Genomic DNA, 72,089 nt, shown 5'->3' with positions numbered 1-72,089 from the left:
AACAAAAATATGGCTCGCGCAAATCAGTAGGTTACAGCAAATACAATCAAACAAATTAACAGTCATTTAACACGAAATTATGAGCAAAGAATAAAAGTAAGCATACCGCGCAAACAACAACAAAAAAAAAAACACGAGGAAGTTGTTGAAAATGGCAGGAAAACACTGGTGCACACATTCTGCCATGCCCTTAAACAGCAGAATTTGGGAAGGGGGGGTGGGGAGGGGGGGGGAAGACCAGGTTTGTTTGAACTACCACATAAGCTGAAAAGAATAAACGGCAGGGCGCAAGAATTATATGTACTATGTTACCATCAAGTTAGTTAAAGCCGATTTAAACATACTCAATTAAACACACTTCCATTTAAACACACTTCCGTTCAATTTGAATGGAACAAAAATTGGCCAAAGAAGAGAATGGTTTAGAAAAGGAGAAAAATGACAAACACCGGCATATGATAGGCAAATGTTTCATTGACTCCAACATCTTCAAGACTGCAGAAAACACAAAACAACAAAACTTCCCCAATATTGTCTACATTAAAGAAAAACTAAGGAATTTAACAGATGCAGGTATGTTCAAGAAACCAATTTTGCCAACTTTTTGCAAAAAAAATATATCACAATAAAAGGGCATGCAAGGCACTGAAATATGGGCCCATATTACAGTATTACTGTTGACATGACAAACAGAACCACGTTGAACAAGCAACTCAATTAAGCATGCTGAGATGAAGTCTCGCTTAGAGTAGAGTTTGGCTACAGCGTATCACTCTTATTGCAATGTAAATAAAAAAATAGGCACTGTAATGGTACTACCAAAAAGAACAAAATCTCTATTATTCAAGACCAAGTGCCAAGTCAACTTGTCATTGTGTAAGGGATACAACAGACACAAAATATAAACGGCAAAAATATCAGTGAAGGCAATATTTTGTTCACATATCTTAATTATCACACTTCTAATCAGACAATCACACTTCTAATTATCACAAGATTAAAATGACTATACAATTAGAGATCAAGAAAAGTGATCCAAGCAGTGCAGATAACACGAGTTTTTTTTTTTAAAACTTGCGGCCGCATACAAACGTAAGCAACAACCAATCGATCTAAACATCTTGGCTAAACAGCAACCAGAGATATACATGTACCTAACAGCTTTCAGAGGTACATAACATCGGCAAATTCAGCACAACTTGCCTAGATTATATAAACAAAAGCCCTTTGTGACTCCTCCAGTCACTTCATTAACAAAGATGCACAATGACGTGACCAATAACTTGTGACATTAACAGTGCTATAGCCTGACAACACTCGCATAAGTAGATCAACTTGTGTACTGCAGTTAAAAAAAAACTTGCTCAATTTAGCTGTAGAAAATATACTTGAAAATATACTTGAACATATTATTATTTATATATACTTGAAAGTATATATAAATATACTTGAACACATATCTTTCCAGAAAATTAGAACAAATTATTCTTTTTCAAGAGCATGAACAAGCTCTTAAGTCGGTTTGTCAGCAGTCCACGTGGCACTGAAGTGTCTGTCAGGGCAATCTTCTGCAGCAGGATGAGTATGGCGGAAAATGCCGGTGGATAGTTGAGGTTTTTTTTATGTAATACGTCACCAGGCAGAAGATGGGGGCACGCTCTAGGTTGTCGTTGCTGATGGAGATCACTTCTTTACTACTTCCAGCGTAAACACTCAGCACAGGTATATACATGAGGTGCAGTCACTTGCAACTCTTCAGGCACTGGGATCTGTGGAATGTTAAATTAGAGCCAGTGAGCAAACATTCATACTTAAAGCATGGTTGATATTCTCACCAGAGTGAAACATGGTATACAAAGAACATCGCAGTGCCTACCGCATCGCAGCGCCGCTGTTGCGATTGCTGCGGTGTTGCTTCCACATTTCTACTCGGGATGGTCATTGGTCAAACCAGATCCAATTTTTTGAATGGCCCCAGTTGTATTGCCAAAATCGTATGGCGCACCAATCAATTGATAATCAATGAAACGACGTGCAAAGTTCCAGAATTCAGATTCAATCAAAAGTACCGCGTCTTAGTGAAAACCGCGCGAGAAAACGAGACGATGTGTTGTGTCTTTCTTTGCTCGTCTCGTTTACCCGCGCTGTTTTCACTATGAATCAATACTTTTAGAGATAACCAAAACGGGAGGGGGAGCGAGTAAGGACACGCGACGCACACGCAACTTGTGAGAATAAACAACGGATATATTGCAGTTACAACTTATTTCTTGCCAGCGCACTTCAATAGGGCTCGCACTGTCTTACACACGTCCGCTTAGATCGCCCGTGCACCACACACCCTGCGCTACACTTCCCGCCGCCAACGCTGATTTGTCGACGCGCCGCACTCGCGAAAAACAACCATCACAAACCCAAACGGCATCCAGACGGCGCCGGGAAGAGAGGAAAGAGATAGGCAGGCACTGGGACCGACCGGCGCACCGAGCCAGATTCACGTGATCGCCACTTGAGTCGAGGAGACGACTGCCGCCGCATCGGCGGGAGTCCAGCGCCGATGTGGAATTGCGTCATAAGATTGCTTACAATACCAACTTGCCCAAATCGCATCCTTAATTAAAAAAGTACCGCCGTGCGTTTTAAGCATGCTCTCTTGTACGCATGCAAAAAAAAACGAGCGCGCACGCATGCAAACGATCAAGGATTAGCGCTGGATTGCCCCGTATTATCGCTGACTCCAAATGACATACGGCAACAATAGTCTAAAACCAATACTCCGGATAACCAAACTTATTGGCACGAAACCCCGCGCAATAGGTGAATGAGGCAGTCAAACTACTGAACCAGATTTCGCTTCGAAGTGCACTCAACGAGGCTTAGAAATGAAGCTGCTTTGGCAAAAAGCATGAAATAAATGACTTCGCAGGTCATTACTGTGCATATCATAAAAAAAAGGACACTCACCCAAGTCCGTTATTCTTCCATGAACCCCTGGAACGTGATTGCAGTAGTCGCAACGAATAGCGCTGGGCGCGGAGCTGTCTGCCGAGCACACAACGACGTATAGCGTCTACAGTCACATTGAGGTTCGTTGCATCTGCCGCGCAGCGTACCCCACAGGTCCCTGCTGCTTAGCGACATTACCCCAAACAAACCACTGCAGAAACGCCATCAAAAGACGGCGTGGTTCACGAACGGTTCCAACTCTCGGTTCCAAGAACAAAGCAGCCTCCACAACGCTGCAACGTCCGAGCCTTCCCGCCGTCCTGACTTGCTGACGTGCCTGCCGGCATGCAACGATGCCAAGCGTTTTGAAACAGAAGCGCCGCTTTTCATTGGGTGAAGCGCTGGCCGTCTGCGCATGCGCGTCTCACGCATACTGGAGCGGCCGTCATGCCATGTTTTGAGTAGTTCTTTGCCAATTACTCGTTTCTTACAGGCGCCGCCGTTCGTACCGTGGGCGCATTACGTTTTGATTTGTGATATATATTTGCCACCTGAAATGATACATTGGAGGCGTATGTAGAGAGCCACATGAAGAGAAGTCGAATCGCGCATTCGGCGGCCTGCAAATGCGGTTACGTCCGCTGTCGCCTTCCCAGGTGCTGCCCTTCCATATGTCTGCTTTTTACTATTAATTGCGACCGTTGTTATCGCGTATCGGTTCGAGAAAGATGAGAAATAGGTTCAATGAGAGTGATCGAGAAATTACATGTAATTTTAAATATTTGTTTTTTAACGTTTATTCGCGCAATAAAATCGGTACAGACCATGCTTAGAGAAGTAGCACGTCGGGTTTCTTTGCAAAGCTCATCGATAGGAATTGAACATTCAAGATGTGTTCTGATATATATTCAGCCGCAAAATACTGCATTTGCATTGCATTCGCAGCCTCCTTTGGTAAATGTGAAGACAGATATCTGATAACACGCGAGTCAATGTGGCTGCGACCCAAAACAGCAGTATCGGGCTCATTCGATAGCTTACGTTGATGTCTCCGGCATATTAAAGCATCTCCCTTGCGGTCGAAACCGCAGCCCCATTGCATCCGAAAAGCACATTCCCGCACCTAAAGCAGCATACGTCCTCTATATGTGCATATCTCCTGGCTTGACGACGCATATAGGTTACCGTGCTGACCAAAAGTTACTGCGCAAAGGTTACTTGGCAATTTTTTCATCGTAACCTTTGAAACGGTTGACTTCTGGCCGTTGTAACCTTTGGGCTGCACAAAAATAAAGAAAACGTAATGAAAACATCAAAAAACATAAATTGTAACCTTTGTGACAAAAGTTACTCACGTCCAAAAGTTACTTTATAGGTTACTGTGTTTAGAGTGTATGGAAAGCATATAAGGGAACGCTTCTACTTTTTCCTTCTCTTAATTGTGGTTCTGATCAATGGCAAACTGATATATTTATTTTCTGGCTGATAGATAATCGATTATAAAGTGGAATGAAAACAACCATATGCGATATTTCGGATCCGATACCACAACCTCCTTATTTTGCGTCCAGTGCTTTATGAACTTAGCTACGTCGGCGGTTGTCCAGTCTACTGCTTTCGGGGGTATTTCTGCTGCGTGTAGCCTAGACTTGAGACAGTTCACCAATGCCGCCTTTTTTCATAGCGGCGGACGTAGCACTTCCCGTAATACTGCGAGTGTCACATGGTACGTCATTGAACGGTGAGGGCGGAAGCTCACCTACAACCCTCTATGTTACCTACAGCATCAAGACTGCCAGACACAAGCCTCTCGCTAGACTATTTAGCTGAGTTTGGTGGAGAAATATGGGGCTCGTTATGACATAAAAATAAACAAGCCACCAGTCACCGAAGCCAAGGAAAACGTAGAGGAATGTTTCTACTTTTGTCTTCATAACTTACGGTGTTAATCAACGGTGTTAACGTTGTGTTGTTAATAAGAACCAGAATTTTATGGAGGGCATTTGGCATGTTCTCTAAGAACATGAATGGCAGTTTACCAATATCCCTCAAGAGAAAAGTGTATAACAGCTGTAACTGAGTGGTGTTCACCTATGAGGCAGACATGTCGAGGTTAACGAAAAGGGTTAAACTTAGGTTAAGGACAGCGAACCGAGCTATGGAACGAAAAATGATTGGTGTAATATTCAAGGCAAGAGTAGGGCAGATTGAGTCAGGGATCAAACACCAGTTACCGACATCCTAGTCGAAATCAAGAGAAAGAAATGAGCTCAGGCAGGGCATGTAATATGAAGGGAAGATAACCCATGGTCCTTAAGAGTGACGGACTTGGTTTCAAGAGAATGAAAGCGTAGCAAGGGACGGGATAAAGTTAGCTAGGCGGATAAGATCAAGAAGTTTGCTGGGGTAGTGTGGCCACGGCTGGCACAAAACAGGTTTAATTGGAGAGATATGGGAAAGGGCTTTGTCCTGCAGTGGGCGTGGCTAGGCTGATGACGATTTTAATCAATAAGAAATAAAGAGAGTAATTATGTAGTCACTGAAATGTAATTGCTAAGAAATTAGAAGAAAAATGCCCAAGATTACGTTGCTTCCTAATGCTAAATTTGAGCGCAGCTCATCAGCTGTTTCAGCTTTTCCATAGGGTGAGGCAAAGAATTCGAGAAATACATGTTTGTTCAATTACACAAAACTTATTATTTTTTACACATTTTCCTTCTTCAAGAAACACTCCACTAATAATTCTTTATTGGCATGAAGGAGCCATTGTGGTCGGAGAAATAGATGGATATATGCTCGACTTGCTGCACGAAAGCCTGATTCTCAAAGACGAGGTCTATGCAAGTCTAAGCGAGGTTATCCCAGATGCGGGAGGCGTTAGAGCGAGAGGAACAGGATGTTCTCCCTCATAAGGGGTAGGTAGTTCCTGTTTATCTTTATATCTACATTACACTCCCCGTCCACCCTGCCATCCTGGCAGGTGGTAGCGTTTCTGGCACAACGTTGTCAATGTCAAAGCATGCAGCGCACATCTGTCACTACCGCCACATAGCTTAAAACATGAATGAGGTGTCCACTGTTCCAAGGGGGCAGTTATGCGCCTGCCCTCTGGTTCAGCTGTCCACCGAGATGTTTGAGACAGATACTGCGCCATTTCCTTTCCTCAAAAACCAATTTACAAATTTTACCCGCTGTTTTCCAAGCTCCCGCTCCATTGGTTTCGCAGCTTAAAGCGCGACTAAGTTGTCCGCTGCTGGTTACAACGGACAACGGCGACGCCGCGAAACACAGAAATGGGCGCCTGAGAGCAGTGTTCTAAAACAACCACATGCCGCCAGTGGAATCCGCCTGAACCGGCTGCGCCTGGTGCGTTTAAACGATGCCAAAATGCAAGAATACTGAAGTATTGTGATTTCAATTCGAGTTAGGGAACCAAAGAAGAATAAATCAATCTGGGTCTTCCACTACTGCACCTCCTGTCACCCACGCCTTCAGACATTACGCACTTTGAACACCAAGAGCTTACATCAAACATAGTGTATCTTACCTTACCATACAATACCACACCACGCCATAATATACCATACCATACCACATCGCACTATAGCCTGCCATGCCGTACCCCACCACACCATATTATACCATCACATACCACCACTACCATGCCATAACGTAACATATCATCTTATTTAATTTTTTTGCTGAGCGAGTTGGTTCATGGTTTTAAAAGTAAAATAATTTTCGCTAACATTAGTTTCAACTTTGCGCCAGGCCTGTCATTCTTGTCTCCTGAGTCTGTCTTTAACGCGATTTGTTGTCAATATGATACACCGCATACTATACCATACCATACCACACGGTACCATACCACGCTGTACCATACAATACCATACCACAGCTCACTGTGAGTATGTTATAACGCCCGAGTTTGCGGTCCTTGCCTGGAAGCCGCTTTTCTAGTGCGTTCAAGGTCGCCCGAAATCCACCGTTATCAGCCAGCAAGCGCATGGTTCAGCGTGCGGTGAGGCCTATTTGAAGGAGCCGAAATAGACCTCTGCACGGGCCGCATTATGAGGTTCGAGCCAGAGACTCAATGCTCAATGCCTTAGCCCAGCCCAGGCACGTGCCATTAAGCCCGGACTCGGCCCGGGGCCGCCACATTATCGCTTCTCTTGTCCTGAGTGCGTGAATTTCGCTAGTCAATATGTATTATACTGAATTCAGCCCGGACCCGGCCCGCCAGGCTCAATACGAGAAACGGCCCGTCGCGGGCCCGTTCCCGCAGCAGTTCAAGTTATAAATTAATAAGTGAGTGCAAGCCTTTTAACCTTGCGCTTGCAGCCCGCTATAGAAAATACCGCAACATTTTGAACTCTCTATTAAGCCTTGCAAAAAAACGTTATTTCGAGTGAGCGTTCAACTTCAACAAAAATGATTCCAAGAAACAGTGGAAACTATTCAATGAATTTTTAAAGACGGGTTCTCTGAATCTCTTAATGCCCCTATATCTAAAATTACTTTCAATGGCATGTCATACAACCAACCTAAAGATATTGCGAATGCTTTCTGCAATCACTTTTTATCATCCTAAAATCACCCACACCCAACTTCCGAGATAAGCATGCCCCGTACACCGCATTCATTCTATCTCTTTCCAGTTACCCCTGAAGAAGTACACCGCACTATTTCTGAACTAAAAAATACGAGCCCTGGCTTGGACGGCATTTGTGTGCGCCATTTGAAATTAGCAGCTCCTCTTCTATCTAATGTAATCAGCTATATAATCAACCTGATCTTCAAGACTGGAATTTTTCCTGATATTCTCAAAAAAGCTAAAATCATTCCAGTGTTTAAGAAAGGTGACAAAGAGCTTGTAAATAATTATAGACCCATCTCCATACTCTCATCGCTTAGTAAAGTTATTGAAAAGTTGTTTACCCTAAGAATAAATAATTACTTAAGTAAGTTTAACTTACTAAAAAATTGTCAATTCGGTTTTCGGTCGGGAAGTTCTACCAATCTTGCATTGCTTTGCCTAACTGACTATATTAAACAATCACTGGACTGTGGTAAACTTGTTGGCTCAGTATTTTTAGACTTCACTAAAGCTTTCGATACGATTAATCACAATATTTTATTTACCAAACTTGAAGCTTATGGCATAACTGGTCCCGCCCTAGCCTTTTTAAAAACTTATTTATTAGATAGACATAACGTGGTGTTCGTGGCTAATGCATTTCCTGATTTTAAGGTTACTAACATAGGTGTCCCTCAGGGATCGATTCTTGGCTCTTTGCTCTTTTTAATCTACATTAATGATCTGCCTGACGCTCTTACTAACACTCATTGTGTATTATACGCGGATGACACTAAAATTTCTTCTTGTGATAAATGTATAATCTCGCTATCTGCCAAATTAAATGCCTCTTTGGTTAGCATTGTCCTGGTGCCATGATAATCACCTAATTATAAACGCCGTTAAAACTAAGTTTATGCTTTTTAGAACAAAACAAAAAATCACAGCACACTTGCCTTCATTATCGCTTGGTCATACTTCTATTTCCCTTTGCGACAACGTGACTTTCCTTGGTATTCAACTCGATTCTCAACTGAAATTTCATCATCATTTGGACCATGTGAAGAAAAAAACTGCATTTGGAATTCGTGCATTTAATAAAGGCTCGTCATTTTTTCCCATCATCAGCACTCTTATCACTTTACTTTGCTTTTATTCACGCTCACATTAATTACGGCATTGTAGTATGGGGGAACACTTACAACTGTCATTTGCACTCTATCCAGCACATTCAAAATCAGGCTATTCGTATCATTACCCGCAGTTCATACCTTGTTACTGCTATCCCTTTGCTTCGTCAATATAATATTTTATCCATTAGAAATTTTTTTGATTACAACCTAGCCATCATGTTTTTTTAGATTAATGAACAATGCACTTTCTTTTGAATTTATCAACAAATCTTTTTTGAAAAATTGTAACCCTACGAGATTTGCGGCTCAAAAAAATTTTTTGCTTCCCCAAATTTTTACTAATTATGGAAAACGTCATTCTCATTTTTCATGCATTTCCCTGTGGAATAATTTACCCCGAGTTTAAAATCGCCTATGCCTTTGTCTATGTTTAAATCGAATTTAAAATGTTTTCTTTTGCAGCAAAATGTGGAGTGAACTGCTTCTATTCCCTTTAGAAAATTCTTGTACTTAATTATTTGCTAGAAATTTCTACTTTGTTTTTTTTGTTTCTTGACAACTGTATCCTTGTATTCTCAATTGTTTCTTTATGTCTTTTCACAACGCTGTATTTTGTACAATATTATTTATAGTGGGTTGTTATTCTAGTTTTGCTTGTCTGTTTTTTCCCTGCTAATCTATTTCATTCTCTTTATATAAATGTTACTTATTTAAAAAGACCATTGTTATTACTGCTAATTGTACCTGTCTGTGATGCTGCTTATTTTTTAATCAAATTAGTATGAATCTACCGGGGGTCCCGTGACAGTCGCTTGACTTTGGGATACTGAATTTATGTAACTGATTTGTACTCAAGAAATTCTTATCTTATCTTTAAAAGAAATGGTCTCACGATATGCAAGTAACAGCCGGAAAAGGCGATCAAATCTCTCTTGAACTGAAAAAGTTGGCTTGGCAAATACAAACAGATAACATAAGGCGAGTTCACCCGCTTGGCTTTTTTTTTTTTAGAGGTGATCCTGCCTGCGAATAGCTCCGAACATCTGAGGGTCATTTGAAAAAGGTTACATAAAAGCGCAATAAACTTTGCGTTACGTGTAGATTTTCCATCAATCATTTTTAACTGCCCGTGTGCTCGAAGCCGTATAGCATTGACATTTACTTTTTTAAATGAGATTTCGTTTGTTGAATTATTGCCTCACTGGGCGCGTTTCCGTGGTGAAGAAAAGTGATAAAAGCGCCTGTTTGGCGTAGTATTTGTTCGAAGACCCGATATGTGCCCTAAACCAATATGCTCTTCTCTGAATGCATTTTTCGTAGCGTGGATACGGTTTTGGGAGGCGAAGGCAGACATTCAAATCCTATTGATGAACAGACAGCTGCCCATCGGTAATAGTACGAAGGCCCTTCTCCAGGGCTTCTTATGAGACTCCAACCGTCAATTCGGGAGCAGCGCCTCAAAATATTGGTGTGGTTTAGCTCTAGTTAAACCTGGTTGGTTGCGAAAGCAATAGAGGCAGTATAGCAACTAAATTCAGTTATAGACTCTTCGTCGGTGACCTCAATGGCGAGACTCCTTGAGGAGCGCGGCCGCTGCACGACCGGCTCCTTCTGTCTGCGGTGGAGATAGCAAGCTGTCGTCACACGTCGCCATAGTAACGGAGAGGCTGACGTCACACCATCTGTTAGGTGCGGCGGCGGCTCCTCGAGGAGCAGGGGGGTCGACGGACCACGCGAGGAGCGGTTAGACAGGGCGTAGTAATGCTTTCGCAATAAAATGAGCATGTGGAGACTGCCTTCTGGCAGATATGACGGCGTGTGCTGCTGACAGTGAAACAGCCAAGTCAGCGGTGCAGTGTGCTGCAGTAAACGAGCGCACTCGTGCATTGAGCCGTCAGTCAGGTGATAGCTCCACTAAGAACGCCGCTTACACCAGCCCACTGCTCGATTTAGCAGAATTATATTATTAACTTCTCTTGTATCGTTCAATGCGGCAAGGCGTTCATGACCGGAATTATTTGGGCATAGCACAGTGTGTGACGCTGATAAAGTCGGTCTGCAAATGAGCTTTCTCGCATTCCGCGTGAGCAAAAAGAAAGTAATAGCCGTAGTTTAATAATGAACCACTAGAAGATTTTAGCTCTGGGATTCTTTCATTTCCTAAATGTATCGGCGAACAGTCGAAAGCTGAAGTCAACATTGCTTGTATTTTTGTCGTGTGACCAACATGCCTGTACAGCAGATCCCAAAAATAATTAAATAAGCTCCAAGTAATTTTTGTCTTAATGAACGCCATGGCCCTTTTTCATCTGCGCCATTGCTAGAATACCCTAAGTCTATTTCACCTTACAATAATCAATCAAAAGCCGTATGCAGCCCCTCTACATAAGGGAGCGAGTCGGGCCCCGGCCCGTGTCCTCAAGCCTAGGCCCTGAGAAAAGCGCACTTTACGGCCCGGCCCGGGTTTTCGGGCCAGCCCGAGCACGTGAAGTGCTCTAAGCCGAAAGAACATGCGTGATGCTCTCACTTAGTGGTGCTGCTATGATTTGTATACAATGCATCAGATTATCCTTCCTTATCCTGGCTCAAGATACGCAGTACACCAGGGGTGCAGCTCCCCTTAAGGTAAAATAACGCATCCAAACACACTGGAATCAAGATGAGCAGGTCATAGAGAAAAGGAGGGAAGACACCCTTACACATCAAGCCCCAAGCACGATTGCTTCCTCAGCAAGCCTTCGTTTTGACATCCGCTCCATTCTTAATATGCTGACAGCTATAAACATGTGCAACAGTTTGTATATTCCAGTTTTCCTCTAATCAAGTTCGGGCTTAGTGCAGCCGGTAATTTTTGTTTTTGCTATATACTTTTTTGTGTGTTTTTAGCAAATTTCACAAATAGATGTGCATTTACTTTTGCACACACAACTCTTCTGTTTGTTTCATTCAGAAGTGTAACTAATAAGCTACAATTTCATGCATTGCAATATGTGCTGAGTGTATTAGTTCTTGGGAAAAAATTTTTTCTTTCAGTACACTCCAAATTGTGCATTTTTCCGCGGTAGCGAAAGAGTTAAGGGAAGGTCCACGTAACCTATAAATCTGAGGTTTCAAGAAGCCAAAAACTGGCTCCGAGAGGATTTAAAAGCAGGAGGATTTGCGCTGTTATATATGGCGTCATGCCTCTCTATATGACGTCATATGTTACACATGTGAGTACCCAGTGCGCTTACCCCCTCCCTCGTAATTTAATCAGGTTAGAGGAGCTGTTACTTAGAAAGATTGGGTCTGTGGTGGCCCTCACACCGTCGGACACGTGCGATTACGGCTGTCAAGAAGAAAGAAGCCCAAAGTTGTCAACGCCGGCCGTTGACGTGAATGTTCGCTACTCCCTGTGGAAATTTCTCGCAGCAAAGACTTCAAGAAGACTGCTACGAGAAGTTGGTCGTACAGCTCCTAGAGGGATGATTTCACCCTGTGGCTGGCGGACAACATTAAGAGCCACAGTTTGCTGATGTTTCTAAATAAAAATAGCGTCCACGACCTAGTATAGATTATTGACAGCCCCAATCTTAAGGCCGGGATACATCCGACGTTTGTTTTTTGAGGAATTTCGGGCGCAAGGATAGTTATTGATAAGGTGTTGTGCGGACTGGCCATGTTTCGTAGTCATAATGATAACAAATTGTATACAATCCTTAAGGTTTTATGGGTGTGATGCGAAGGAGGGGAGAGGGGGCTGCGCCATTTTTTATTGCTTTTTACTACGAATAACGACCAGGTACACCGCACAATGCATTCTCCATTGTTATCGGAGCGTGGTTCGCTGCGCCGATTCGGTGACGTGGAATCTGTAGATTCTGAGGACTCCGGTGTTCTAGATAAACCTTCATTTAAATAAGTTGTAAGTTATTTACACAAAATAATAGCCAATAACATCGACATGCTTAACCTATGTATAAGCTTCGTCTTTAGAAAAGGCTTAACGAGTGTCAAGAACCTGTCGAATGCTATGCCTTGTCTCACGGTGTGCACTGCTTCTATACGCATGGGCATGCAATCCTGGAAAACGTCATGAACGGCACGTTATTCTGGCTTGTTGACAGATGTGAGGCAGAATTGCAACGATAAATATTATAAACAGAGGTTCAATTCAGCAGTCTGAACATACTGTGAACAGGCGAAAGCTTGGCTTGAGCGCACAGTTGGAACTTGTCTTAAGCACTAATTTGGCATGAATGCCTCCAAGCAGATCTAGGCATCATTTTCCACGCCGGCACAAGGCTCTTTGCGGGAGCTAGTTGCTGTGACTGGGATGCGCGCAGCACACTATTCAATAACGAACAATTGTCAATGAATTTGCGGCTATTTACAGGCTGGAGCGCGTGATAGTCACGCTCCAACTTTTAATCATACCTAAGAAGGAGTAGCCCTGATGTATTAATGCATTTTGGTTACTAGTGACATAAAGTCATTGAAATACAATCACACGAGAAACGCGTAGACGTCATCAAGAAGAAAAGCGCCCGTTAATCACAAACAATGGAGGGCTTATATGATCTTGCATCTACTTGTGAGAAAAACAGCGCATGATTATTGCAACAAAGCATTGCTGCAATTGTCTGTTAATAGTCCTGGATTCAAGAAGTATTTTTTGAACAAAATCTGCTGATCGGCATTCAAACTGCAGGACCTGCAGAGAACATTAATTGAAGCGTCACTCGTGTGACCGCCTATGAGCAGGGCATCCGATATAGCATTGATGCTGGCCATTCTACAGAGAATACACATGTTGTTACTGGCGTTCATCGGTGGTCTGACATGCCGTGAATTCAGAATAACGTCGTTATTTTGTTTTTACGACTATTCGTTTAGACGCCTGCTATGTTAACTTCGAACCATGATGTCACATTGATAAATGTTTATGAGTTCCCACATTGGGTTTTACAAGCGCAGTTGTCGTTTAGAAATAAGTGATCAGTGAAGCTCAGAATAAATTTGTTGCACGCTTATTAAGGCTGGTTGGAATCGCTGTCTTATTCACTATTAAGTGTGGTCAATATTGAGCCCTGCTGTTCCTTGCAGAACGTTTGTGCGGATACGAAGGCTGTGTTTTGAAATTATCTCGAACTCTTCCGCTCTCCAGACACAGTACACAGCGAAATAAGTTACTCGGCCAGTAAAGATACGGCAAGAAACACGTTAGACTCCAGCCTATAAGTGCGAGGGTTTGGCAGCAAACCCCTCAGTATTAGTTATTCAGTATGTCTTGTTTTTTTTTTTTCATGTGCCTCTTTCTTTCAAAGCCCCTTTCGAGGCCCCCGTTATTTTTACCTTTCTGCTACCTTCAGGCCCGCTACGGTAAACCTCGCGAAGTTGTTTTGGTTGTGCGTACTTTCAAATGCACTTTTTACATCTTTTCCTCATGAAGGATGATTAAACGTTGCGTTTGTCTTTTAGCGTGTCTTTTTCGTTGTACCACGTTTTTAGCTGCGTGAGAAGATATGTTTCAGTGAGCCTTGTTCGGTTCCCGTATAATTTTCACCGCCTCTAGATCTCATGCGCGATTGTCCAGTGTGCTTTTTTGCCCCTGTCGCACCAGAATTTTATAACTTTATAGCCTTTAGGTTCTTTCGCGATTATTTTTTTTTTGTCCCTCCTTTTACGAGAATTTGTTATCTTCACGACATCCTTCATTTCACACGTTGCCACATTTACAATGTCGGCTTTTATCAGGTCATTTACCTCGAGTTTTATTATTGTCTTGCGATTTTTTTTCGTTATCATCCCTCGACGCAACAGAACCTGATAGGTGGCACCAGCACCACAAGAACAAGCGGCAGAAGGAAAGATTTGTTTGCAAACATTCCAACCGCGTAGTAAAAATAGGTTGCAAGTCGGACGTATGTCCTGTCGTATCTCCTTTATGCCTGATCTTTTGCGCTGATCACAGTCTCTGGATTCAGCAACCAACGATTCTACTCAAGATCCTTCGCTTATTTTTTTCTCTAGCTGTAAGAGGCAAATAAATCTGCTTTCCTTTTTTTTTAGCAGTCTTGTTTTTCGCACATCATCTGTTGATACAGATAGCTCTTCAGCAGGAAGCAGTGGCTCTGCATTTACGGACTTGTTGAAACGCATCCGTTATTATATGCCGTTTATCAACGAAATATGCAATTCGACACGGGGTGAAGCCTCTCGGGGCAGGTAATCTTACTTCTTCAATTTCTTAACACAAAAGGGTGCAAACCGGCAGCTGAAAGAATTTCTGAAGTTTCACCATCCACGAGGAGATGTAATCTAAGCTGCTCGATTTGTTGTGGTAGAAAACAAAAACAAACCTCAGCAATAAAAAGGATTTCTTCTTGCTATATTGCTTCGTGAATGAAAAAAGGCTTAAGTTCATGACACTGCATCGGCTTCTATCGCTCTTACTAAAACAAGTTCAAACAAAGTTCTCAGGTTCAGCTCGCAGTGCCTGTTTAAGCTATTTCTTGTCGAAGCTGGAATAGCTCGCTGCTTGTCCCTTTAGCTTCTTATTTAATCAGCACTCAGCACCGAGTGCGGCAAAAAACCTAAGTTAAATGTACGTGCAAGTATTCGACGCAAGTATTCGACGATCACCATGCACAGTGTCTGTGTCGCCGGGTTCTTGACCAGATATTATAAGCACAGCATAAGAGCGCGGTGCATGTCGACATATGAAGGCTCATCGAGAACCCAGGACCCTGGGAAAATTTCGTTAGGTTAGGTTGGAGGTTATGACGCGTAAGCGAGAAGTGCTATCATTTTTTTCATTAGGCATGCCACTAGAGCAAGTGTATCGAACATATTAAGGATGATCAGTCTAGCATGAAATCAAATTGCATTAATATCCATTTCTGGAGATGCAGCTGTTTGGTACTTGCCACCGCGAGAGCAAGTCTGAGAAATTGGCACAGCTAAGATCAAGAACTCGCAAGCGGCGCAAAGTGTTTATTTAATGGGAGTCTAAGATTACGCGCCTGTTTGAAAGGTGTCGTAGTCGTCCTCGTAGTCGGCGTAGTCAGCGCAACATGCCACCAGCGAGCCATGTCAGGTGGAGAGGAACGCCACCTGCCACGGTGAGTGCGGCAGTTGGCTAAGCATATCGCAAAGCTAAAAATACACAAAGAGCTGCGCTCAAATTTCACAATAACGGCCATCGTAATCGTCTGCCGACTTTTTAGACAGTGTTCAAGCTAGCATATTCGCCTGATAGAATTGAACGCGGAATTGAAATGCGACTGTTATACGCTGCCATTAGGACGAGCGCTCGCTTTCATTCACCGTCACTTTATTTCGTAAGAGGATAGCCCGGAATTCGCACTCCCACAACGAGCAGTGAAAGGAAGTCAGTGGTCTAGACGAAGCGGTGGGAACCTCGCATTTTCGCGCATCAAGCTATTTAAGAATTTTTCCTGGACGAAACTAAAGAGAGGAAGTTGGCTTGAATAAAAGTTCTATTATGGAGAACAGGTAATGAATGTCCCTTAACGTAGTTAATTGCAACATGACCAAAACAGCAGTAGCGGATGGAGCCCGTAGAGAAGGTTAGGCTAGGGAATTTGCCTGATTTGTTTGCCCGCTGCTGGTCGTAGCACTGCGATAACTAGAGATCAATGGGACATGTCTCAGTCTTCCTGTATATTTCGCATTGCTGGTAAATTGTTGTATGATGAACATAGTGAAGAGAGCGAACGTTTTTTTTTATTTTTTCTTGAGTGTGAGAAGAAAGGAATGCACTTCGGAAACATACATCTGGTCTGCTACACCAAAACGAAGAAAAACACTTCATCCGACTTTCGGTAATCGAGGAAATGTTGTAGTAAAAGTGCAAAGATCTTGCCGCATGCGAACAGATAAGCGAAAAGTCTCATATGTATCAATTGCTTACGTCGATAACCTAGCTTTTTCGATACGAATTGAACTGTAACTGGAACGACAGAGAAAACTCTGACCTGACCAAGAACAACCATCGAACAATCACGCTAGCGTCCAATGTTGCCTTGACTACTGCAAACTGCTGAGAAGAAAAGCCTTTAGTTGCTGATGCATCCACCCGGCTTGAAGAGAAGTATAGGGCGTCCGCGAACATCTGCCTCGGCCATCACCATCATTAGCCTGCGCGTGGCCGGCGACTCCTTGTAAGGCTGGAAGTCACAGAACACCGACCCGCTTGCGTTACGGATCCTGTAGTAGTTCCGGATGGTGCGCAAAGCGGCTTCCAGGTTGTACTTGCGCACTCGCAAGAAGAGCAGCAGGAACAGGTCGTCATTCCTCGCATTTAGGTTCTCCTCCTCTGCGGAAAACTGAGCGGAGCTGGTTCGCTGAGTAAATATGTTTAATGTCTACCTATAGCCTACGATATCAAAGCCTGTCGCTGGTCTCACTACACCCTTTATTTGTGCTGTCTGGGACCCATTTAATTATAGCGCACTCCCTCGGCCTACAATGCGCGCCATGCACATATTTTGTGGAATGCGTGAATCGTGATCGGTGGTCCTCCAGGCCCTTTGTATTCAAGTTTCTATTTTTATAAATCTAGCTAGTATACTTTCTGCATTTTGGGGGGTACTTTTTAAACAAAAATATTTCGTCACTTACTAACAAAACTGGCATGTATACACTGTGAATAACAGGCAAGTTTACCATGGACGCTATCCTGATGAAGTGGTTTTGTAGAGCCCGCGAGCGCAGATTTGGCGGCGAAACATGCTGCATACGGCTGGCATCATCATTGGTATGAAACAAGGTACCATATGGCATTAAACAATGTAACGGCTTGAAATATGTATTTACAAAAGGGGACCGCAGGTGTAAACAACCAGAGAGAGCCAAGGAGCCATACAATAAAGGTAAGTGCCCGGAAACGCTTCGTCCTCCTTGTCCACCACACACAAGCACCATACTTCGTCACCTTTTTTGTTCAAGCCTATGGCCGTAACATAGTCCCCGTCGGCAAAAGCACCGTCCTGTTGCTAATGAGAAGACGTGTGAGGGTCGTGGTATGGTTTAAGCCGAGCAACATGTAAGTCGTCAGTAATAGGGCGGTTGGATGACATCGCAGATTGAGACAGGACTAATTTCGTACGTGACGTCGTTCACCTGGCGGAGAAATCGATAAGGGCCGGTATGGCGGGGTAGAAGCTTTTCAGACAATCCAACGCGGCGAGAGGAACACCGCAGGAGGACGAGGGACCCCGGGGAAGAGTGTACGGCCCGATGTCGGTGGTCGTAAATGGCGTTCGGCTTGACTTGAGATGCGGAGAGACACGCGTGAGCAACTTGGCGTGCCATGCGGCGCGTGCAGTGACATCCTGTGCGTACTCTGCGGGCGTAGCGATGACGGCCGGTAAAACATGTCCAAAGGCAAGTGAGGATGGCGGTCTAACAAAACATTGAAAGGAGAAAAGCATGACGTGTCATGGTGGGACGAATTATTAGCGACTGTGATATAAGGCAAAACTCGTCCCAATTGCGATGGTCGGAAGAGACGTAAAGTCTTTTATGCGTAGCATATTGCAATCACTCAGTTCAGCCCTTGGGCGCGGCCGGGCAGCCACCAAACCACGTGACGTGACGCCACGTGGTTTGGTGACGTCATGTCACGTGGTGACGTGACGTCACCAAACCACGTAGAAAAAAGAAGAAAAAAAATAAAAACCACAAAAAGGACGGCTGAGCATGGTGGCGGTTGCCACCGCCCCGTTTTAAAGGGGGCGCTCCTATCCATCCATCCATCCATCCATACGCCACGGAGGAAAAGCTGCTGAGAAAATGGAGTGCCGCCAAGCAATACCTCGCGCAAAAAGACCGCGCAATATGCAACGCATTCTTGGCTTAACCAAGCTAAGCCTGGGCATCTTTTTTTTTTCAAAAGCATAGAGCCCAAGAGGTCTGCTTCTGAGCCCTGCAGCGCGCGGCTCCTCTTATATACTCAGGGGCCCTAATCTCACCACGGCGAGAACTAAAGTTCGAAATGCTTACAAGCTTAGGACTGTCAGATGTGCTTAGGAGTCGCGCTGCACGGCTTAGAAGTAAAACTCGTTGGGCTGATTAGTTTTGGCAAAGACTGTACATAGCATATCTGTGAGTGTTCGATGCAGGCGTTCGGCAAGGCCATTAGTCTGAGGATGGCAATAAGAGGGTCGCAGAGACAACTGGGCGGATGAAAGTAGGAAGCTTGCGGGCATATGGTGCCGAGGCTGGGACACGACATGGGTAATTGGAGGGATGTCTGAAAGGCATTTGCTTTCCAGTGTGCTTAGTTAGGCTCATGACGATGATAGGCAAAAATAAAACATGATCAGATCTAATGTTCCATTCTGTTAGCTTGAACACGTGATTCTACGCAATCTATTGTGTCGTTGAGTGCGTGGACGCTCAACGACACAATAAATCGCGTAGAATATACGGTGCCAGACAGCAGTTTGTTCTCCACGAATGCACCTAAGCCTTGCTTAAGCACTTAGCACGTATTTTTTTGAGTCAATATTTGTAGTAAGAAAGTAATTGACCGTTCCCTAAACACTTTGATCTAACGCAGTTCCTGCTTTGAGTTATTAATTCGGACTCGGGCTTCTACCTGCTAGGTGCCCTGGTTAGCTTCGTAAAGTGGGTGCCCCGGACGGATTTAGGCCTCGTATAAGCTTCAGTTCCGAAGCTTGGAACAAATTTACTCCACCTTGAGGGTTTCCAGTTAGCCCATTTGACTAAGAGTATTTAATCAATGAAAACAAGCGAATTTCGCATTTGCGTTATGATATTTGCAACACGTGGAGGCTCTACTGAAATATCGTGCAAGAAACCAGCAATGTGTTGATTTGTCAACAAATGTAATAGTAAAACTTGATCAGCACAACGGCACAACGGTAGTAGGGCTGTTAGACGAGTGAGTGCTTCCAGTTTTGGTATTTTCAGACAAAAAAACTGTCATATCTCCAGCATGCTATAAAAAATTCCAGAAAAAAAGAAATTCGTGGCCCAGTGGTATGAGTGCCCGTCTCGGCTGTGGGAGGTGGTTGGTTCGAAACCCACCGCCGGACACCCACCGGTAAAAATGGGTACAAGCTTCCCCCGGCCTGGCGCTCGGCCTTCTTTAGGTGTGCACGTTTGGGAGGAACTCCGTAAACCACGATGCGCCCATTACCGCAGCCGTGGCCTCGTGGTAGAGCACCGCTTCGGCTTCGGGAGGTGGTGGGTTCGACTCCCACCGCCGGCCGGGTACCCACCGGTTTTCTCAAAATGGGTTCAAGCTATAGCTCGGCCTGGTGCTCGGCTTCCCAGGGCTGCACTGCTTGGGAAAGGAGCCTTCGCCTTGAAATCCCATCACTGTGGGCTTGAAGTTGACGAAGATATCCAGGAATTTTTTCTTCTAATCACAACAGAACATTGCGAATGTTCATAGAAAGGGCATCTTTGGGGAAAATTTCTACCTCAAAGCACGAGCCGAAGTACCTTCTTCGGAAGAAGCTGAGCATTTCCCACATTATTGAGACTTTTTTTTTGTGAACATTTTTCTATTGCTTACTTTAAAATGCGAGAATGTATTGAGTTTCCTGGCTGAATAAAAAACATAGGGTTACTAAAAAAAATCAAATACATACCAGTTTTCATATCACGAGAATTGACTTTAAAAAAGTCGGGGTAGTATGGGTGGAAGCATTATGTATATGAGATGTTATAGGAACTTTTATGACTTTATTTTATGCAAAAGTCAGAAACGAAGTTTGTAGTTTTCTTTTATAAGTGAACTTCTTCAGGATGTATAACCTCTTGATAGTCCACTGAAGTTAGATTCACAAGTAAAAACAAATTTTGCCCTTAGGAGAGCAAGAGCGGACGCTTCAATGATAGAAAGTCTGAAGGTTCCTGCAATTGATGTATTTTTTTTTTCATAAATTTCGCGCCTCTACAAGGCAGTTCTTCTGAACCACTTCCGACGTTGGTTAGTGTTTCTTTTGTAATTTCCACCTCATTCCTGAAAGTAACGTTGATGTTTTATTTAGAAACTTCCACCTAGCATGAAGCTCTGATGAAAACCTTAAAAGTTAGGTCCACCGAGCACGCTGCATAATAAAAAGCGGGAATAACCTAACGCACATGTGATTGAACTCGTTACTTTAACACGTTTAGCCTTCTTAGAAGTCTCTTGAATTATTATTTATGGCCTCTCTTTAGGCTCTTGTTTGTCATTTGGCATGAAGCAAGAATGAAATGTGTGTTCAGACTTTCAGTTGGGTTCATTTAGAACCAATGGATACATGTACAGCATTTAAAGCATTTAGGAGATAAATTTCTTAATGCGACCATAAATAATATAAAGTCCAGCTACAGGTAGCCTAACAAATCTAAATATAAAAGTACCCTCTGCTGGTATTCTTTTTTTTATATCTCTACGAAACAAAGCACCGCGCAGTTCCATTTTCCGTACCAGCTTACGATGTGAAGTGAAAAACTGAATATTGACGCCGTTCTATTTTAATGCGCTCTCTTTAAAGGAGCACCGATTAAAATCGGCGTTTCACATATTTTAGTATAGTGTACTCACGTGAACGATCGAGAGCGTTTCATCTAATTATTTTTAAATTGCAAGCCACTTAGCGAATCTTGATCGTGTGCAATCGCAATAAAGACAATGACACGAACAACAAGGCGCCTACGCGCTCTGCTGTCCTAGTATGTACGATGGACGGCTTTAGCGCCTGTTTGCTACCACCGAAGTCAAAGCGTGATTAAAAGAAAAGCGAACAGCGGGGTACGTAGGCTTCACTGTGCTCACGTTCACCTTCATCGCCCCTGTGCCCGACGCTAATTCAGCGTACTACGTGTCAAGCACATTGTTGTTAGAACGGAAACCCTTAGACTAATATTGTATGCGTGTGTTTCAGTGACATTTTAAATCTAATACATTTATGGCAATGTTAGGAATGTTAACATCTCAATTTTTTAATGGGGCCTGCCTATGCACGTGGCTGTAAGATATCTAAAAAGATAAAAAAAAGCATGTGACAGGGGATAGGTTGGCTGCTGAACTGGTTTTGCACCTGCAATCTTAGACGCGATTGCGCTAACACGCGCTAGGTAAACACAATCTATTGATAGCGTTTTTGCAGAGTTAAACCGAGTAAACATGCGAAAGCATGTGTTTAGCCCTGTTGGCTCATGGTTTTACTTTGCTATGTCGCCGGCACGTCTGCTGACGACATTAGACTCAGGTTACGCGCCGACAGAGGTTAAGCTAATCTGATCTGTTAGCGCCGCAGACGGAAGACGACAGTGTGCAATGCACAGCGCGAGCGTGTGTTGCAGTTTAATACGAGGCGTAACCGTCTGCGGCGATAGCCTAGTGATCTTGCCCGGCGGCCTCCGAAGGTGACCTTTCACGCCGTCGCAGGCTCTACTTTCGCACTAATATGGCAGCTTTTTGCGAAACGCTCATCTTATTAACTCCCAAAATCGCAACACTCCAGCAAGAACTTTTCGATGGGCTCGACGCCGTAGGCAAGATCAAACGCAGAACTCACCTGACAATAGATCCTTAAGTTTTGCCAGCAGTTCATCCCTTTTTGTCGGTGTCTCACCGAGCTCATCTTCGGCTATCCGCTGCAACTTGAAAGGAAGCGCTCCGTCTGATGTGTCGTGCACGTCATCCACGCATTTCTTTGTGTAGACGCCCGGCATTTCGGCGGCACGGTTCATTTTACCGCTGCGAATGGGGCGGACGGCCTTCACTGCTCTTCCCCGACGCAACCTATGTAATATTCGAAGCGAGGCGACTGTTTACAAAAGAACGAAGTGGGGCGTTAGCACGCGCGTGATGACGCATTCAGGAAACTTCGTCGCCAGCGAATTCGGCAAACCGGTTGCGAGGCCAGCGTCAACGAACCGCAACACTGTAAGCTCTTCCCAGCGGCCGAGGTCGTAAATTTCACGAAGTTGTGGAACTGCTTCTGAATGCGGCCGCAGCCTGCGGCCATCGTTCAGAAAGGGAGGGTGTCGAAGGGAGGGTGTCGAAGCGGATGCCTGGCCAATTAAGGGACGATGAAAGAAAAAAAAGAAGCGCAGAAAAATACTCCGATGCAGGCGGCTACCTGAACGGCAAGCTTTAGATGCGCCGCAAGTTTCCGCCGCTCAGAATGACGAAAGTTTGACGAATGACGACTCTGTTTAGCAATAGCACGCGGTACCTGCCTGGAAGTGGGCGACGGCCTAGATTTTACTTCTCGGGCGAACAGTAATTGCATCCGTAGGTTTTTGTAATAGCCTGTAAATGATGGGCGAGCTTCAACATTGGGCTTAAAAGAACAGGCTATTTACGTCCATAAGATGATTTATTTTTTACTTCCAATCAAACTAACCTTGCGCAAGTAAAGGAATAACCAGCTGTGGCGTATTTTTCTTAATTTTTTTCATATTTGGCAGTCTCGTTTTCTGCTGGTAGTCAACATCTAGGAACTTCCACACCGCGGACACAAAATAGTATCAGTATAGTGACTCTGCCACTCTATGGAGAGGATACACAGCGCGTCGAATAGGTGGCGTGCTATGGCATACTTAACGTGGACCATGTGGCACATTGGCGTTGTTGTGGCACATGAGCGCATTTCGTCTTACAGGACAAACGGTGTTCGAATCCTCCGTCGAGAGTGAAGATGGTGATGTATCAGCCGAACACCGGCCGGCTGTTGCGGCGCGTGTGCGAGATAGGTCATTCCATGTAAAAGACGCCAGACTTTGCGCTCCACCCTCTACAATTTCTTCCAGAATGTACGTTGCTTTTGATCACACTTGTTTACAACGCTCTTTATCGCAAAAAAAAAGTTAACTGCCAGAAATATATTTTCTATGCCACTTGTTTCAAGGAAGCCCGCAGCTAATTTTTAAAAGTACGACTATTAAATTATATTGAGGGAAAGCCGCTCTATCGAGGGTGACGTCGCCAGTAGTAGCGGGGAGCACCACAGATGGCGCGGAGCAGCTATTTTCACTTGGCACATGGACACGGACAATCGCGAATTGATGCACGTTGCTTGGCGCTCTCCGAAGGCGCGCGGTTTTCGAAAGGCGCGAGAAATTATCCACACTTTTGAGTCACGGTGGTGAAAGTAATTTCATTTTCGAAAATCGAAAAACTGGTACGGCTACTACTGCCGCCGGCCGCAAACTTCTAATTGAATTCTGGCGCCTATCTGTAATAGCAAAAAAAGTTTACTTGCAGTTAACCACTTTAGCAGTTAACCCAATTCGTCGGTTTCTTTCTCTATTTTTTACGTCCGCCAACAAAGGTGTTATTATCCCGCAGAAGATTGTCGTTACCTCAAAAAGCCTTTTTTTTTTAAATGAATGGTGTGCTTCTATGAAACACCTAGAACACTTTTACGCTCCGTTTCAACCAAAAAGTACGTTTTTTGCAACATTTTTCAAAGCATAAGCGACATTATTGAGGAGTACAAAATGCGTGATCGGATATTTCGGACATGTACAAGTGGCGAAATGTTTGAACTCGAACAGAACAGAATAAGCCAACTAAAGAAAATTGTGAACTTAAAAACACGTTCGATCTGCAGTGTATTCAATCCTAAATGCTTTACTGAGGGGCTACAAGTAAAAATGTGCAATTTACCTCACTACAATGCTGATCTGATTTTAATTACGCTCAGCATTTTTTTCTTACTAATTCTTATTTTAGGTGGGGAAATTTTTTTCACAATCAACATCTCACGGACGGTGAAGGCTGTCCCGTAATGCCGCTCCACTGCGCAACACGGCGGCGGTGCTCATCATTGCTTTTTTTTTTTCTTTTTGAAGAAAGGAAATCGCGCAGTAATTGTAACCGCGCCAAAAGCGAAGGGAGGATGGTAAGAGTGAAAGAAAAAAGAGAGGTGCCGTAGAGAAGTGCTCTGAAATAATTTCGAACACCTGGGGATCTTTAAGCTGCACTGACATTGCACAGCACGCGGACAACTTTTGCGTTTCGCCTCCATTGAAACGCGGCCGCCGCGGACGGTTAGCGGTGGTTGAAAGAGGACGTATGTTTGGATCAACCCGTAATTGACCGATCCTTACGAGCACTAGATGGAGGTCCCTAGTTTGGGACTCCACTGGCGGTGCCGCCGCCCGGGCGCGCCCAACTAAGGCTTGTTGGGCCTGTAAGTCGGGGCAGCCGAGCAGGGACGCCTCCCAGTCCTCCCGGGTTGGGTTGGGCATGGGGCGAATGGCCGGATTGGAGGGGCAGGCCCACACCATGTAATAGGTATAAGAAGACACCACACTACAGTGCGGGCAGCTGACGTTAAAGGACGGGTCAAGATGTTTCGGTGCTGCCGGGCACAGCAATGTATTGGTAAGAAGGCGGAGAAGGAACCGTTCACCCGCCTTCTTGAGGTCTCTATATGGGCGGGGGTAAAGGCGATGACTGTCTTGATATTTATGTTTCTAGACAGCGCGAAAAAACCCGGGGACATGAGCAGAATACAAAGAGATGCGATCGTCTTTGCGTTCTTCCCATGTTCTGGTCTTCTACGCGCTGTCTACAAACATGGATTGTCAAATCGCACAAGCGTCAGCTTTAACCTATCTTGATAGTAGGTTGTAACATCTTTGAAAGCCGGATTAAAATCGGGTTCCTGATCGGGTGGGGAGGAGAAAACAGCCCGGTGAGAAAGCGAGCGGGCGGCTGCGTCTGCTGCCTCGTTTCCTGCCAAGCGCTGATGAGCAGGGGCCCTTATAAGGTATCCCGTATGCAATTTTAGTAGATTCGATAGGCTAGAAATGAAGTGGAGCCTTGTTCGACGTTACGACAGGTCCCTCGCGAGTCGGTGATGATATATTTTTAATCGAAATGTGAGGCCCGGAGAGCAATCGCGACCTCTTCTGCTTGTGTTGCACTGCGGGCTCTGAAGGTAAGATCGTCAACTGTGTTGCTGTTATGAACTACCGCGACCGTGTACCGTCTCCCGTGTTGAGGGCCAGAGGCATCCACGTAGTATACACCTGTTTTTTTTTCCATAATGTCGGGCTAGGGTTCCCGCTCGTGCTAGGCGCCGACCATTATGGTCTTCGTGTGACATGTTTCCTGGATGAGGCCATACGTGGAGGGCACGTCTCCAGAATATTCCGGGAGCTCCGGAATATTCCCTGGAGCTCCCGGAAAATATTCACCACCCCAAGAGCCGCTGTATCAAGTAGTGATGGGGAGGACAAGGTCACGTTTAATAATTTTACGAAGGATGACCTTAAAGATATCCTCCTCTTGTTTATGTAGCTGGAGATATGGAGCTGAATAGAGAATTCTACTGGTTACGAAGGCGTTTGCCACACCGCAAGGCATCCTTTCTTCGTAACCCCCTGCGTTTCTCAGAAACGCGGTGGACCATGCGGCCCACCTGGTGCCCCACCTTACGAAGGTCGGCAAATGCAGAGTCTGGCCGTCTGTGTTTGCGGATGCAGAGTCCGGGTACCCGTATCTCACCAGTTTCGCGTGTGGGACCACTCTCAAGAGAAAGAAAAATCTTAGTTCAGCACGTTAGTGAGGTGCAGAGGTACATAAATTCCGATTTTTCAGAAGAATATTAAAGACCGCAGCGGCGGGCGTAGCAGTCTAGTATCATCGCCGCTGTTTGCAGGCTGGTTTCAATGTCCATTGTGCTGCCCTGCGTGGCCCACAGAGTGGTGTCATCGGCGTACATGGCGTGATGCACGCCGGCGACACCACCCAACTGGGCCGGCAGATGCATCATGGCCAGATTGAAGAGCAGCGGGGAAAGTACCGCTCCTTCGGAGTTTCCCGGCGTGACGAGTAGGTAGGGACCATGCTCTCTATCGTGGATACGCTTGTAGGATTCGCAATCGATTAGAAATTGACATATGTATCGGAATGTGTTGAGGCCACAGTCTGTCTGGCTTAGGTTAGTGAGTGTGATCTCGTGTGTTACATTGTTAAATGCCCCTTTAAAATCTCAGGCGAGAACTACCCGTTCATTATGGGGGCATTCGAAGGGGTCAAGGACTTTCAGATAGAGTTGCAGGAGGACATCCTGTGGGGATATGTGTGGGCGGAATCCGAATGTGCTGCTCGCAACGACATGTTTGTGTTCAAGATATGCAGATAACCGATCCCGCACCATCGTCTCCATTAATTTGCCCACAGAGTAGGTGAGAGAGATGGGGCAGAGGTTATCTGTGTCAATTGGTTTGCCTCCTTTAGGAATAAAAGTGACCAGAGCCGTTTTCCAGTCGGTTGGCAGAGGAGTGTCCCCGCGCCAAATCGCATTGATGTATTCGAGGAGAGACTGGCACGCTAAGTCGGGCAGGTTCGTAAAAATCTTGACGCTGACCTTATCCCTTTCTGGCGCTATGCCTGCAATGCCTGCATAGGAGTACGCAGATGCATGGGGGTCTTGGGCTGTACAGTGATACGTCCGGAATCAAGCCCGTGTACAACGGCTCAGTGGACGGGCGCCTTAACCATTGAGTAGCCGAGAACGCTAACAACTAAGCCACTGCTCATTATCGCAATCTTCCATGTACACTGATTCAAATTATTTGGGAGCCCTCTAAGAAGACACCTTTTTTGAAGCGAAAAGCTTCACTACGCTAGTCAACACCGCGCTCGGCGTGAGCCGGCGTATGTCGGAGCAGGAGTGACGTCACGCACGGGGCAAGCTACTGCGCATGTGCGCCGCCGCTTCTCCTCCTAGCCACCGTTTGACCTTTCGCCGCAGCCGTGCGCAGTGCGCATTTGAAAGGAGGGGTATATAAGGCGCGCTTGCCTTTAGAAGAGGCGCACGCGGCCGCGCGCTATGCGTCATCGTTTGACGTTTACCGCAAGCGCGTGTTTATCGCGGATCACCGAAGCTTTTCGCTTCGAGATATCCAGGCATAACCTTAGCTAAGCCCCAGCCAATTCTTTTTCTATTTGTTAATTCACTAGCTTCTCTTACGGCGTGAGTTGCTCACAGCCTGAGTTGCTTTGGGATGTTAAACCCCAATAAACCAAACCTAACAGATCTGGGGCCTCCACAACTTTTCCTCTTAACTGCGCCTTACCTTTAATCGCTACAAGCGATTAATGTGAGGCGCAGTCAGCCAATTTTTATTCCACTCTCTGGCACATGCATGTTTGATTGAAAAACAGAGCTCGCAGACTCTACGTATCTGTTATGCGATTCCTGTACTGTACTTGCGATTAGAATTGGCACCCAAGAAAATTAACTCCCAGCTTTAAGGCCGAAAAAAAAATACACCGGATTTTCGATACGAAAGCGTGAGTACGGCACCTGCAATCGATAATGTTACACAATCCCACAGGACTACACCGAATTCGAATACACATACTGAACTGGAATTTCCTTTAAGTCCGAAAGGAATCCGCTTCTTACTACAGCTGTTCCGTCTGCTTGAGAAGAAAACCAAGAACGGCCGGCGCGTACGTCTTCGGAACTTGGGAGAGCACACAATGGAGTGCAGTGTCATTACGGGACATCATAAGTGGTGCTGCTAGTGTTCAACTTCAAAACGTTTCTCGGCTAAAAGGAAAAAAAATGGATGCAAATCACTGAGCGCAATTACAATTATAATAGCTTTGTAATGATATGCATTTTGTAGTTTTAACGCGATAACGTTAAGGGACACGTGTAGCAGAAAAGCCGGTGTCGTCGTTGGCGGCCCTGAGCGAAAAATCCCGGAAGCATTAATAACTAAAACCGCACAGGAAACTGGCCCAGTTCTGGAATCGAACCAGGACCTCCATAGAGCGTGACGACCACGCCAACCTCTCCGCCATGCAAGCTCGATGGTTTTGCAATGAACAAAGGTGCGTCTAGTGAATACGGTGTTGTCTTAGAAGGGTGTTTAGAGGCATGTACTGCGGCGTATATTAGTAATTATGAGCATGAAAATTACAGAAGTCGCAGTTAAGCGAGTAGCAAAGTACGTTTCCGCTACTTTTAGTCTCCGCTTGGCGCTACGTATCGCCATTAGGCGGCGCCCACTAAAACCTCCTCCTCGCAATCATGGCCTCTGAGATCATTCGCCGGCGCGTTTGTTGATCTCGGAGGCCCGTCGCAACGTACGCCCCTGCCCCAACAGATAGCGCGCGACGGCAGCGCCTCCCGCTCGTCTCGTTCGGGCGCACTGGGGCCGTGCGGGGACGCAGGAATCACGCGGTCAACGGCAAACAACCGAGCGACGATCCAAGGCGCGTTCACCACTTCACCACGAAGGTTGCGGCTTGCTGCCCGGTTGTTCGGCGCGGAAGCTATGCTGGCGTTAGTTGCATCGCGTTTTTCTAAGAGGCCTGCCTCCTAGAGACTCCGAGGGATTTGTCGAGCAGGCAATGCGTCGCGCCGAGCGGGCGATGGCGTTCTGCGGACTCCATGGGAGGCTGCGACACGCTGTTAAAGACGAAACTTAGGCGTCCTCTAACTTTTTCTTTGCATCAGCTCATAGTAGGGCCATTTTTTTTACCTACACTGGTTACACTAGTGTAGCTAGTGTATCATGATTTTATAATACACTTACTACAAGTGTCGTTAAAAAAATTGGCTCTAGTGAAATTTAATGCTCGATGCGCGGCAATTTTACTTTCTATTTTTGTTATTGTATTTGAATTAAACATTTATTCCAAGTAGTACATGTCCCAAACAGACGAAGAAGCGTTTTATATTGCTCACGACTACAGAAGCCGTTTTCGTATAATAACTGAAAGATTGGCACTTTTTGCGCGAAATGAGAGAATTGAAAAATATAAACAATATTCTGCGGCCAGTTTATTCTTGGCTAATACTAATGTGAAATGCTTATACGTTGGTCAAGACTGATTTTGAAAGGAAAGAAATGTCAGTTTTTAATCGTAGAGTTCTGCATTGGTCTGCAAAAATTCGAATGGCGCACATGATCGGAAAATGGTTTATCCAAATATTACCGAGAAAAAATACCGCCAGGCGCGAGTGCCATAAAGAGGCATAAAATTTTTTAAAAAGAAATCAGGGAGGGTCGAACGCAAGGCCTTGCGCATATGGAGTGGAGCGACCTGGTTTATACTAAAATGGGCTTAAACCTTTAATTTCACTTCTATTCAGAAATGACTTCGGGAGGAACACTGATATGGGCTCAAACTATTGAGACATCAGTACAAAAATAACTTTTTTTTTCAATGCGTTTCTTTTACGAAAACAAGGAAGCCATTGCGCGAGAGAAGCGCATTGAAGTACTTTGCCTGGAAGTGTGCACGGGCCCCTTGCAAGACCTTTTTGTGTAAACGATGGCACACTTAAATACCATGAGCTGTCTTGCGGTTTTTCCTTGTGCCCCTACTTTGGTTTTCCTCCTCTGCATGCCCACTGTAGTTTCTTGGCAAGATGTGCTGCTTAGCTTCTGGACCTGGTGTGGGAAAGCCTGCTTGCTACACGTTCACGTGGTTGTCCTTTCTGGGAAATGTATGCTTTTCTCAAGGAGCACCATTCTCTGTAGGCGGTCTGAAGGAGCATTCGAAGGAATGTCGACTTGAAAGAATTTTAATGTAATAAGTGGAATGGCGGAAAGTCCTTTTTTTTTCGGTGAACGGTGCGTGCGCCGAACAAATGTCCACCCAGTCACCAAAAGTTAGCCCTGAATTCTTTTACGGGATTCATGCTTGAAACGAGGTCGTAAAAGCGTGTGCAAAGCATGGTTAGACTGCCAATAACAGTGCAAGTCGCCAAAAGAGGTAGTTTATTAGGATCGTATCATCGTTAACGTGTGTAATTAGGTTTGTCTGCGTGGAAGCCTCTCAAGGATGAGTGTACAGTCTTGCAGAAAAGAGTAAAAAAAAAAGGAGTGCGCTCCTTAGTGCCCTCCCCTTTAAAAAGAGTGCGTAAGAGGACAGCTCACACTAATTTTATACCCATAAATGTGTATTCGTGTTCAGAGTGTCACGCTCCTTGCTGTTACAGAAAGCATTTTCCGCTGTACAGCAATAATAGTGAAGTGAATACACATTTCGAATGCCTTTTACAACGCACACTCATTTTGGTCGGAAGTGGCGACGACACTAGGCAGGTAAAAATTACGCGATTGATTTTATTACCGAGTGTAGGTGTTTAGAGACTGCCTTCTGCTCCGTAGTTCAAAAAGTCCACACTCTTTTGCAGCGTCGTTCGGGATATGCCGGGTTGAATAAGCTTTCCATAGTTACTAAAAAAGCTGCTTTGAATCCAGGTGCAGTTTTTCTCGAGGCTTTCACTGTGTTACTCATTATGTTTGCCTCTATGGCCATATATAATTACCTCCGTATCTTAGACGCCGAGCACTACGAACTCAGAATAATTTCTGGTCGCGCACTGGTTGCCTGGTTCATAAGACTTTTGTTGTTAAAACGTTTATTAAACATAAAATGATCAAAGTTAAGCTTAAAGGAAGGCGCCTGTATTTTTAATTAAGCATGCAGTCTTTGAACACTGCGGAAACCACAACCACAGCCATTCAACGACAAGATGCGCTGGGAGAGTACAGTTATGCTGGAGCAGTGCTCCATTCAAAATTAGGGACAAAGGCCAGCCTTCAAATTCGGAGCTATGCAGAAGGAGAAAATGGTAATGCGCAAACACGGAAACTTGTAAGCAGTGTATATACAGCTCATACTATTCAGAAAATTTCACTTAGTTCTTTTTTAGACTAATGGAAAGGCTATAGTTTTTATTTATAGTTACAGAAAAGTGAGCTCCTTTTCGATTTCGGCATCGGTGGCGAAGTCTCCGTTGTTAGTCCTGACATAGCCGTAGCTGTTGTTTTCTCTGTACTCGTCGTCGTAGGCCTCCAGGTCACTCCAGAAGCCTTCAAAGTCGACAGGTGGTGCGTGGCCTCCGTATTCTTCTGGAAGTATTTTTGCCGGAATCTCCTTGTGCAGATCCTCGTACTTTTCCCCGAAGAGACGAAACTGCGTTCACAACGACGAAACAGGATTGCAGGGAAAACAATTTGAAAAGCCTAACTGCAACAGCTCCTTGGAGCAAAATTTGTTATTTTTTTCCCTATATTTCAAGACGTGCCCAAATTGTCAGCATGTGTAGGAAATAGAACTGTGTGTCTTAAAAGGTCTACCATCATTCAGGATCGAACAGAGGACGTCCGCTTCTCCCAAAACTCTGTATAAGAACAAAGTGAAACGTCCTATGCAAGTACTCTCCTGCGCCCTTCTTGGTTAAGCCATGAAAGAACCAATATGGCTCATGTTCTGACTACCACTCACTCTATTCCTCTGGTGCCTCAATACATGCCGATGACTAATTGTTGTACCACCAAAAAATGAATTTGTCCAGCTTGTACACAGCTGCAGGTTACAGAGAAATTAGTCCGATATTTTGATCTTTAGTAATTAAAACTAACGTACACGAAACATTTACTATTACTTATGCTCGATTTCTGTCGGCATCACGACTGCGAACGAAGCAAGGTAGCAACGCCACCGCGGATTACAAAAGACGATAGAGGGCGTTAGTCCAGTCGCTGATTCGCGGTGGGCCCCACCTCACCTCACTTCCTTAAAAACGGAACGAATGTATAAATGAGCATTATTTAGACACTAGTTCATTCAGGAAACAAATGCCATGAAGCAGTAAAGTGAGAACTTCCGCACACAGTTTGTCATTGGAGAATTAGACTTGCGAACTGCACAAAACCAAGGATTATTTTTCTTTTGTCACTCTCCAGTTTATCACCCGTAGGCCGAGTTAGAGCTAGTGCGCACTCAGTACCTGCAGTACAAGCATCAAAGCATTACCAGAAGAGGCAGGCCAAAAGCGAAGGAAAAGGACTTCTTCATTCCGCAGCAAGACACGGGCGCTTTCTGCGATGCCGTCTCTAGCACGATATGAATTGCTAGAAATGAGTCGTTGAAAAGAACAAATTGACGAGGCGCCAATACACCCTCGAAGCTAGATAGGTAAAGAGCTTCTTCCGATATAAAGTGTTTGTGCCCTAAACTTCTGACGTACTAGAGGCGGAGTTTTTGAAGGAAGGCTTTTTTTGTATCACCACTTGGCTCAATGCGTAGCAGGCTGGGTGCGCGGGTACCTCGATGCTTGTTCCAAACGCTCACCTCAGAGTAAGGTAGTGTCTCCGCGTAAAGTTTTTTCAGAGTATTTCCTGGTGCACTGAGGAGATTGGGTACGTCAGCCGAAACAGCCGCTACTGCTGTGATTATGGGGGTATTATGTGAACGGACGCAACAGAACAGCTTCGTGTGGTGGCAGGACCATAGCACACACTCCCCAATGATAACGTAAGGGGAGCAAAAACTACAGGCGCATTCTGTTTGTTGCAGCTAAGCCGGTGTTGCCTTTGTTCCACAACACCCTAAAGTCTCTCAGCGCCGCTAACTACTCATTAAAATATCCGCGATTTGCTATGCTCTACAGGATGTTACTTGAAAGCATGAGAGGTTTCATTTGAGAAAGCGCTGCCAGTTTCAGGCAGTGATGCATCGCCTTGCTTCATCCTTCGGGCAAACCGTAACGTGAATGACGACTCAGGCGTGTGTAGTGGAGCAGAGCATGTAGAAGGCCAAGTGCGCCGCAAGCCGAGTGACGGGTTTCAGATAGAATAATTCTAGTCGGCTGTTTTTGAAGACGAAGCTCGTGTGCAATACCGCATGACTAATCAGAGGATAAACTGAAATTGAATACTCTGTGATTCATCAAAAGCTTGATTTGTTTAATTTTTTTTCATAATGAATATCAGTTTAAGAGACAAGCTTAGGCGTGTTTCGCATTACACGATTATGAGCAGCTCACCCTCTCCACCAGCTTCTTCTTTAGGAAAGGCCGGACGAGTGTGAAGAACATGTCGAAGCCTACGCTTTGCCTCACGTGGTGCATGGCCTTCACCCGCACTGGGATGCAGTCCTGGAAGGAAACAAAGCTCGGCTAGTTCCGCAAATCTGACGCTACACAGGTATGGCTCGGGAAGGCACTGAAACGTTAAACGAAATGGCGGGCGCTTAACCAAGAGCGCAGACGGAGACATCAATGAGGCGGAGACTCTAAGCGCCTTCGAGAGAATTGAGTGGAAATTTGTGGCATTCACAAAGAAGTAAAATATTCCATGTCAGCTGCTCGCGATTTATTCTGGTTATAGAGACCTGCCCTGGTTTATTACTCAAAGGTTGAGTGCTGCCATTGTGTTCAAAATGGTATTCATGGTTCGATGTAAATCAAAACCTACACAATTTTAAGAGTCAGTAAAATTTCGTACAAGGCCAATATGAACTGTTCTTTCAACTTTAAAATAGTGCGTATAAAAATGTCGGCACTAGAGTCAAACATGAGAAAAAAAACGCGCGCTCAGCAGAATTCTAAACTTTTCGGATGTGAATTAAATTACTTTTGTTAACAACTAAGGCTGTACAAAATGATAGCTTAACAAAGATTGCGCTTTAATTTTTGAAGGCAATCTTACTGCCATTCGCTATTGCCGTAGTCTAATCAAAAACAACAAAATTCGATAAAGTTGTATGGTTAAATTCTCCTACCGTCTATTAAGATTTGCATCCGACCGAGGGAGTAATTCTGATCTAAAGAGAAGCACTGATAGTTTTAGAGGGGTTCGGATGCTACAATATGTATTAGATGTCGATAAAAAGCATGCCTGCGAGTGCGCGCGTACGGCTAGCATGGGAGGTTCTGTTCCGGAAGCGTTTACAGATTCACTTCCTCCTAGAAACATCGCTCTCTGTGAATAGTTTAGAATGAGCATTGGGTTACATAATCTATAGGAAGGAATTGTATGCGTCGAAAGGAATGCGATACGTTTCTTGTTCTCTTGGGCTATCATTAAATAAAGCACTATAGTATGTAAGTTTTTGTTCTGAAATGCAACAAGATGTTCCTCTCTCTGTGGTGCACGTAGGCTTTCTTTTGCCTGTAGGTAAAGTTTTTAACCAGGCTGTTTGAAATAGAGTAGTTTTGATCTTATAACACACAGTCATTCAATAAGGAAATTGCAGCGCTCGCTAAAGCAATCTAAGGCGGAATCCATTAATTTTCTCGAGATTTTGACCACGAACGCTTTCTTTCCCTCACTGTTCCAGAAATTGTTGCTTCGGGTTTTTCAGTTCCCGCTGTTCGTTTCACTACCGGCACTCAAATGTGTGGACTTCATTTATATCAAAATGTCAATTAGCACTCCTGTCCCAGCTGGACGCGACTCTATTGGCTGCAAAATATAGTTCAGTCTTGTCGACTAGGCGCTATAGTGGAATATGGCTTTTGGGAGTTTAACATCCCAAAGCGACTCGGGCTATGAGGGACGCCATAGTGAAGGGCTCCGGAAATTTCGACCAGTTGGGTTCTTTAATGTGCACTGACATCACAGAGTACACGGGCCTCTAGAACTTCGCCTCGATCAAAATTTGACCGCCACGGCCGGGATCGAACCAGCGCCTTTGAGTCAGTAGCAGAGCGCCATAACCACTGAGCCGCCGCGGGGGGTCTACAGTGGGATGTACAGTCTTTGTCAGAAGTAATCAGGCTTCATTGTTTGCTTCTCATTCGTATAAAAGAGCCCTCTCGGCTTCCCTAAGGATCAAAAAGTTCTTTGAAGGTGAGAACAGGGGTTCTTCTTACCATACAGATATTTAGAGCTTGAGGGCTGACACAATAGGTTTTATAGGCGACTGAGAAGAAAAGCGTGCAGCCCTATTACTTTTGACAAAGAGTGTACTTTCTTTGTGCGGCGAAGAGAAAATAACTACTAAAAAACAGAGCTAGGAAAAAAAAAGCATTGATGAACAAATAAAATAGCAGAGATTCGCGGCCATAGATTGCAGTCAGTATCTAGGCTTGGCACGCGATATCGTAGATCACTGCTGAGTCGCCAGCAGCAGACCTTTCCATCGTATGAAGCGCTCTCACCAGATCGTGGAATGCCGGCCGGGGAGCACGGAAAAATTGCTTTTCCTTTCATTAGTATGCATATATTCTCCTATAACACTGAGGTAAACGATGTCAGGGTAACATTTGAGAGCAATCAAAAAGGGTGTGCTCTGTTCGGTTTTTTCTATTCACTAAAACAGAACTTTTTGCGGGATCTCGACGCCTGTACTTACCTGTAAATATTCGAAGCCCCGCCTGACCAAGCCCACATTAACGGCGAGCATTTTGTCGGGTGTGAAGCCACCGTAGTCAAACAGGATAACCATGCCCAACGTTTGGGTCGTCGGATCCTTAGCCAAGTGTTCCATGCACAGCACGATGGCCCGGTGAACATCGACGTATGAAGATTCATCGACATTCCAAGAACCTGAGAAAAGGGAGAAAATTTGGCTGTTTCGAATGAAGTCTACGCCTCAATTCGTAGGTGCCAAATATTTGTTGTGTATTCAGAGATCTTTACTCTATCACCTGCACTTCCTTAAAATTATTCGTGATTTTAGGATTCATTATGCGCTTGAGGCAGATCTGGACCCGCTGCTCAAGTACATGACTCAGCTTATAAAGTTTTTTTGAAAAATAGCTACGAATTGGTGGGTGCGAAAAGAGCTGACTGCTCTCTAGACAGGATGCCAGCATGAGCTTCTCGTGCACAGTTGCGATGACTCTGATTGAAATGGCAGTCTTGCCCCTCAGGTGTCTGTATATTTCCGTGTGGCACCTGGATGGGTCAACGGCCTGTTCTTCAACAGTGTGAAATAATTACTTGCTGTACCGGCTCGAGTCATATTGCAAACCTCTCTTTAGTAGGCAGTATGCGCTTTAGAATATAACAATTTCTCTCTGAATGCTACATCAAGCACTGAGCGTAATAACTAAAACAGCTTGAATTCTAAACACAACCCAGTGTTTAACGGAGACATCAGAGATGGCATTGAAAAAAAAGATGCATTCTTTTAGCAGGCTTTCTCGCCAGTCTTTTCGAACATGCCATGAGTGTTCTTTTTGGAAACCTTCTCGAGGCCAGCAACCACTACATATAATTATACCTCGGGTATTTACTCAGCACGAATATTTTTTGCTATGCACCGTGGTCTTCAGAGTGGGTGCCGCAACTCAGGTGACACGTAGAGCTAAAGACACGCGTACTTTTTGATTAACCATTAAATGACATAATAGGTAGCACTGTTGCGGAAGACGTTCTCGCCTGGTGCACCCGCGGACCAGTATACGTATACATCCGCGTCATGCGGGAAGTGCACCTTGGCTGCACATGTCACAAGATAGGCGTATCTTGTCTGAAACTTTCTTTTTACTGCAGAATTTCTTTTACCGTTGCGTACAAATTCTAGCGCACTTAAGACCACAGTATGAGACGGCAATGTCTCACTTTTTGTTTTGTTTCCGGGATTTTGACACGATAAAGCTGGCCACTAGGTTGCCACGCTTTTACTAAGTGGAAACCACGAAGCCTTCTGCCTATATAAAAACGATGTGGATATGTGCTGGAACAATTCTCTGCAATATTATGGCAGGTTGCTTCGGAATCATAACCCACCGGCTTTCAAGAGGAAGATACGGCGTCCATGAACGTCCTTTTCTTGCATCACCATCATGAGTTTGCGCGTGGCCGGAGACACTTTGGAGGGCAGAAAGTCCCGAAAGATCGGACCGCTGGTGTTCCGGATCTTGTAGTAGTTTTTCACGGTGCGTAGGGCTGCTTCAACGTTGTATTTCCGCACGCGTAGAAAGCGCAGAAGAAATTGCGCATCCCTCCGGGAGTTGAGATCCTCCTCCTCTGCAGTAGACAACGGGTGAAAATTTTCCAGGTGTGTTCTTAGTAAAACTTCCGCTCTTCTACCCTAACCCTATGGTCTGTAATTTTTTTCCTGAAAGATTCGTCGCCTGGGAGCTCCGTGCGGCTTTCTGACCGCTTTTGCAGGCACGGACTGTGTACAGACCAATGTGATACCCAGGAAGTTATTAGCATTCACCTTTAACTGCGGCAAGAAGGTTCTGAAACAGTGCGCGCTTAGCAACTTAAAAAAAGAAAGTTCCCAGTTGGACATGACTCGCTTGTGGCCACACGTCAGAATAGGTTAAAATTCTTTAGCCAGTCGGTCTTAAACAGTTAGTGCTATAAAATTTAGCGTATTTCTAAGAAGGGTCTTTATAATAATGGACTCGGAAACGTTGCGCAACTTAGAGGAGGTGAATGAACGTATTGAGTTTTACTTACTGAGAGAGAGAGAGAGACTCTTTAATGAAAAGCAGAGAATTTAGCCGGCGTTTAAAAATCGCTGGCATGCTACTCTCAGCCGCAACATAAACCTCACTCAATAATAGCAATGGCAGGTTGGCTGCTGTTTGGCAGCAAATAACCGGTGAAGTGGCTTAGCTTCCCGCAAGAAGTTATTGTAGTGACAGCTTAAGTTGCTTCTGTGAGATAATGTTTCAAAAAGAAAAAGGAAATACAAGATTACCCTACCCTTCTCCGTGCTTCCTCTGGCACTTTGTAAAGCCGCCTGTCAGACGGCTTTACTCTCGTTCACTCATTTTTAGGCAGTCGAATTTCTACCTCACCTGATAAAAGCTGCAAAAGTTTTGCGAGGCATTCTTTTCTCCGCGCTGGAGTCTCTCCAAGCTGATCTTCGGCGATCTGTTGGAGCCTAACAGGGAGGGCATCCTCGGACGTATCGAGCACGTCATCCGCTGACTTCTTTATGTACACACCAGTCATCTCGGATAGCAATGCCAACGAAAGCAGCAGAGTCGACTTCGAGGGCACCGCACTGCCGAAGCGTCCCGCCACACTGTAAAGGATGCACACACTCTCAGCGGAGAAAGTGTGGGGCACCCCGGATGGCCGAGTTTCACTCTCCAAGCCGTTTGAGAACCGGTTGCTGTGACCGTCAAAGCCGGCGCCAGCCGATGCAGGTGCAACCGAACGCGCACGAAATGGTTCTGACTCCCTGAAAGATGGACACCGGTAAAACGTAATTGTCCTGCCTGTACATCGGTGGGCACACTCTCCTTGGCACAACGGTTAACGACGGGGATCAACTAACGCGTTGCCTTATGTTACGTCTGTTCATCGTCATTAAAGAATATTCTTTCAAACCAAACACAGTCGAGCGAAAATACTGTAAAAGCTGTCACTTAAAAACCCTGCCAGCTGTACGACTTCAATAATTTTATTAGAAAACAGACAGAAGGGGAACCTTTTTGCCAGGGCCGCTCACTGACCTTTTTTCTTTTATTTAGGCGTCTGTGCGGCCCTGCGTTTTCATTACGGCAAAGAGAAAAAGCGCCGAATATGCTCAGACATTAGCCGGACAAAACAGAAAAATTCGTAGGATAAATATATTTTTTTTAATATCGCATATTTGGCTCAGATAAGCAACGTCCGAGGCTTGACAGCGCGTCATTTTCGAAACGTTTAGCGTTCTGTGCAGAGGACCGCGACGGGGAATAACAGGAGTGACACTCGCGCCACTCATTTAATACCGTCCCCCCCCCCACCCCCCCTCTTGTCCCATTTCACCCACAACTCTGAACAATTCAGTTTTGTATTTCTGTTACATGTCAAAACTCTTCTATTTAATTTCTTTTTTCAATACTTTTTTTTCCTCCGACTGCAGCCAGTTCTCGCGCTGGTCGGTTGTATGGGAGCTGCGCAGTTGTGCCAGATGATCTTTTTGTAGTCATGACAAAGGACGAAATGCACGATAAATGCAATTGTAAACAACAACATCATTTTTAACCCATATACGCTTGGCGTCATAAAGAAAGATTTTTCTTGCGTAGTCTGTTATAGCGCCGCTGCAGCGGTATTTCTGTGGAGGCGAAACACTAGAGGCCTCTATTCTCTGCGATGTCAGTGCACGCTGAAAAGACCACCCGGTGGTCGAAATTAACCGGAACCTTCCATTAGTACGCCCCTAATAGTCTGAGCAGCTTTGGGACATTAAGCCTCGATAACCGAAACCAGAAATAGCGGAGCACTTCTTGTTTGCTCTGTCACTTTCGTCATATGACTTGCTGTGTGTAGGTATGTTTGCCGTTCCCATTCCGTCCTGTGACCTTACAATCTCATACACCTCTTGATTGATGATGACTACACGTGTACAATTTGTTCTGCAGTTCTGCATTAACCCGTCAGGTGGGCTCGGGTGAAAGCACAGTGTACTAATCTGTTCTTCACAATGCATACCCTTTCCGTCACCGTCGACCTGGTCTTTGCCGCTTTGCTGGCTGTTTCCCCTGGATCTGCAGACTGGACCGGTCTTCCAAGCGACATTGCCACCATCACCTGCTCATCCAAGTTCAATGAAAATGTAACAAATCATGTGCAGTTGTAGGAACGTTTTGTTTATTAGTTACCACCCCTTAAGTAATACCCCAGGCATGGGGCTTTAAGGAAATAAAATGATGGTTTGGTTTGGTTTGGTTTGGTTTGGTTTATGGGGTTTAACGTCCCAAAGCGACTAAGGCTATGAGAGACGCCGTAGTGGAGGGCTCCGGAAATTTCGACCACCTGGGGTTCTTTACCGTGCACTGACATCGCACAGTACACGGGCCTCTAGAATTTCCCCTCCAAAGAAATTCAACCGCCGCGGCCGGGATCGAACCCGCATCTTTCGGGTCAGCAGCCGAGCGCCGTAACCACTGAGCCACCGCGGCGGCGGACATGAGTTCGACTAAGAGCTCCCTCTGGAAAAAAATTGCTGGTATGAATATGAAGCAGAACCTGAAGAATCAGTTGTATCTCAAGGCTGTGAACACAGCAAGGACGCTGACAGGAAGAAAAATTATTATTTTTTATTTCCAGGTTTATTCTCATCATATATTAATATTCATCGTGTCTCGGGTATTGACCTGATCAACCATATCACTCTACACAAACCGGGTGTTTTGTTTTTAATCTCTGCATATTTTTCTTTAAAAAGTAGTGGAAGATTTGACAGTACGGTCTGTGCAAGTTTACTGAGTGGCATTGCGATCCTTATGTCTCTGGTTGTCTTAACCGAAAACACCGTTACTCAACTATTATTGACTAATTATCTTTCTGATCTTTGGTTTTATGGCACAAAATTATAGAGCGGGATCAGAAGCACTCACTATCGTAGGCGGTCCAAGTTCTTTAGTTTCTAAATCGATATTGTGATTCGACAAACATCAAGGGCTTAGCCCGAAGAGGGCGGAATCAGACGGTTACGAGGCAGAAGAGTGATATTTGCCACAATGACCGGGCGTGCCGGCTCTCATTTCCCGCACTGAGATTGCAAGCTCCCAGCAGCTGCGCCGGTCTGCTCCCGTATGTCGGCAGTTGCTGCAGTGTTATGATTAATGGTCGCCTGTTATTTTTTTAAACAAAAATAAATAGAACCACCCATCACCCTTCGAGCACATTTGCCATCGATTGCAGGCGCGAACTGAGAACACAGGTTAAGCGGACTCATACTGGCGCGTAGCGGAGGTCGCGCGACAGATATAAATCGCTTTTTTGCGCTCCCTCCCCGCTTTAGTAGTGCATCAGAAACCATAAATAACTGACCGAAATCGGTCGCGCGACGTTGGCGACTCGCCAGTGCGAACTCGCCTTAAAGTTGCCTTCGTTGATTTTCGAGCCGAACGCTTCTTGCAAACTGATCTCGGCAGACCCGTAGCAATCACTGCCTTCAGAATTTTCCGTGCATTCAAGACGCCCGCACAGTATCTTCATTCTAGAAAATGTGTAAAAAGCAGGATAGCAGTGGAATCAGCTGTTTTTCTTTCTGGCTGCCATGTTCAAGATAGGTGAATATGAGGGTGGATGGATAAGGCTGAATCTTTTCAATCGGATGGCAGCTCACGGGCCGGGGCCCAACTACTAGCCGCCGCAACATTGCTGCTGATTTGTTGATTCCGCGGTGAGCGTCATGTGTCGTCATTTTGACGTCGCGCTCTAAAACTTGAGAGGGATATTTAGAGCGACTCGTAATTTGGCCGCCGATGAACCACCGCAGACTAGTGACCCGGACGAGGTATGACGCGGATGCCAGAGGTCTCCTGGACTTTAAGCAGCCCGGCCAGGGTTGAAAACATATTTTATTTCTATCTACTTCTTAAATAAAGTTTGTGTCTCCACGTCCCCCTTGCGGTTCAGCATCACCGACACCGCGACCGCGATGACGGTCGCGATCACCGCTTGCGATGCAGGCAAGTGCCCAGAACAGGGGGGACGTGACGAATCGCGACTTCCCACTGCTTCCTTTTGCTGCATCCATAGCTTGTGGTGTAGCGTCCGTGGTCGGGCCTTCGTCGTTGCGGCTTCCGTCCTAGCAGCCACTGTTTCCGTAACAGGCTGAGGCAGGTAAGAAACTCGCACCACGTTCGAAGTCTTGGACTTCAGCTCGTCGCTGTTAGCTACTCGAACTGCCATGTGAGAGTTCCAGTTCAAGGCGCCCTCTTGCCGAAGCGAGGAGAAAGTGGGGGGAAGTGAGAAAGTGACGATGTGCCGGCCACTGGAAGGTAATGGGTCGAGGTTGCCTTTGAAGACATCGGCTTTTGTGATCTCAGCCTGGTTTCCGAAGTGGGCGCTTAGGTCAGCGTAGTGTTTTCCGACTCGAACATCCACGGTGGAAGCTGCGAAAAAGGAACGCCGTTTAAGAGGAAGCAGGACACCATCCTGTATGACGTCATGCTTGCTGTGCCAGTGATAAGCGTTGAGGTAAGCTCTATGCTTTCGTTTCCCTCGCTTAGATATCGCAGGCGTCAGGTGACCGTTGTCGCTATACATATAGCACGGCGGAACACTAAAAGGGGTCCTTCTTGGTCGGGATGCCATAAGCGTCAGTCTGTCGCTGACGTCTAGTACCGGAGGAATGGATCAAAATGTTGGCTAGTTTTTGCCAGATAGTTAACCAAACATCAATTACATACTTATGTAGATAAAAAATATTGTGTTTGATAGCGTGCCGAACATCGAAAGATGCGTTTCCTCACCTTTGTAAAGTGAGCCACAACACGCGAAGAAATGTCTCATGCTGAAACAACGCATTCTCAGAAGCAAGGAACTGCCGATGATGAGCTCGTTTACGTTGGCAGCTTTGGCAATGATAAGTCGGTTTTGGAGGTAGCGCCAACAGTTGCGAAGTAATAAAAATGCCGTTCTAGGGGTTTCCGACACCATGCCTCTCACAGCCTAAGATCTAAATTAAATTCTATTTATTTACTTCGCAAAATATACACACACAAAATGTTAAATTCCGGGGCACATTTTCTTTATATCGGGATGCTCGTTGCGACTTTTATTGCAGATAGGCTTTGTGTAAAAATGGTCTGCGAGCATAAGTGCAAGTAATAATGAGCACCTGTAGTTATACTGTGCAGCTATCGGGGCCAATTGCTGTCTATCTTCGTTATACTGCCGAAACCACAAGGCACAGTACATCACAAGCCGTTTACGGCATTCCGCCACTGCAGACATATGCGCCTCTTTCGTCCGGCTGCTGACTGACTCGTCTTTGTAGGTGAACAACATTCGAAATTTCGGATTCACTGTGATATTCAATTTAAAGTTCGTAGGGTTTTATCAGACCATTCTCTGACGAGCCAGAAAAATAACCAACAGTTCTAATAGCTTCCTTAAATAGTAAACTTCTCGGCAGCACTACTGAATAATAGTACAGCGGAGATAGTGGATAGCAATACTCTGGATGAAGTGGTGTGTGTATGTTAGCGTCAGTTAAGTTAAATGCATCGTTAGATTTATCTGAAAGAATACAATTATATTTAGACAACATGTTTTGCAGTGGATCGCAATCTTCCACATAATGCAGCACGCGTGGAAAAACCCGATGTTATGGACTATTTGAGTGCCCCAGCCACATAGCGTGAACCGCACTATAACCATAAAAAATCTTTACAGGTGCTCCTCTCCCTCTCTAATCTACTTTCATCACACCTTCGATGAGACTGTCCCATGATTGGTCGCCATCTGGCATAGTTTTTCATCCAGGAATACCGCACCTAATAAGTGGTTTAAGCGCCTGTAAGCTCCACAGAACATGTCTCTCATTGCTGTGCTTACCCTTTCCAGACGTCACACGAGCTACTGGCCACATCCAAGTTAGCTGCATCAGGACCGTGTTTTTCTTTCCAGGCCGCACGTCCTTCACGGCGAGGTCCTGGATGTCTCCCGGAGTCACTTTCTTCTGTACAAATTCTTCCTCGGGGTCGAAAGACTCTCCGGGGAACATCCTCTGCAAATCGTCCACCGTCTCCCTGTCGTCGGTGGTGTTGTTGTCGATTTCGAACATCTCTATCGGGTACTCGGACGCCGGTTCGAAGCTCGTTCGCTTGGCTGCTTCTGCGTGAGTTACATACGGCAAAAGGGCGTAAGAAGAACGGGAACAAGAATTCGGATGACTGGTGTAGTTTGCAAGCTAAGTAAAAATAATTATATGGATCATTACGATACTTCATAATTCAAAATTTGAGTAGAGCTCTGTAGGTGTTTTGATTTTGCGTTATATTGAGGCAAAAGATTTTACAGACACATGTATATCCGCAGAATAACAAAGATCTCTTTGTTTTCCACACACACTCTTCCTTCAAGTCACACTCCTCTCGCACTCTCGCAGTATTTGATTTTCATGAAGGTGCCTCTGTGGTCGGAGATGGATGGAGATATGTTCAACCTGCTGAACCAATGCATGGTTCATAGTAGACGTTCTACACTACATAGCAGACGGTTTACACTAGGACGACAACGCTGTGGGTGGCGGCTGACGCGAACAGTCTATCGCGTGTAGCACATTTCACAGCACCGGCCTTCGACGGAGTGGAGCCCAACGCGACTGCGAGGCGGCAGCGCGTGGTGCCGCAGACCATGCAGACACACCTCCTCTCCCCCACTCCCCTAACTCCGCACTTGCAATGGTGATGGAAGACGGTGCCCTACGGCGCTAGGGAGGTAAAGAGCGAGCTAGCAAAGTGGTCCACGACTGTAAGTCGCTATTTTGGACGCCATCTTACAACTTATTATTGTGGGCAGCATAGTTCTCGCTACGTCAAGGGTGGGCAAAGTATGAACTTGAATCTGGAAAACTGCGGCAGCGAAAACAATTATATGTCACACTGACGCGTATTTGTAATGTTTTAAACACATTTTGTAATGTTTAGTATACTGATCCTGGTCCTTTCTTTTAATATTTCATATTTCATATTTAATTATGAAGTAAGATATAATATACATAACCTTGGTACTCTGGCATATTTAGAAAAGAATGAGCAATATTATGCTACAAGACATGGAGAATATTGGAAAATCGTTGCACACCGTTTGAATTCTGGCATGGAACGGCTATGTTATTCTTTACCATCCCTCTTAAACCATTATCTATCTACTAACTTCATTTATTTATTTGCTCCACTGCTGAGCTTCGTTCTATGTTTACTGAGGATGAATAACTGATTTTACTTATCATGGGATTTCATTTTTCGGACCACTCTGTTTTACTTCTGTTCTGCACTGATCAAGTGTTTTCATTTCCTTTTGTTTGACTGTATGAATAGATTGCTGTTGACCAAACGCTGCTCATTAAGTGGGGCGACGGACTCGTCAAGCCGCCTATTGACGGCTTTTTTCCGTCGTCCTCCATCTGTGTACTGTACATGGTGGAAATAGTCTTCTCTCCTCTCTCTTATAATATTGGACGATTGTGAACGATGTTCACGAGTAAACTAAGATAAACGCTCTCCGAGTTTCGGCTTGAAACTTCTGCTTTCGAACCTGGTTTCAGGTTGCTTAAGAGGATTCAGCTATAGGATAAAGGCACTTAATGCCAGGAGCCGCATACTACAAAGAGTCACTCGCGCTATCATGTACCGCGATGCCACCTTCGTGCGCTGTATGCATGGCAAAACCTTCAAAAGGATCGGGCATGTCGCGTCATCTGTGAGTAAACGTGGGAAATGATACTTCTGCACATTTCCCGACAACTGTGTGTGGAAAGCGTGTGAACGAAAATCTCCCGCTCTCAAAACTTTCAAAGGAGGATGACAACAAGCGAATCAACCTTGCTGCCGTTTACTTTTGAACGTTATTCTGCTTTCTTAACGTCATTGCTCCAATCCACTTGACAGAGTACACATTGGTGTTTCTTATAAAACACTAATTCATGCGGTATGTAAACGTGACACTGTTGAAATGAACGGCCGGGCAACGACCACGGCAGAACAAAAGGACAACGCATGCGCACACTAACCACTGTTTATTAGACGGAAAAGAGCCACACTTATAATTCTCAGCTGAAGCATGTCACACAGGGCATTATGGCTCTGAACACAGGAAGTTACATGAAATCGGTGTGAAAACAAGACGGCATACATGTAATCGCAGAACCCTTTTTATCCCTTGAGTATAAAGTACTAGCGGTGCTAGCTTCTGATAAATGGTTTTCGAAATAAAAGAGACGAATAAAAAAAATTGTTACAAAAAGCAGTGTCGAGCATTCATAGCAAGAGCAGCCTCATACATTCCAAGCATAAGCAATCAGAAACATTAAAACAAAAACAAATAAGAAAAAAGCCCCCCCCCCCCTTTACACACACACACACAACAAACAACCAAGCACCCACAATGCAGTGCGCAGAATGCGAGACATGACAGATAAGGTATCAAGAACTATACATGCTGTTTCGTGGATTTTCGCCTCCACCTTGTTTCAATCGTTTGTGATGAAGCTATGAGCTTTGCTCAGTACAAAAAATCACATTATTATCTCGTGCCGCGAAAGAAAGGACTCGACACCGTCTTCCTCGGCGAAGGAGAAAGATAAAAAAAATCTATGGTGCCCGCGGTAGTTTACAAACCTTCGACATTTACTGTAACAAAACTCTGACCATTAAAAATAGACTATGAAGAGCAGTTGCTCCAATTACGTTGGTAATTAATTTTCTTTGGGAATTGTGTTCGTCCATTGGGGGCCAAAGCAACTTTCCGACGTGTACTTGCACTCATAACAGAGGACAGGCAAAATCCTTCGCGCTCGACGGGTGAAATGCACTCCAAGCGCGTCACAACTGCGGTACCTGCCTTGAAATAACAATTCAGAAGAAACAAGGCACCCATATGAAGTTACAGTCTGTATGCGACTCTGCAGAACATCGGAAACGCTCTAAACGCTCGATTTCCCCGTTTTTTTGAGCACGTTTACATCAGTCGAGAGCTACGCAGCATACCACCGTCTTCCGACGGACTACGATGCCAGGTTCCAACGTCGGTCTTTGTCCAAATTTAGCAAGTGTCTAAATAGCTGGCAACAGACAAACCGTTGGAACATGCAAGGCGGTGTTCATGCGTTGCCCGCTGGCTTCAATGGGCTCAATGCACAGCTTTCCCTCAAGACACAGCATATTAAATACACATTTGCAACGCTCACCACTCAGACGCTATCTATGAGCGAGTGGCAGTACAGTAGGCATGGTATTCCGCGCTGCTTTTTACATATGCACGAGTGCGACTTCGCGACAGATGCGCCCCCTACAGCCGCACACGCCTATTACATGAGGACTGCGACAGGCGAAATATGTGTGACAGGCAGGTTGCACTTTCGCCTGTGTTGCTGCAAATCAAGCAATACCACTTAACTGATCCCTGCTTATCAACTTTGTTTGGAAGGTACAGAAAGTGAAACACGCTTCAACATCAGTCGGCGCTGAAAGCCCCCCTCATTCTTAAGCCCTAATAATGACGACATGGTCTTGATAACGCCACGAATTTATTCCGGATCGATTCTATTCAGGTCTTTCTCGCCATTAGTCGTTCCTAGCTCAATCGGCGACACTCCTCTGCTGCTACTGTAATCAAGCAGCCTTTCCTTGAGGCGGAGAATACGGATTGAATAAATTTGAAAGAGAAGTGACCTGGTTTAATTTCCATTGCGCCTCTGCATTCGAGCGTCGGCATTCTCTCGGGGTTGCATTGTGCTCGAATGACGGTGCTTCTCCTTTGCCTGAGGCGCAGCCCAGGTGATTAGAACTAGGACTGGAGTTGCCTCTATAGTACGAGTTGAGTGTAACCGAGTACCTTAGCTGGTAAATGTGCCAAGTACATGGAAACTCACCCCTCGTAGCAGCAAGGAATGCCGTGGCGAAGAAGCTTCCCGAGCCACTCAACGGATCGGACAGGCGCGTAGTTTTCTGGTTAGAGATTTGCGCCATAACGGTGTACCGGCCCTTGCCGGTGAACTGGATGAAGTAGCCGCTGTAGGCGCCATCATATGCGCGAACAGCGGGGTCTGGAAAAAAGTTGAGGGGAGGCGCATGATGACAGAAAGAAGCAAGCCAGCAAGCAAGCAAGCAAGCAAGCAAGCAAGCAAGCAAGCAAGCAAGCAAGGAAGGAAGGAAGGAAGGAAGGAAGGAAGGAAGGAAGGAAGGAAGGAAGGAAGGAAGGAAGGAAGGAAGGCGAGAGAGTGGAAGGAAGAAAGGAAGGAAAGCGAGAGAGTGGAAGGAAGAAAGAGATAGAGAGAGAGCAAGAAGGAACGCAAGAGATAGAGAGAGAGCAAGAAGGAATGCAAGAGATAGAGAGAGAGCAAGAAGGAACGCAAGAGATAGAGAGAGAGCGAGAAGGAATGCAAGAGATAGGAGATAGAGAGAGAGCAGGAAGAAACGCAAGAGATAGAGAGAGAGCAAGAAGGAACGCAAGAGCTAGAGAGAGAGTAAGAAGGAACGCAAGAGATAGGAGATAGAGAGAGAGCAGGAAGGAACGCAAGAGATAGAGAGAGAGCGAGAAGGAACGCAAGAGATAGAGAGAGAGCAAGAAGGAACGCAAGAGAGAAAGATAGGTGTGAAGACAGGAACACAGGAAACACCCCCGTAACAGATGTAACAGTGTGTTATTGATGGATCAGAAGATTAAGATATTTTAGTTATGTAAAAATCTCCGCGCCATGAGTCTCTGGCTTTTCAGAACCACTGATTAGATAATTAACCTTACCTAGGTATTTAATCTTAGATATGGAAAGAAAGAATTCGATAGCCTCCGTATCGCATTGTGTAATCTTTCGCTAATAAAATATTCCTGTACAAGTCTTCATAAAGTGAAGTTTGATCTGACTGGTAATATTGCCACGCGCCTAACGCGCCGCGCGGCCTCCGCGCTGAATCGAAGACGACGACGAAGCGGCGGTGGTCTCTCGCGGCGCGCTTGTTCTGTTTTGGTGTCGTGGAAGCTGGCTCTATAATTAAAAGAAGGCTCCCAGTCTTGGGTTCTTGCCGACGCCTACCTTCGCGGCTCTTCTGGTCGTGACAATATATTCAATTTTATTTGTGGCGCACCACAAACAAGGCTGAAAAAAATGGCTGAGGCTTAGCTTAGGTTAAGCCTAGTCAGATGCGAAGCATATTGTCGCCGAGTTGCATATCGAGCACGCCGCTTGGGTAGACGTTCTTCACGCTCTTCATCAGTCTCTGTAGCACGCCGCAACTTTTGCTTCTCATTCCAACGAGCAGCCCTGTCTCCAGGAGGCATCTCTATCCCGTGTACGCCTAGCAGAGGCAGGCGCACCCCCTTGTATACCGCCGCTCCAGCATCACGTGTTCACTACAGCGCACCTAGCGGCAGAAGCAGGAAACACATTAGTCGCGACGCCTCGCGCGACGGCGCGAGCTGGACCCCGTTTCTCATCTGCTGTGACGTCACGCACCACGTGGTCATCCTTGGTCACGACGCCTCGCGCGAAGTCTTTCTAGGAGGTATTGTTTGGGCCCCCGTTTTTCCTCTGCTGTGACGTCACGCATCACGTGGTATAACATGGAGGTCACGAAAGGTCAATGGTAACGACACCGCCGCACTCGAGGAGCTGGGTTGGGCTATTTCAGTATGCTTCGTATAAAAAGGACGCAGGACAAGCTCTCAACACAGGCCTTGTATGATAAGGCAGGCCTGTCTTTTTCGCTGTTGTTAGTGTTAGGCTGTCGAAGAGGGTGCAATGTTTATTACCATAGCTAGCAACGGCTCTTACCACGTCCGTCGTCATGAAGGGGGATCTTTATCGCTTGCAGAACGTTGCTCGAGTTGTAAACTGTGGCAAAGACCACAGCGTCTAGAACCACCTTCTTGCCCTTGGTGACCTTGGCATAGACGATCGCTCCGTCCAACCTGTCCACGAGCATGTTGCCTATCTCGCAGGAGACTCGTGACGCTTTGTAGTCTTTTTTTCTGGGTTCACACTCGACCTGGACGGTGATCTTCGCTGGGGCCGTGGTGGGACACGTCAAGTGAAGTGTCCTAGTCCCGACCTTGTAGGCAGAAAAAATTTTCAGTAAGCCTTTGTAATTCTGAGCCACTAGATGGCGGGTATTCAGGAAATTCAGAGCAGATACGCGCTTGCACCAGCGCTTTTAAGGTAAGTGTACGGATTAGAAAATGTGGTCTAACAGTATGCAGAGCAATATTAGTTGGATACTTATCCCACTATTGATTTAAATGCTGCTGTATTTCTTTTCTGAATGGCGAGTGAATGATGATAGTGTTATCTTGTACTGCAAAATACTGCATGCTTACATCTATTCCCAAATTTAACGAAGAGTCCAATAAAAAAGGCAATTTTTAGGAAGTGGGTTCTAGAACAACTAATTTTTCCGATAATATTTAACTTGGGGTATTTTTACTGAAGTGCACTTCCTCGCAGGACCTTTTACCCGCGCAGCATTTTCCCGTGGACGTATCTTACGGCGTCGTTTTTTCATGGCGAGTTTGGGCGCAGATGTTGCGTATTAAGTGCCCACCTCGACAGGGTTGTCGAAGAAAACCCACATTACTGTCACGTGTGAGTACCCTCCACAGAAAACTAGACGTACGTACAAATGCAAGACAAAATGGCGGACACCACCATCGGAAACTGCAATGGCGGACATTCCAGCGCAAACCACGTGGATGGGGCCTGCACTTGCGTGGGCAGCGAACATACAGTAGGTAAAGCAGGTTCGAACAGGGAGAGCTATTCACAGGCGGAAGCTAGAGAGTCTGGAGGTTATGGAGAGGAAGGGATCAAGGTAAATCCCAGAAAGGAGGTCGCAGTCAGAGCCAACACACTGGCAGAACAAAAGCGGCTCAGGGATAGCATGAAAGAGAAAGCTGAAGTTTGGACGGAGGGAGGGAAGGAGGGAGGGAGGGAAGGAGGGTGAGAGGGAGGAGGGAAGTACCCGGGTGCTTATCGCTGGTGGCGCGAACATGAGGACGTGCGCAGGAAATATAATGGAGGGGATAAAAGGAGACAGGCGTGTATCGGTCGGGACTTTCCCAGGGAGGACAAAGAAGGTGGTGCTATCAAACTATCAACAAAATAACAAACTATTCGAGAATGTGGCAGGTAATGTCATAATGGTAGCAGTGGGACTTAATGATGTGCTCAGCAGTGACGCTGCACATGTGGTGGAAAGATTAGCTCAGAGTTGACGATATAATTGCGCCGATCATGGTGCAGATCGTGGTTTCGTCTGAGTTGACGAAACCGTGATCTGCGCAGCACAAATGCATTACCGGAGGTGCTAGGAAAGTATACGCACAGGTTGACGGGTATGTGGAAGATAATGACTGAAATAACTCAATGGAAGAGCAGCAGACTGCAGATCTATACAGAAATGGAAAAGGCAGATCAAGAAGAAACCGTTGTATGACAGCTCAAGAGGTAGTGCCCTAGTTTAAAGACCGACTTATTACACCGTTAAAAAAATCTGAAAAAAGTAAAATGCGAGCACGGTGGCAACTACCACCACCGCGTTTCAAAGGGCACGCTCCTATCTTCCATCCACCCATCCATAGGGCAGTGACGTAATTATGGTGGAACGTGAAATTCACTTCTCTATTTTTGCGAGAAAATGGCAAATTTACAAATAATACCATTAAATTGAACAGATTTGGTGGAGAAATATAATCATAAAGAAATACCGAACACGGCGGCACCACCGATCTTTATGAGGGGGCTGGACACCGCATTACCGCTTTCCGAGGCGAGGGCGAATGAAGCCACCGGAAGTTCACCGCCCTGTGTCGAAAGTCCGCGTCGTAGGCCGCGAGCGAACAATCCACGAAAAGCCCGCAGCGAAGCAACCAACTACCCTCCTTATTGTGAGCAAACTGCACACCGTGGCAGGTGGCAGAGAAATTAATGAATGGCCGCTCAGCAACAGCAACCTGGGTAGCACAAGGCCCACATGCAATCGCAAAGCAGTGTCGCATCGTTTAACCGCTACACCACTGTGCCAGGGGTGGTATGAAAACTGCCAGGTATCTATGGATGTAGAGAATCACTAATGCAGTATATATGGGTGTAAACCCATTTAACTATAAAAGCGGAGCTTAAGTGCCCCTCCAATTTCCCCCTTTCGTTGACGGCTTTCAATATTGTACTCGTGTAATATCTACTGTTATGAAAGTAATGGCCAAGCGGAACAGCGAGAAATGTATCGTTTGCAGAACCCTGCAATTTGAGAGAAACCGAGGAAAACATACAGGCAGGTTTCACGCTGTCGCGGCAAAGGCCTACATAAAGTCACAAAAAAAATTTACGAGTTGCGAAGTCGCCGAAAAGTATTTATCTCTGCTTTGTCTCGGTAGCCAGACTCCTTGCATTAGTTCTAGCAGATGGAGCACGCGCCTCTCTTTGTTCTTCTATGCATTTCACCGGCCTGCCTTGCTTGATCAAGCAGAAACAAATGTTATTCGGCGTAACCTTGTCGCGTAAACTTTTATCTGTGATTGTACATATTATTCTACATTCTTGTCTGGTCCTTGTCTTCTGAGCTTAAAAGAGCAATAGTGGAATGACGATGACCAAAAGGTCATCTTAAAGCCAAACTTCAACGTAGTAAAGAAAAGGCGAACGATGGCGAGAGTTATGACAATCGCCCCTCGAATAGTCCCTCGTTATTCAACTGCTGCTGTTTCAGTTTCAGGCTGAACGCGACCAACGTGTCGTCTCATCGATGGCGGGTAATGCTTATCGCTTCTGGACGTCATTCACCTTCGAGGAATGCTTTTAATCTAACTCCATAGGCCAGCACCTTTCCCAGCTGCGCAGCGCGAGAGAAACAACTGATGAGGAAGACCATTGATGGAACGCGTGCCGTTTTCTATATGCACAGCGCGAGAAATTTCTAACGAGAAAAAGGAGGGGAGGAAAAGTGCTGTTCGAATTTTCCTCGATTGAGCACCTTTTCCCTTCCGCCGTTCTCATAATGAAATCTATCCTGCTCGAGCAGGCACTCAGCCGTACCTGACAAAAGAATTCGCGCACACATTTGCGAAATGATGTTCGCATCTGATACGTCAACATGCAATGCGAACGCAAACAATATTCTTCTGTTTCTTTCCTATTTCACTTATTAGCCATCAATAAATACTGTACAGCTCAGCAGTTACTGATTTGGCTAAGGGGGATCCCTGGAGAAAGAAATAGCTCAGCGGATTTTATTCTTTGGTGCGTTTTGTTTATCTCTCTTATATGATATTCAAACCTTAGAGCTGCTATATTTTGTTCCCTAGTTAAGCCGTATAATAAATTTTACGGGGCTGACTGACATCCAGAAACGGCTAATCTCGTCCTCCGCTGCGACAAAACATCCGTGAGCGGTTTTTTTGGCCCTTCGCAACGACCCCACTTAGCGCTTATCAGCAGCTCTACCATGGTCATTATCATCAGCAACAGTCTGAATGCGCCCAATGTTGCTGAATGCGCCCATTAGGACGGATTAGAAGTGATTCTTTTCATATATAGAGAATATAGCTGTATTTAAAAAAGCAGATCTGATCGCCTTTTTTCAAGGGCCTATGCGGTGCTTCATGTTACACGGTTTCTCTCCAGGGCCAGCGTCTTCATAAAAAGTTGCAGGAAAATTGACCAAATGCACTTTTATTTCACCGTTCCTGCTAAACGATAGCATAAGCATTCCAGCGGAGTCATTCTGGGGAGTTATCGACGCACAAGTGCTCTCTCCTTGCGTGGCAGCCTCGAGCGCTCACGTGCCAGAGCTATTGGACATCTGGAAAGTATCTTCACCGCTAATACAGATGGCGGTGCTTAAAGCGGAGAGCTAGTGTTCTGCATATGCTATAGAAACAGTACAGAGCTCTAAAGCCCTTGTTACAGACCATGACTCTGAGCGCCTGTGCGTTTTATTTATGCAGTTTACCTTTATCCCTGGATCGCGATAAAAAACATAGAGCAACGATTGTGACCACCTCAGAAAATGACGCGCCCACATCAATGACTATCGCATAAAGTGTGCAACTTCAAGTCACTTTACAACTGTCTGTTGGCAAGGTCTAACTAAACCTTTGCCACAAAAAGTATAGGTTGAGTGTCAAGTTTTCTATAGTAGTTTCGAACACAAACATCTTCAACGAAACTATGTCTTCTTGGGTTTCTAACATTGAAGGAGCTTCTGGCGCCAATAATAATCATCATCATCATCAGCAGCAGCAGCCTGACTGCGCCCACTGCAGGGAAAAAGCCATTCGAGAACAAAAACTACATCTAACCTTTCGGGACTAGCTCGGCCCTTCACAAAAGTAAACATGAACATATGCTCTGGATCTCAGCCCTCCACTCATGCAACCGGCCTACCCCACACCACGGAGAAAAATCAATGTTTACTGCCTGCTAGGTGCTCACAAGTTTAGCCCCCTTTCAACAATCAAAGGACCGAGTTGGTCACGGAATGTTTGGACTTCAATTTCAACCTCTGCATGACGAAAGAATCTTCTATGAATAGTTCTTTTCAACCTGCTCTTAATATCTATGTATAATCGGTTTTCTTTCATAACTGTCTGCCAGAAGTCATGGATCCCTTCCGTCGTTGTTTACCCCATGCAATATTTTCCGTGTGGCTCACCGTTCCCTTGTAGCAGTAAGTGAGGGGGTGTCTGCTGTCGTTTCGGCTGCCGTACTCGTCGAACACGCCGTACCTGAAGTGGGCCCACTCGTGCACGAACACGTACGCTGCGAAGGTGAGACTTTTTGAACCGCACTTTTAAGCATGAAATGCTATTAGCTCCGGCCGTCGGCGCCGCGGGTGACCTTGGCGCCAGAACGGAGGAGAACACAGAGCAGAATCTAAACAAACACTGGTCAAACTTTCAGTTCACACCCCCTGTGCCTACGTGTAGCGGAGCAACAGGAGCACCGCATGTGTCAACATGGTGTCGTCATTGTCTCTTGGTGGCGAAAGCCAGCAGCTGCGCGAGGGAAGTTCTGCCCTGCAGCCCGAGAGGCGCACGAGCTGTCCTGGTGGCAAAGGGTCGTGAGCGAGGCGACAGCTCCGCGCGAGTTTCCGTCATTAAGTAAGGAGCGCACCGGCGACACGGGTACCCGTGGCGCCGTCCATTAGCACGGCCAGCCATCCGTTCTGGTTACGCAGGTCGGTATACAAAGACCAATTTTTTTTTTATATATCCTCGCTTGTTTGCTCTTTTCTGCAACGGAACAGGGACCACATCTGATGGTCTACAGGCTGTGCTGCGCATACTCACAGCACACATCCTCTAGCACTATTCGAAATATTTTACCATGGCATTCATACTGGTGAAGAGCGCAAAAACCTGTTCTTGCGCTGTTCATTAGTTTTTGCGCTGTTCACCGTGTTCACCAGTTGAATGCATACCAACTTGCCCAGATCTCAGCTTTACCATGGTACATTGCGCGCACTACAGCTGCGTTTGGCAATCCAGCTACTTTCTGTTATTGCCTGTGTTTGAGCACCGCGTCACGCTTTGATCTTCTCGGCCGCTGCACCGTTCCTTTAATCCACTTCGAGCCGCCTCGGCGTTTTAGTGGTTATGGCGCTCGGCTGCTGACCCGAAAGACACCCGTTCGATCCAGGCCGGGGCGGTCAGTTTTCGATGGAGGCCAAATTCTAGAGGCCCGTGCGCTGTGTGATGTGAGTGCACGTTAAAAAACCCGAGGTGGTTGATATTTTCGGAGCCCTTCACTGCGGTGTCCCTTATAGCCTTAGTAGCTTTAAGACGTTAATAAGCCCACATAAACCACAAACCTTTCGACACTTCACTGCGCGCGTCAGTGCACTGCTTTCTGCTGCTCTCTATTATAGCCTCAGCACAGACGGATAATTTTATCCCGTCTGGGAGCGAATTCTTCCTCGCCGTCTAGCACTCCTTTCGGCGGCATGACGGTTGCATCCCGACGCTGGCTTCCTACTCTGTCCTGAATGCACACACACGTGAGCGTGCTACGAGGAACGGAACGGAGATACGCCACCTGTCAGCAGATGTGGACGCTGGCCAAGGCCAACGCAGCATAGCCAGACGAAGCGCACAGCGAACACTTTTAAGGCGAAAGCCTTCATTGCCTCATACTGTCGTTAGCAGACGCGTCGGCAGCCGTGTCGACAGACGCGTCGGCAGCCGTGTCGGCAGCCGTGTCAGCAGATTTGTCCGCCTTTCGGAGTCACTGCTTAAAAAGAAACTGCGCCGAGGGTGGGAATCGAACCAGGCAGGGCCTTTCGCATTTGAAGCGGAGACGCTACCACTGCACCAAGAAGGCTAAAGGTTTTGAGCATGAATAAAGGCGCATCTAGTGAATGAATGCATGGGTTTCATAAATAAAATAAAAAGAAAAAAGTCAAGAAAAGGAAAATAAAAATAAAAAAATAAACAAAAATAAAAACAAAGTGAGAACAATATATTTATTTATTTTATTTATTTACAAAATACTGCGGACACTGAGTCCAAGCAGGGTGGCCGGACAAGTCAATCAAACGGTAAAAAACGCAACAGTTCAAAAAAAAGAACAACACAATACAGCAATAATTGGTTAAAACTCATGAGACAATGATTTAACTATCTGATTCCAATCTGTTATTGTGCGTGGAAAGAACGAAAACTTGTGTCTGTTCTAGCGAATATAGGGGTTAGAGAAGTGGGATGGTGTTGACGAGTTTGTCTGGTTGGTGCCGGCGTTAAGTATGACGAGGGATCCAAACCAAGTTTGTTATGTAATAAGAGAGAAATAAATTCTAACCTAAACTTTCTTCTCCGATGTTCAAGTAGTTCAATTTTATTAATCTTGTTCAATTAATTTATCAATTTATTAATTTAATATTAGTTTTATCAATTTTATTATTAAAAATAAAAGTAAAAAACGATAAAAATAAGGAAAGGAGCAAAAAAAAAAACAAAAAAAAATATGAAAAATAAAAAAGTAAATGAAAACAAACAGTGCGCCACGAAACGCTTTCGCCTTGCAGCACTTTAGAGAGCCTAAGTGCCCCCTAAATTTTTCTCCACCCTCGTCGCTCTCGCTGTGACATTTGCTTTTTTTTATTCGGTCTCCATGCCTCGTCTCCCTAAATTCCCGGGGGTCTCGAGGTTGTAGGGTGTTTTAGAACAGATGTATACTTTAGGCCATTAGGGAAATAGTGGGGCGTCAGTACGCATGCGCAGAACACTAAGCCTAGGGAAAAAAGGATTCTGGATTTGTTAGTGCTCTGGAGGTTAGTGTTCTGCGCACGCACATTGATGCCCCACTTAACCCTCTCCCCTCAACCGAGGGAGTTCTCCTATTCTAAAGCGCCTTGCGGTAGCCATTCTACCTATCTGTTCTAAAGGCCTCCTCGCCAGAACCATAGCAGCTTATGGTGCCCTCACCTTTTCCTTTCTCTTCCTCACTCTCTCCCCCTTCTTCCTACCTTCATGGGAGCGTCTGTTTTTTCCTTCCTACTTCCCGTTTCTCTCTTGCACTAGTCTTAAATGATGATAAGTGAAGGTAAGCGCTTCCACTGGTCTTCATTGGCAATAATGGCTGCCACCGTAAAGAAACTAAAAGCGAAAATATTGTGTAGAAAACTACTTCATTTACCTGGGTTAAGCCATCTCTTAGCCGTAGAATTGTTAATTGAGCTCAGGGATCCGGGATTGAGCTGGATGAAGCCTGTCGGCTGGCCGCATCGCTTCACCTGTTGTTTGAACGGCTTGTCGCAATTCCGCGCCGTGGGCATGTCCACACGCACGTCACTCCTGTAGAAGGCGCTCGACGAAAGTAAGTGCCCGGGCGGTATTTCTCTTCGGCCACGTCTTGGGAACCTCGATGGTGACGTGCTTGAAGTACACGCGCCCATTGGTGGCCTTGTGAAGGAACTTGGTAGAGGACCGGAACAGGACCTGCGCATTTACATCATGCTCACAATCTGTAGTCAACTCTTCGCAAGAAATTACAACTGAGAATGCCAGTGGCTGCTAAGCAGTTACACTTCTAGTTTCTTTCCCTTTACAGGCACGTGGCATGCACCTTGCCTCTACATACTCCTTATTATTCCTTTGCTCCTTTTTTTATCTATCTGTCGCTTTTGCTACTCAGTTGCCTGTCTTGTAAAGCATATTACCTCGACCAGTATTCTTGAGTGGCGTGACAACTCGCTAAGCAGCTTGCCTTTAGTAGGATTAAAATAGATGGGCGGAGCACAAGTTTCCACGGTGGCCCACCCGCCCTCGTGATTGGGTGGACGGACGCCGGATTTTCTCGCGAATGGAACCTCTAATCAGATTGCATTATTATTTTCTTTTTTCAGGAAATAGAAACGCATCGCGGATTTACGCAAAACCAGCATGCGAAAATGAACTGAAACATGCGTAAACAAATCATATGAAAATATGCAGCGCTTAGGGACTAAGAAAAGCGCGCTTGAAATTATACAGGGTATTCGCCGTAGAACACCTAGAGAGAGAGATAGTAGAGAGAAAGAGAGAAGAGTGGTAGAAGAAGGGTAGGGAGATCATGGCACGTTAACAGCGCAACAAAGGCGGGACAAAGACAAGCACTAACAACTGAGTTTATTGAAGAACGGAAAGGAATAATATACAGTGAGCGCCAATGATGAAAGAAAAAAAAAGCAGATAACCGCCCTAGAAACCTGTGCCACGTGCGAGGAATAATAACCAATTTCATTGGCATTTATTGTCAAGGGTCCCGCCGCGGTCACGCAGTGGTTACAGAGCTCGCCTGCTGACCCGAAACACGCGGTGTCGATCCCGGCCGCAACAGCCGAATTTCAATGAAGGCGAAATTCTAGAGGCCCGTGTGCTGAGCGATGTCACTGCACGTTAAAGAACCCCAGGCGGTCGAAATTTCCGGAACCCTTCACTACGGCAGCCCTCATCACCTGAGTTGCTTTGGAACGTTAAAAGCCAATAAACCAAACCAAATTAATATCACGGAACTACTGCTGATGCATTTTTCTCCAAGAATCTGCACTTCTGTCTTCTTGTTCTTAAGTTCAAATCTGCATTTTTTGCAATGAAACTTTGCCACTGAAACCAGAATGGTGTTCCGGTTGGCTACCCGGAACGGGGGGAAAGGAGTGAGCGTGGGGGCGTAAAAGTATAAGAGGAAGTAGAGGAACGCGGCATAGCAAACAAATCAAGCAATGATACACAAGCTTAAAGTCACAGGACACCGCAGCTGCAACACCATGAGGGCGGCAGAGCACCGTGACCTCCGCAGATCACATTGACCGTCCTTCACTCAACACAGGGCAGTCACGCAGCGGAGAGGTTTCACCATGACGAAAGCCTGTTTGCGTTGCGGTTGATAATGCAAATTACAAAAGGATATTCCCGGACATCTCGGAATGATGAGGCTGGAAGAGTCAATGTGTTCGGTACTGGAGAGCTGCAAACACTGGATTGAACACATCCACTACCTGCAGTGCATTTTGTGCAGCTGGCGCGTGAAGGCTGGAAAGGAGCACACGCATGGTGTTGACGAAAGTCTTCAGGATTGCAATTCCTTGCTCGTGTTCAACTTGCACCGCTACCTGGGTTAGTGCCCGACCAACAATAGCCTAAGCACACTGGGTAAGATGTGACTGTTCTACAGAGGGTGTGGAATACGTCGGAAGCGATAGCCAAGTTACTTACTGTCACAAAATTCGTCGCATTTTTGAAACCAACAAACAAAATCAACGCCGCACGGACGCGTCTCGCCGGGGCGGTCGTAAAACGGTGGAGAAGGGAACCCCCACTGAGCGACTAGCCTGGTGTGAGTTGCTGCCCCCTCCACCACCGCTCTCCGACACGGCGTGCGGGGAGGGAATGAGTCATCCATGCCGCCGATTTCTCGAATGCCCGAGTCGTTTCTGCGCGATACTGACGGAGAGAGCGTAGCCTTGCGTGCGCTAGGACATGTCCCCCTCCTCTCCACTCGGACGTCGGCGACGGAGCCACGCTAGAACCTTCGAGAAGCGTGTCCCGACTTTGACCAATGAGGCCGCGCCGCTGGCGCGAGGAAGGAAGGGATACTGCACGGCCGACACTGCGTGTATGTGCGCGCCTACTTTGGCGCGCAGAACAAACAGACGCGGACCAAGCCTATATAGGTTCTCATAAATGCTGCGCTGCTTAGTTGTACACGGACAAAGAAACTGGACAAACGCTGAGGTTAAGCGCTTAACATCAGCGTTTGCCCAATTTCTTTGTCCGTGTACAACTAAGCAGCGCAGCATTTATGAGAAGATGTTCAAACTAGCCCAGTCCCAAGCACTTCTTAACCTATACAGGCAGGGCGTTGACCGCTGTAAGTTAGCCCGAATCGTCGTTTAAGCTTCATCGAAGCGCGCCCGTTCGACTCCCGGGAAAACACCGCTCGGCCAGCATCGGACCAACGAGGCAACGTTCGCCAGTCTGCGGGACGGCATCGTCGTAGACCTCTGGTCGTCGGACTGTCGCAGTGCCCGGTGAACCTATTGTGTTTTGTTCGTTTACCTCTCTCTCTTGTGTTAGTGCACTTTAGGTGCAATATTGCCTTTATATTGCATTCCCTCTCGAGTTTAACTTTGCACGAGTTGCATTGTTTGTTAATCATTTTGAATGTGTTTGTACTAGTGACTGTGAAATCCTCTGAATTGTGGTTCCTCTCATAATTTCCCTCAGACTGCCGGCATGTAGAAGGAACTTCCCAGACAAGCGTCGGATAAAATATAAAGGTTTAATGACATGATTAAAGGTGAGACAAGAAGGTAAAGTAGGGAGACAAGGTAACAAGGTTGAAGAAAAAGCCTCTTTCCATGCCGAAGAGCGGCTTAAATAGGGTGTCCTGTCCCCAGCTCCCTAGTTGGGGAATTCGGTTAACTAAAAATGCGTCCAATCACAGTGAATTGGGTCACGTGTCCATTTGTAGTGGTCCGCCCACGAGGACGTCCCCCAGTTCACCCTCGCCACTTCCTCGAAGATGCTGTCCGGTCGATCCCTCGCACCAACGATGACAAGCCGTTGAGGTCGAGCCATTCGTCAGCCAACACACAAGTCTGACACCTGCACTTCACAGCGAGCCGCAGGGACGGAGGGCCAGTGTAGCACTTGCCCCGAAAGGTTCCAGGAAGACTGGGAGTCGTTACAGAAGCGCGAGCACGCCAGCACCCGCGCTGGCCAGAAACAACACAGAACAGCCGCCGACACACCATGCCGTTGTGTTCAGTTCTGGTTTGGCACCGCTAATGGGAGCTGAGCCGAGAACCGTTCCCGCGCAGCGGATATTCACCCCATAAACCACCAGGGGGCACCCTTGTTGACGCCGCCCCCTGCTTTCGGGGTGCCGGGGCCGCCACGCCGTCTATTGGCAGTGTCTATTGACAGTTTCCAGATGTCTCGAGATTCTTTGTAGGCTGGCGTTTCCCGTCTTTAACACATAGTAGCAACAGCAACAAGGAGCCGTCCCGATGCTTCGGCGCTTTAGCGGAAGGAGTCGAACGTAACACTCTGTATCGTCTCATTGCTGTATAAACATTGTTTTGTTGTGAACCTTTGGCTCCGACCCATTCTCAGGCTTGCGACCGGTGAAAGCTGGGCACCAAACGACCAAAAACTTCTTGTCACTTGGTAGCTGGTCTCTGCTGAGCTTGTCACGCTGAGTCGAGGGCATCTCCTTTGAGTCCGAGACCGCTACTCCCACACACTCAAAGGGTGTCTGGGAACTTCACGCTTAAAAGCGCGGGAAGTTGGGTGACACTTACCGGTCCTGGCCTTCGACCGGAGTTTCACCTTGTGCCTGATTAGTCATAGGCTTGGGACTTTGAGTGCGCAATACCTACTTAGTCACTGCAGGTGTGTGTAGCTCGGGCAGGGTGATCAAAGCCCGTCTACGACCACCGTCTCTGCGCCGGCAATCATATGGCTCCCGTTATTTAGAGTGGTATCCGGAGGGAGAAAACAAGTTGCAGAAATTCCTGGACCACCCTTCCCAATGGCCACAACACTCCTAGGAGACCTTTGGCGAAGGTGACGACGTCGTCGCACCTTAGCAGCGGCATATCTATGTGTGCAATCTTCTCTCGCCATTTGTTCAAGTATGACCCGTTCCTTTTTCAAGCGAGGACTATTTTTTGAGGCAACGTCTTGAGCGCCGCGGCAAATGGCACACTTTAGGCCAATTTCCAGGCAGGCATCGCTGCCGTGGGGCTTAGAACACCATGGACACACGATAGAGAAATTTCATACATTGCGTGTCCAGTCTTCATGCATTTCTGACACTAGAGAGACATCTGACACTGGAGAGACGAAAGGCCTTATCACGCGCCGGCTGTGCCCAACCTATAAGTACGCTGGAATGCAGTCGCCTTGGAATGTGAACTTGATGCACTTTGTCTTCCCGAGAACGCCGCCTCCCGTAGTTCCGCTGCCATTACAGACATGGGAACCAACGTTGATGCCGCCCAGCGTTTTGATGATGCTCAAACTTTCAAGCACGTTCCGGTCCGTGGCATCAATGGCGACAACATTCCTATAGAGATTCGCCCTCACGTCTTTAAGTGCTCCCGGGACGCGTGTCTCCAGAAACACAGACGTGGCTTGCCTGTTGCTGTGATTGAGATTGTCGGTGGGAGTTTTTCAAACAGAAGTATGTGCTCATGATCCTCGCTTCGTGGTGATCGCGGACGTAGTCGACGACGAGGAGTCCTCACCTATGCGCAGTTTTCATTTGGCATTCTTGCTGAGGACTCAGAAGAAGCCACCATCAGCTGAAGAGTCATCCCTAGCAGCCGAGTAAAGCACTACGTCCTGGCTTCTTGAGTCCTTCGGGAGGCCGACACGTCCCTCTGGGCGGCAGCGGCCGATCCACCGTGCTACACAGAAAGTCCCAGAGCGTTCAATACCATTACCGTCACCAAAAAGGGAACAGTGTCTCCACGTTAACAACGTATACTATGAAAAAAATGCAAAGGCGAAGGGACGCAGTTCTTGTGTAGAACCACTTCATCGTCTTCATCCGAAGCCTCTCTGACAATGCAATCTGCCTTTAGTTCCTCATTTTAGCCGACTTGGACACTAATCTCATCGCTCTGTAGCCCTATGCCAAAAGCCGTGCGCCCTAAAGAAACGCTCCGAAGTGCCAAAGGGGGGGGGGGGGGGGGGGGAGGAAAAGCTGCTTACCTTAATGTTGTCAATGGTCGACTCATCCGGATGAGCGTTGTATCTGATAAAAATCCACAGCTCCTTGCAGCCTCCATCTGAGGTGTTGAGGTTGACTGAAGCCGCAGTGCGTAACAAGGGCAGCAGAGGGGCCGTAAAACCGACCATCCCACCCACTTACTTGGATGTCGCCCCTCGGTGTGCCTGGGAAGCATTAAAAAGAAATATTTAAAGGCGGAACAACCAGAGCTGTGTAGCAATGTTTTAAGAATGAAGAGAGAGAGGGCCCAGAATTGTGGTTTTGAGGTCGACAGGTGTGCACAATGTTTTTTTCTGCTCTGTACTAGCACTGGTTCTCTCTAGAGAAAAACTGAAGCTGAATTTACACATTGGGCTCACCGCTTGCTATGCAGCGCTTGCAACAGAGCTAGGCATTAAACTGTTCACTTACCACAAGGTGAAGGCCTTGAAGGTGTATAGCCCTGCCACTCTCAGAATGCAGAAATTTATCGATCTTTAAGAATTACCTTTGTGGAATTGTTCTTTTCTGTAGCAAATAAGCGCAAGTGATTGGGTAGCGAAATTTCCTTACCGGGGCCTTATTATGCCTTAAAGAAGCGGTCGGTTGAACAGACTAAATTGCCGGCTCCCGCCGTCTTCATTAACGGCTGTTTTATACTACCATGCGTTTTAGCTCATTTTTAAAGAGTGTCGGAAAATTTCTTCTCTTAAACTTTAGCCAGTAGGCATTTCGCAGGCACATATACAGGTTCGAGTAGATGCCGCGAGCTTTCTTTCATGGCAGCCTGCTGACATTTTTGTCGATGTCTGGGTGATTGCTGCCCGCTCAGCATTTTAAGATGGATTTAAGATTGCTCTTGTACCATTCCATGGCCATTGATTTTCAATGGTAAGCGGCATTATAAATCGACGTCTGCTTTAATAAAACATCTCACACGACCGTTAATGTAGCTACATAGCGTAACAAACCTAAACCGTACAATATGATGTGGTAGTACTTGTAATAAAATGGATGTGAAACACAATACATGACATAATAAAAAAACCAGTACCAAAAATCCCCATATTCCTGCTTTCTTCTTTTCAAATTGTATTTGTAGACTTAGCCTAAACTTCCAAGTTTTTTTGAAAGCACAAATAGGAAGGTCATCAACAGAGCTTTTTGATGATTCCATTCGTGAAACTCTCTGTTGAGTTCCACAATGCTGTGTTGACGCGAGAGACTATTAAAACCTACGACCATATGAGTAGCCCGTGTAGCAGCGCTCGGTTCGCCTTTCAGTCAAAAGACTATCTGTTCAAGGGTCATTAGAAATCAAACTGTGACAGGGGTATCACAATACGAAGCTACAGTGATAAATTTAATCAGGTTGATGACGTATGTGCACTGTGCACTAAATCTGTTGAACTAATTGCGAATATTTGGCTGGAATGCGGCAACATCTATCAACATGATGCAGGCACAGTCGCTGTCCCCGAGCTCTAGTGTGTAGAGAAGGCAATGGGAATATATTTGCGGCAGACTCTAAAAAAACGGTAGAGGGATCGGTGCATTAAAAGCAGGGCAGCGACTTAAAGATAGAAGTTCAGGACTCCGAAATGGCAATGCGTAGAAGTCAAAAGAGGTTACTTGTAGTTAAAGAAATTGAGTATTTCTATTTTTTAGTTTGGCAGATTGTTTAGAGAATCATCGTAAAAGCGCGCAAAGGACGACGTACCGGAGAGAGGAGAACACAGAAGGCAGCGCTCGTCCTGTCCATACCATACCAACTAGCCCAACACAGGTGCGTGTCAGATGCTTATCATAACTTTATGCTGACCCCTAAGTGTTGTCCTGACATGCGCATATTGGAGTTAACAAGTAGAAGATTGCACTTTCACAATATACTTTCACATTATCGCACGTCGATAGTTATAAGCATGTCATTAAGTCTACAGGGCGTCTTTCCTGCATTCTTAACAAAGTATAGGTTGGGGCAACCAAAAGGAAATAAAAATAATAAGCCCCTGCCTGCACCACATACGTACAACAGGCTTAACCCAATTTGAAAATAAAAGAATAGGCCCGTAGGCAAATTGTAATTTCACCACCCGTGGGTGGAAAAGTAAAATAAAAGGGAAAAAGCTACTGTAGCGACCCACAGCCAGGGGAGCGGGCCCGGGGAGACTCCCCTGATCTCCCCTGGGAAGTAGCGGAAGGGATGGGCAAATGGATGAGAAATTGGTTTGGGTTGTGGGAATTAGGTGGGATTGGGGACAGCAGGGATTTTGACCTGATTTGATTTGATTTGATCCTGTATTCCTTTTCAGGCCTCCTTGAAGGGCGAGCACTCAGTCCACCAATAGTGGGCCCTCGGCGTCGAGCGTACTCCCACACCACAGGGAAAGTTTTGTGGGCAATCTCCGACCGTCTGAGACAGGGAAAACCTAGAGGGGCTCGGCTAGGATCCCCTCCCCCAAGCCAGGCTCCGCCACGCCGACCGTCCCACAGTACTAAGATGACGGATTTTTCACACCATTCGTTCGGTGCTTCGGCTCTTACTCCACTGGTACTCGCACACGCAACAGTTATCCTTTCACGGTTTTCGCGGCGTTCGTGCCCACCGACGATCGCCCCTGGCATAGCATGTGAAACTCCACTCCATTCTCCCACGCCTTCATGGTTGAAGTCTCAATTGATGTCCGCAGTTATCATCACATGCTACCACAAGGTATAGCAGTTTGGTGTCTCCCTGCGATTTCGCCAGGTCTACTAACCGTTATTCAGACAACCGCCGGGCTTTCCCGCATTTCGGAGCTTACTGACCTCCCGAATGTGCTACTTATTCCATCACTTTTCGTGTTTTCGGGCCAAAGGCGACTTCCCCAAAACCCAAGCTTGGTTCACCCAGCCGCATGCCCCCGCGAGGCACCGAGCTCTCCGGAATCGGAAACCAACGCGTCCGCGGCTGGATGGTACGCCCTCAGTGCGAAAGCATGGATTCTGTCTGTCTTCTCTTCGAGAGGCTTGGGACGTGTACCCCTAGCGGGGGATTGGCCAAGACACAGTCGGCCGCTCAAAGATGCTCACGAAACTTTTTTTGAAGGAATGCAGATTTGGTTAGTTATATGATGAGCAAATCGAACACTCTGAGATTGGTGGCTGAAAATGGGAATGGGGCTATCCTTGTAGTGTTTATAATGTTTTGGTTACAGATGCATTTTGAGCAAGAGTAACCAGAAGATGGAATTGGGAAAGATTTTAGGGTAGCAGCCATTTCTTGTCTCAAAAGAAAGATTTAATGGAGGAGAGCACATATTTGTTCCTGTTCCCATGAGTAGAAGAATCAACAGACAGAAAAACCCCAGCAGACAAACTTACACCCAGCTATCGTAACGGGTGTTCGAGCATGCGTCTCCGTAAAGAGGATGGACGGCGGCAGACCACCAAGAAATTATCTATGTTTTCGGGTTTAGCGTAGAGCCAGCACATTGGGGAGACCACCAGACCAGACCTATGCAGGTAGAAGTTCAGCAGAAGCACGAAACAACCCTAGACGCTTGGAAGAAACCTCAAGCTTGCATGATCGCTATTCTTTACTGCACCACGGGAATAGAAGATGTTAGAATTCGGGACAGGAGTTAAGTGCCGAGGCTGTAGATTTCTTCAATAGCAGATACCTGCGAAACCTAGCCGCTGTAGTATATGCGCATGGAGGAAAGAGAGTCATGATTGGGCCTTGAAGAGCTGCCTTCGCCAAGGTATCAACAACCTCTTTACCTGAATTGCTCTGTGCCTAGGCACCCAAACCAACCGCAATGAACACACTTGGGCTGGTACCAATAATTTCAGTAAGCGGAGTGCCTATGACCCTGTAGACACGGTTAGAGAGGAAAACAGAGATAATGAACCTGTCATAAAATGGCGGAAGAAAAAGATATTTAACTTCGCAAATACACGACTACTGCGAAAATTTCGACCAATTAAATGGGGTTGAAGTAGCAGTGAGAATCACCATCCGAGGGAGAGGGAAAAAATTCCGACACCGGTCTTTTTTTTTCACAGTGTAAGGCGTCTGTCGCAATGAGAACATGAAATTAAAGGACATCAAGTAATCTTGTAGTAAACTGTTGAGCAAATGGAAGGGCAAACATTTTTCATTGTTAGGAAAGATGCCATCAAAGACCATCAGAATAATTGTAGAGTGGGCGCAAGCCAGAAGAATGTCCGAAATGCGGAAGTTTAAGGGGTCGAGGAGAGGTTGCACAAAACGAATCTGTGGAGTATGAGAACCAGACGGCCGTTCGTTCAAAATGTACTAGGGTGACAAACGAAAATAAAATTTGGTCACATAGCAAAAAGCCACACATTTGTACAATGTTTTCGACAGTTAGCCGCAAATTTGAGAACAGTGATGTAATCTGTGCTTCTAGGTACTGAATGCAATTAGCATCAAATTTTTGAAGGCGCATACACATGTAAAACGCCCCTGCTCCAAGAGAAGAAGCGGCGAAGTTTATACGCATGAGCTGCAGAGAACAAGACACAGCCGAATTATAGTACTGGATGGACATCATCATCAGCAGCGAGTGCCTACTCATGCCGGAACGCATGATCCTGCGCAGCATGCAGAGCGCTCGTACTCATTTAGCAGTGACTTGCTTTATATAGGCTTTATATAGAACTTGAGGAATTAAATAGTATCGATAAACAATAGAGCTATTAAGTGGATGAGACAGCGGGAAAACCAATAAAGCACATTTATTCACTTTAAGAGACAGTTTGATGTCGCCTAGCCAGTGGTCCAGGACACTGAGGTGAAACTAAGAACTAGTAGAGAGAGAGTATGTCATTCCCGGAAGCAAACAAAGTTAAATCATCTGCATACTCATGGGTGGTCACCTTATGACTGCACGAAATACAGCTAAGAAAGTAAGATGTTGAAAAGAACAGGGGAGGTGACCACATCTTGAGGCACCCCTCTCCTCTGCCGAAATTTGCCAGAAGGAACACCGCTCAGGAACAATAAATTTCTCTGTCAGCCAGATACATAGAAATCCATGCCAGAGAGTACTCGAAAGTCCTGCATCCTTTGCAGAAGTCTCCAGTGCACAACGCTGTCTTAAGGATTGGACGTATTTAGAGCAACAAGCACGGCGTATTGCTTTTGGCGACGAGCTAGTTGTATGCGGCTCTGGAAGTCTGTATAAGCGCACCACGTACGTCATCGTGGCGTGAAACATATTTGGCAAGGATTCAGCAACCTATTTTCTGAAATTATTGACATTATCCGGTCATGCAAACTCGTTTGATTAACATTACAAGATTCGAAGTTAAAGAAATCGGCATTATAGTGTCGAACACGTAGACTTCTCCCTCTCTTTTATGCAAAGGGACAACCTTCGCTTGATGCTACTCATTTGGAATCCATAGTGACATATATGCGCGAGTAAGTCGTCGGGAGATTTGTGCACCACATTTTTAATCGTGGAAGAAGCGATAGAATCTGTTCCGGGAGCCGCAGATGGAAGGCATGACACAGCCAGAGCTCAGTGAGGGTGACCTCAAAATCGTCCAATGTTCTGACAGCTCACGGAGGAGAAGGAAGAAGAAGCGCGGAGCGCCGCTCAAGGCCCCTGTCTATATCTTCTAAAGACTGAGCAATTTCATCTGGCCTCTGAACCAAAGAAATTCGGGGCATTTAGCATCGTACGCCTGCTTGAATGAGATACGGTTACCTTAAATGCAGACTCAAAGAGCTTGTGATAGGTACAGTTTTTGGGGCACTGATTGTGTAGAAGTTTGTTGCCCTTCAAATTATGAGAGAAAGCATGGGGAGGTGTCTTCGTTGGCCTGAACCAAAGACACATTTTTTTTCGACCTCCGCCCAAAATTGAACAAAAGCGGATGGCTTTGTCCATAACCTCTAATTTAGACAATGGTTCAAGATCTGGTCTGAGGATGTTTGTAAAGCGTTTGTAATTTAGGAAGGTGCGCCGGTGGCTGTTAGCGCGCCTGGAAAGTAATCAGATGGTGGTCCCTACTGGAACCACAGTAAACTAGTGCTAAAAAAACAGTCACCCGAGAGGAGGAAAATATGGTGCAAGGCGAGACTGCCTCGGAAAAATATGGGGATACCTGAATTGAGGCAAGTGCAACTGCACCTGCCTGAATTAAGGTATTCCCAAATTCAGGTATGTGCGAATTGTCACAAGCACAGTCCCACAAACGTGTACCGCCGCAATCCGTCCTAGACCACCATGAAGAATGATGCGAGTTAAAATCCCTAACAATTAAAACTTGCGTCCAGCAACTAGACAAAAACGAATCTAGAGGCCGAATGTCATGCACATCTGTTGGAATATGTACATTAGCTAGGGTGAGTGGTTGGTATCCAGCCTGATTGAGATACACAGCCTGAATTTCGCACTGGCTGTCAACACAAGCATCACGGGCAACCGGCCCAATATCGGGAATGGATTGGCAAAGGCCGGTGCTACAAAGGACGAGAGTGAAGCCATCCATTTGCAATATTGAGCTGATTATGTATGCTGCTTAGTAATATATGGAATTTATACATTTGCTCGAGAAAAAATATGAGCATACGAACCACGGCAAACAACCAACTGCTGACGGATGGTCAAGCCTGAAAGAACGATAATATTTTAGAGTTTTCCTTGAATATTTAGTGAGCCACGTTTCCTGAACTGCATTTACAGCTGGAGTTAGATTATTGCCTAAACAAGCTAACTCTGTTGACGCCGAAAAAATCGACCGGCAGGTCCACTGCAACACAGTAAGCGACCCTATTTTGCCAATAGTGCCGCAGCGGCGAACGCATCTTTCGAAATACTGACTTGAAGTATAGAGTTAGGGTGCTTCCCTTTCGTCTTCATCAAACACGGACCAGCAAAATCTAATGGAGAACCATTCTGCTTTTGAGCTCGCAGCTCAGCCTCCATGTCAACGCGCTCTATGAATGACACTTATTCTAGAATCTGACAAGGACGTCTTGTTGAAGGAGTAGACAGTGGCACTGGTTGCTGGTTTGGTTTGTTTATCGGTGGTTTAACGCCAAAACGCCTCGGCTATGAGGGACGTCGTAGTGAATGATTGCAGAACGATTGTGATTTGACATAATTGATTATAGACATGGGCAGAAAGGATTGGGGAGGTGCAACTAAAGTAGATGTGATTGCGCTACAAAGAGGAGCAGTGGAGGCTGACAACAACTGGAACCATCTGAGATGCCATCAATGAACGCAAATAAATTGCCTACTATGCGATACATGGCACTAGCAAAAGCGTTTTCCCTCACCACAGCTGTCGCTTGCGAGAAGATGGAATCCACAACAGCTGCATGCCGCGCTGCCACACTTCAATAGCCAGACGCCCTATCTTACCGAGCAATTCTGGTCAAAATCATTCGAGCGGGAAACCGTCTATTAACGCTTATTTCATCTAAAAGAAGATTTCACCATAAAAATTAATATTTCCGCAGGTCACTGACGGCAGTGTTGCATAATTTTTCCTATTAACGTTTTTGCTATCGTCAAAAGCGTTCCCCATAGCTTTTCTAAGGCAGTCCTAACTGTTCGATGCGGTCGATGGAAACACATTAAACGAAAGATTTTGCTACATGTCAGACTATGGACGATTACGTTCAATATTTCCATAAAGCTACCTAACAATTTTAAAATTTTCGAAGTTTTTGTCCGAGAATGTTTGACATGCCTTCACAGCTGCCAATTCTTTGCTTAGTGGCCACCACCACAGTAACAGCACTCGTACACAGAACGAAACCCGGCTGGGTTATAGCTCTCTCCGCACGCACATCAACGAGGATTTCCAGGCCTTCGCACTACGGCCAAACCTCTGGCAATTACGGCAATTACAGCACTCTTGGGGCTGAAATGTGAAAAGATCAACACGAAAAATCAATGGCCACACCTTGCCTTCAGATGGGCAACTCAGCACCGCAAACGTAGCAATAACTGTCACGGCAGGTATCGTCGTCCTGTCCACTGCTCGACAGCATCGGTGAATGACGATTCAAAGTAACTTTCTCATTGTCTCAGACGCGCTCAGTCCTGGTTCTACACCGCGGACTAACCCTTTGGACACTGCAGGCGAGGAGGCATAGACGAGCTCATCGGTTGATTGGCGAAGGAGGTGCACGAGAGTAAGCCTGGCACACTGCCTGGTCGGGCGGGGCGCGGGATTTCGGAGCTGCCTTTACCGCCTCATGGTGTAGTCTGATGGAGCTCCCATCCGCGGGGACGAAAACCAGCGGGATGCTGCTTACTTCGCCACGGAAGAAGCAGTCAAGTAGCAAATGACCAACGGACAGACAAGCCGACTAGGGGGAGCTCCCCTGGCCAGGAGAATTTGTGGACATCATCCCATGTTCCCGTTTTCAGCAAGCCTGAAAAGGAAGAAAGAACGCAGGAAAGAAAACAAAAATTTAGTACCTATCACAGTACCACCTGGTACGTAGCCGCAACCCACGGGGCGCCGGGAAAGCTGAGCAGTTCGAGTCACCACGCGTTCGATGCGCCGGGAGACGGGCAACGGTTGAGCTGACTTCTTCGTCTTTGCTCCACCTGGCGGCCACGGGAGACTGACAGGAGCGCTCGCTGTCTCGGATTTGTGCTGCGTAGAAGACGACGATGAGCAGGAAGTGCATTGGTACGGAGCCATAGAGTTTCTTACTATTACCTAGGGGGAAAGCTGGCAACCTACCTATGAGAGTTTCCATGGAGGCCCCTCGAGACCACTTCAGCCACCATGGGCGCTCAAAGCATCATGGGCCGGTGAGCTACCGACTGCAGAACTACAACTTTTGGCCAACAAAAAATGCAAAAATAAAGCTGTTCGATAACTACGAATGTCCTAGCTAACATTCAATATCCTGTCTGTAAATTGCAACAAACGAGCAGAAAAACATGTAAATGCAAAGTTTGCTCAAAAGAAAACAGGGCTAGCTTTCCTATTGGTCAAGTAATGAACCCCACAAAAACTAATATTTCGTGATTAACAAGCGCATTTTTAAAAGTAAATATGTTTTCAAAAAAGAATGTTGTTGCTTACATAC

General features: G+C 46.0%; 1 protein-coding gene and 1 pseudogene across 1 annotated transcript; both read right to left on the bottom strand.

Annotated features, from left to right (window-relative positions):
* Positions 1-11,955: 11,955 nt before the first annotated feature.
* On the bottom strand, positions 11,956-22,708 carry LOC149370285 (alpha-tocopherol transfer protein-like; annotated as a pseudogene).
* An 8,124-nt stretch (positions 22,709-30,832) lies between these two features.
* On the bottom strand, positions 30,833-38,418 carry LOC149370284 (clavesin-1-like). The gene is made up of 5 exons (XM_089582940.1): positions 38,169-38,418; positions 37,144-37,383; positions 35,762-35,955; positions 33,450-33,560; positions 30,833-31,594 (listed from the first exon to the last, which is right to left on the bottom strand). Exons 1-5 carry the CDS (start codon positions 38,323-38,325, stop codon positions 31,364-31,366), a joined length of 933 nt encoding a protein of 310 aa, XP_089439066.1. The 5' UTR covers positions 38,326-38,418; the 3' UTR covers positions 30,833-31,363.
* Between the last annotated feature and the right edge of the window lie 33,671 nt (positions 38,419-72,089).

The sequence above is a fragment of the Amblyomma mixtum genome, chromosome 1 (genome assembly GCF_055824585.1).
Source record: "Amblyomma mixtum isolate Tamu chromosome 1, ASM5582458v1, whole genome shotgun sequence".
NCBI classification, from domain to species: Eukaryota; Metazoa; Arthropoda; class Arachnida; order Ixodida; family Ixodidae; genus Amblyomma; species Amblyomma mixtum.
Note: the sequence above shows the minus strand (reverse complement) of the source record. Positions and strands in the feature narration are given on the sequence as shown.

Bases quoted from the DNA above. Each gene is read 5' to 3' on its own strand.
- LOC149370284 (XM_089582940.1), bottom strand. From the start codon at position 38,325: ATGACTGGTGTGTACATAAAGAAGTCAGCGGATGACGTGCTCGATACG. The intron at 35,956-37,143 runs GTGGGTTATGAT...CCCTTTTCTCAG, and splicing joins TATCTTCCTCTTGAAAGCCG to GTTCTTGGAATGTCGATGAA. The intron at 33,561-35,761 runs GTAAGTACAGGC...GTTTCCTTCCAG, and splicing joins GGGGCTTCGAATATTTACAG to GACTGCATCCCAGTGCGGGT.